Source organism: Nicotiana attenuata, chromosome 6 (assembly GCF_001879085.1).
Source record: "Nicotiana attenuata strain UT chromosome 6, NIATTr2, whole genome shotgun sequence".
Taxonomy (NCBI): Eukaryota; Viridiplantae; Streptophyta; class Magnoliopsida; order Solanales; family Solanaceae; genus Nicotiana; species Nicotiana attenuata.
The window spans coordinates 27,748,560-27,812,177 of NC_031994.1; the positions used below are offsets into that span (position 1 = coordinate 27,748,560).

At 39.0% G+C, this 63,618-nt stretch overlaps 2 protein-coding genes across 2 annotated transcripts; one reads left to right on the plus strand and one right to left on the minus strand.

Annotated features, from left to right (window-relative positions):
* Nucleotides 39,279-40,648, minus strand: LOC109227722. Its single transcript, XM_019392920.1, has 2 exons — nt 40,304-40,648; nt 39,279-40,193 (listed from the first exon to the last, which is right to left on the minus strand). The coding sequence occupies exons 1-2, from the start codon at nt 40,646-40,648 to the stop codon at nt 39,279-39,281; spliced, it is 1,260 nt and encodes a 419-aa protein (XP_019248465.1).
* Nucleotides 45,519-48,779, plus strand: LOC109226745 (cysteine-rich repeat secretory protein 3-like). The gene is made up of 4 exons (XM_019391592.1): nt 45,519-46,266; nt 47,061-47,366; nt 48,135-48,248; nt 48,339-48,779. Exons 1-4 carry the CDS (start codon nt 45,792-45,794, stop codon nt 48,344-48,346), a joined length of 903 nt encoding a protein of 300 aa, XP_019247137.1. The 5' UTR covers nt 45,519-45,791; the 3' UTR covers nt 48,347-48,779.

The window sequence follows — 63,618 nt, forward strand, 5'->3', positions numbered from 1 at the left end:
TTATCCGATCTCCATAAAGCTCGATCTTAAATCGGGTACGTATTTACATGTGGAGGTGCTGTCATATCGTGGCACTCCATAAAGCAATCTATTGTTGCTACTTCTTCAAATCATGTTGAGATAATAGCTATTCATGAAGCAAGTGGGGAATGCGTATGGTTGAGATCAATAATTTGTTTTATTCGAGAAAAATATGATTTGGAATGTGAGAAAAGACCCACAATTTGTAACGAAGACAATGATGCATGCATAGCCTAATTGAAGGGAGGATTTATAAAAGGAGATAGAACGAAACACATTTCACTAAAATTATTCTACACACACGATATTCAGAAAAATGGTGACATTGATGTGCAACAAATCCGTTCAAGTGAAAATACGCAGATTTATTCACTAAATCTTTGCCAACTTCAACTTTTGAGAAGGTGGTATACAAGATTGGAATGCGGAGACTTAAATATTTGAAACAAGGATTTCATCAAGGGGGAGTAAAATACGCTATGCACTCTTTTTTTTCCTACTATGGTTGTTTCCCATAGGGTTTTTCTTATAAGGTTTTTAATGAGGCACCTAGCAATGCGTATTACCAAATATGTGTACTCTTTTTCCTTCACTAGAATGTTTTCCCACACGGATTTTTCTAGTAAGGTTTTAATGAGGCACATTATCTTTTAATGAACACCCAATAGGGAGTGTGATAAATATTACTATTATATTATGGATGTTCATTTAGTACTCCGTTGTAAATAAGCTTCCTGGAGAAGCTTATCCATATGGAATCCGCGTAAATATGGTTATCTATTTGTTACTCTATTGGAAATAAGTCTCCTGAAGAAGCTTATCATTTTGGTACTCCGTTATGGATAAATATTACCTCCAGTAGAAGATTATTTATATCTGGTACAGTAGCCGCTTACAAGCAACTTACAAGCAGCTTACGCAGTAGCTTCAGTAGCAACTTACAAGCAGCTTACGCAACAGCTTGCAATAGTAGTATACAAGCAGAAGCACAACAGCTTGTAGTAGCAGCTTACACAGAAACTTCTTTTTTACTATAAATAAAGGAGATTTCAGTTCATTATGTACATCAGTTGGAAGTTGAATAGTATATCAATCTTTCTCTATATGTCTTTGGTTTATTTGTTTCGCAGTCTTTAGTTTTATGACAGTACTTATAAATTTCAATTAATTGCTTCAATTCAACTTCTCTCAATAAATAGACTGGAATAAAATCTCATGATTATTTTGCCCGGAGTAAAGTTTTATAAATTCGGAAGAAAAGGTTTAAATCTTTTTTGTAAAAAATATTATTCTTTGAAAAATCATTTTCTGTGTTATTTTCCAATTTTTTGTTTGAACTTATATAAGCGATGACAGACTTATGATAATGTACAAAGGTGAAGGATATAGTAGGCGTTTGGACATGAATGTCAAAAAAAAAATCAAATTTAGAATTTCACTAAAATTTGAATTGAAGATGAAGTTGTGTTTGATTATAATTTTTGCAACATCTTTGGATGTCTTTTTTTCAACATATTTTGCAACAAAAAACTGGCAACCTTCTCATTTTCAATTGAAAAACTGGTTCTTACCAATTTTTTAAATTTGAAAATGCATTTTCAAGTGAAATTCGAAAAGTTGTAAGATTTTCATAACCAAACACTGTTTTCAGAAAAAGAAAAAAAATTTGAAAAAAGAAAAATTTTCTTATGTCCAAGGAGGCTCATAGTATGAACAATGAACACATTATTATATGATGTTACTTAGCTCCCGTTTGACGATAAGATTTTTCTACCTTTTTAATATAAAAAAATGAAAATATTGTTTGGTTATTAAAAAGTGATCTTTGGACATTTTTTGAAGATAAATTTTTTCAAGTTTCAAAAAATAGTTTATAGACTACTTTTTCAAGTTTTTAAAGTATTCTTGTGATGACCCAAATGATTATCACTTGTTTTAAATTAAATTCTATATTTTCGAGGCCTTGAAAACCTCACTTAGAGTTACCTCGATTTGCGTGCATAGTCCGGACGCGTAACCGGAGAGCTTAAATAAGAAAATCTGTGAAATATGGTAAAATTTTGCTGTAAAATGAGTTAATTTGACTTCGATCAACGTTTTGGGTAAACGGACCCGGACCCGTAATTTGGCAGTCCCGAGGGTCCGTAGAAAAATATGGGACCTGGGCGTATGCCCGGAATCGAATTCCGAGGTCCCAAGCCCGAGAAGTGAATTTTTTAAAGGAAATTATTTTCTGAAATTGTTTAAGAAAAATGGAAATAAAATTTGATTATAACATGTTAGTACCGGGCCCGTATTTTGGTTCCGGCGCCCAGTACAGGTCTTATATGTGATTTAAGATGTTTCTGTGAAATTTGATGAAAAACGGACGTCGTTTGACGTGTTTCGGACCTAAATTGCTAAAGTTGATGTTTTATGAAGTTTGAGAAAAATCCTTTGATTTTGAGGTTTCATTCGTTGTTATTGAGGTTATTTTGGCGATTTGATCACACGGATAAGTTCGTATGATGTTGTTGAGTTAGTACCTGTGTTTGGTTAGGAGCCCTGAGGGCTCGGGTGTGTTTCAGATGTGATTCGGGAAGTTTTGAACTTAAGGAAAAGTTGCAGATTTTCTGTTGCAGGTGCTCAGGCCTGTTGTTCATCGCGATCGCGTAAGGTAAATGGGGACAGGGGTGGATTTTTCCATCGCGAACGCGAAGCCACAGTCGCGAACACTGAGCTTTGGGGGATTGCTCATCACAAACGCGACCTGTGTGACGCGAACGCGTAGTGTTAATTGGAGGGGGCTGGGATTTTGGTCGTTCTTCTACGCGAACGCGTACGTGTGTCCGCGAACGCGAAGGTCAGGGGGTTCAACCCTTCGCGAACGCGTGGAAGAACTCGCGGTCGCGTAAGTCCACTTACTGGCAGCCTTCGCGGTCGCGACAGTGTTCTCGCGAATGCGATGAACACTGTCGCCCAACACTTAAAACAGTAGCTAAAACGGGATTTGTTCAAAATTTCATAACTTCTTCATCTCAACTCCAAATTGGGCGTTTTTAAAAGAGGATTTCACCACAAAATTATAGGTATGTAATCTTAGACTCATTTTCTTAAATTTTCCTTAACACCCATTAGATTTCTAGGCCTAAAACATGAGATTAAGGGTAGAAAATTAGGGATTTGGGTAGAGTTAGGGCTTTTTGATTAATTGTGATTTAGACCTCATATTGGGTTTGAATTCTGAAAATAATTATATATTTGGGCTCGTGGGTGAATGGGTGATTTGATTTTGGTCCGAACCTCGTGTTTTGACCAAGCGGGCCCGAGGTCAATTTTTGGGTTTTGGGAAGAATGATTAGAAAGCTATAATTAAGCATTGGAATTGGATTGTTTAGCATTTATTGATGTTATGAAATCGATTATGCATAGATACGATTGTGTTGGAGCCAAATTCGAAAGGGAAGGCGGTATTTGAGGCTTGAGTTGGCCGTGGAAGTTTGAGGTAAGTGTTCGGTCTAACCTTAGCTTGAGGGATTAGGAGTTGAGTAGCATTTGCTATTTGCTTCTTGTTGAGTACGACGTATAGGTATGGTGACTAGTATCTATACGTTGGTGAGCATGACCGTGAGTCCTAAATTGATACTTGTTGTGTTCTTAAATGATTCTACGAACGCTTTAGGGGGTGGATTCTTGATAATGAGTAAAGACTTAGTTTATTTTCGTGGAAGTTACCTATGATTGAGAAATGGTGATAACTGGGATGAGTAGGAGTTGAGTTAAGATTGGTTATAACTGATTCTCCCTTGCCGGGATGTATATACTGTACTGTTGAATTCCCCTGTCGGGATAGTGTAGTTTATTGTTGATCCCTTGTCAGGACTGTTATCATGATCACTATTGACTGTATATTTGGAACGGTTTGCGCGCCACAATATTTACACATATATGTGGATCGAGTTGCACGCCGCAACAGATATTATATTGGATTGGGTTGCACGCCGCAACAAATATTATATTGGATCAGGTTGCACGTCGCAACAGATATTATATTGGATCGGGTTGCATGCCGCAACAGATATTATATTTGATCGGGTTGCGCACCGCAACAGTATTGATATTGTGTTGTTGTAGATATTGGATTGTCCTTTCGTATCTTACTAAGTTTTTGTCGGATTTGATATGTTCCCCGAAGCATGTACCCCTTCCATTTTAAACTGTTTATTTCTGTTTATTTTCCGCCATATATTATAGAACTGCACAGGTTTATCTGGAGTCTTGTCCTAGCCTCGTCACTACCTCGCCGGGGTTAGGACGGACACTTACCAGCACATGGGGTCGGTTGTGCTGATGCTACACTCTGCACTTATGTGCAGATTCTGGAGCAGCGTTTGGTCAGCAGCAGTAGTTCAGGAGCCAGCCTTCAGTCCACCGAGATCCCGAGGTAGTCCTGCAGGCGTCCGTAGGCCCGCCATCTCTTCTATCTCTTTTTATGATTCTGTTATCACTTGTACCGAAACAGACGGAGTTTCTTTTTTTCAGACATTTGTATGTAGTGATCTTAGACAGTCCGTGAATGTTGTGAAATCAGTTTCTGGGTAGAGACATATGTGGATTTCCGTATTGTTTGGTTTATTTTGTTTAAGTCTTCCGCTTTAATCTAATTGTTCGCTGTTATTTAAACGTTTATCACTTGTTAATATGATTTATAAAAAGGATTAAAATAAAAGAGTTAATGATTTCTAAGTTCGTGGCTTGCCTAGCTTCTACGAGTAGGTGCCATCACGACTCCCGAGGGTGGGAAATCCGGGGCGTGACAATTCTACTCACAAAACTTTAATTTCTTTTCAAATAAAATACATATCCAAACACTATCTCAACTTCCAAACTCAACATCTCATCTTGAAAGAAATTCTTATTTTTTCCACGTTTTAACTAAATCTATATGCTTAGTATTAAATATTGATTACAATGTCATGTAGGTAATGATAGAAATATATGATATACAGTGAGGGTTAAAGTTTATTCATCAAACAAACATTTTTCTCTGTAAAACATTTTAGGCTATCCAAGTGGAAAATGCCAATCAAATGCATGGTTATAAGTCAGTTTTTGTCTTGGAATTTGTCGCTACAATTTAATTACTCTTAAGAAGATTTTGCAACATAATATCATCCCAGTGCGAGATTTTAATAGTAGATCCTGCCCAAAAAAATACAACAAAAGTTGACGTTTTAACTATTACTTGACATCTTTGTTATAGTACAAAATCATTGGTTCTTGAAGAGTTGAAGTATATTTTACTCAATATATATCACCTCAAACTATTGGCGACATTAGTGGTCTAGGTAAGAATCCACCCTTTTAGGCAAAAATCTAATAAATTAAGCCTAATCTAGTGCGAATCTACGATTTTAAGATTGTGGGTGTTATTTTTTTTTATATGTAATATTGCTACTAATCATATAATATAAGTTCACAATTATTCGATCATAATTCATAACAACAAAAACAATTAATGAGAAAACATGGTTAATATTTTCAGTACAAAAAAAAAAAAGCTTCTAGTCCCAAGTCACAAGTAACTATTAATAATATTATCATTAACAAAAAGACGTCTAGTCACAAGTCACAACTGTACTGGCTTTATATTAGTTTTTCCTATATTTTCTATATAACTATATAGAGTTCATGTTGGGTTAGTGGGTGCTCGAGCACCTAGTACGTCGGTGTTGCTCCCAAACGCACACGCAAGTATACGTGGTCGACAAGCAATATAATGATAAGTTGAGTGTCGAACCCACAGAGACTTGTATAAACTACTCACTAAATCACTAAAATTGTTATTCAATACAGCTAAAATCAAAGTCCAATAATATGATTATATTATACTACAATTCTAAATAATAACTAAATTATCAAGTAACAAGTTGATTGTTGTGTATTCAGTAGAGACAAGTATTACAGGGTTGTGATCGATTCACCATTCGTATTGTGTTCTAATTAACTCTCCCTCTCATACAATTCACTCATGGTTGCTAATTAATCGATTATTGCTCTCATAACCTTCTCCCGAAGTACGACTCGCCTATTCAAAATAGATTAACGCCTATATTCCTATGAAACCAATCTATTAAGAATGCATTAAGATTACGATATCTAATTAAGCACGGTGACTAGGTACATTCCTATCCTAACAAAAAATCCGCTCCCCCTAAGAGTTAAGATCATGCTCTCTTCAATTCTTCTCTAATCTAAACACGGCTTTCCCAAGCATATCATAGATAGTAAATAGAACCTAACTGTTGGCCAGACAATTAAGCAATTAATCACATAATTGAAGAAACAATCATATATTAGTGAATTATAATCGAGGTTAAGTCAACGTTTAAAAAACAATATTCATGGCTAAATCACAACCCCGGAACAATAGGTTTTTAGCCACTCATGATGTAATCAAACAATTGCATAAGTTTTGAATAATTGAAAATACTAGAAAAGATGAAGAAAACTGAGAATTCTCTGCTTTCTCACGATCCCGTGTGTGTTTTTCCTCCAAAGTGGCGTTTCCCCCTCTAAAATAGGCTTAGTCTTTCTTTTATACGTGTTGGGTAGTTCTAGTGCCGAACAAATCGTATCCCGGGCAAAATAGGATAAAATCGTGTCACCGGCGCCCTGGGTAGCGCCAGGCGCCCACCAGGATGCTGCCTCAAAATGCTATTCTGTCTCCAGCGCCACAGGTGGCGCCAGGCGCTGCCGGTGGCGCCCAAATACTCAATTTCCCGGTTTTATTCGTTTTGGCTCAAATCTTGCGTGTTTCGACCCCAATTACTTCCGAATCATTCCTACACATAAAAACACTTCAAATTAATTTAAATCATAGCATTTAACATCCGAAATTAACGAAACAAAAGTAAAATATGAGGCGATATACACAAAAATATATATGCTTTAAGCTAAATATCAATACCCCACACTTAGACTCTTGCTCTTCCTCGAGCAATGAGACTATCTAATAAACCCCCAACTACGTACAAGTCTCAATTATAGAGGAGCAACTTAACTTTTAACCACACACTATATCCTTGGCTATGATCAATATCGGCACACAAGCATGAACACACAAAATTTCACATTCTTCCCGTTTAAGCATGCCCAAGTATAATATTTCAAATCAATTCCAACAACCTATTTGTCACCACCCAACCTCAAAGCCAATTTGCAACCACTAAGCACCCTCAACTCATGCACTTACCCAACAAGAAAGTTTACAACATCACCAGTCATTCATGAGATCATGTGCCCTTACCAACAAACGCAAGAGTGAAAATATACTAGTCCACACATTCAAATGTGCTTTTGAATATAAATTAAGGACATCACAGAATTGAACAAAATTCGCTCACTCTCACAAAGAGTTCACATGCATCCCGTGGTTGTACTATAAGCTTGCCCGTAGTGCATATCTCTACTAATTTAAGCTAGCCAGATCTAGGATCAATTAGGACTTTAAGGTTGTAATGTAGGCTAAGGGACGGGTATGATACATTTGGAAATAGTGACTTACCCTCCTAAGCACTTTAATACACTACATTCACATTTCAAGCACATATTCTTCTCAACCAATTCACTTGCCATATACAACATAGCCCTCTTTTCAATTAAGCACTTCTATAATTCCACTAGCACAAATCATTAAGAATTGGAGGTGTGTATTCTTTTCTACATACTTTCACTATTATTTTTCTTTCTTTTTTTTCTTTTCTTCACACACTCCATACATTAAGGTTCATTGGCTAGTGACTTTTGATTTCAACTTTAGTGCACCAACGGGCCCTTCCATGGTTCCACTCAAAGCTAGTCCCCAATCTCTAACCTTACTTCTTTTAGCGACTAAGTGCCTTAGGAGGTAAAGGTTCAATCAATATCCAATTAAGAATAAAATAGGAGTATGGCTTGTAATGTGGGTGCCAAAAGGAAGGTCTATAGGCTCAAAGGGGCTAGCAACGGAAAATTTTATTTTTATGTGACAAGCACATCTGTGATCAAGCAAGAAAATGCCTACGTCATCTCCTAGATTAGCACAACTTACAATTTCGCTTCAATTAACACACAGGACAAGTTCTAGACTACACAGGATAGCACAGAAAATCACAAATCCTCACACACACATTGCACATGACTCAATCAAGACGGTTTTGTTCAACTCTCAAGTCGAGCAAGCACACATAATTGAGGAATTTGAGCAACATTGCACTATGTGGCATACAAGTCAAGCAATTGAGAGAGAGCGTCACAAAATAGGCTATTCACTTTACTTAGGCTTCACAATTCAAACCAAATACACGGGAAAACAGAATGTATGTCCTAGCCTAATGTGCCAGCATCAACCATGTCAATGAGTATTTCAAAGCGACTCAATCTCTTCCTAAACTAATCCTAAAAAAAAAAGTACCCGGTTCGAGCTACATCCTTGGAAAAGAACTGGTGCCCAAAGAAAAACCAAGGAATACTACCTAGCTATTCTAAAAAAAAAAACTTTTTGGTGTTTTTAAATCGGACTTTTATCCCTCAAGAAAATTGTCCAAAAGATCCATCGTCGAGAAAAGTCCGAGCTTTTTCAATTTTTTTTTCTTTTGTATTTTTATGCTTTTTCTTTTTTTTCTTTTTTTTTTTTTGGTTTAAAGCAACTAAACTACACTAGACNCTATTCTAAAAAAAATCTTTTTGGTGTTTTTTTAATCGGACTTTTATCCCTCAAGAAAATTGTCCAAAAGATCCATCGTCGGAAAAAGTCTGAGCTTTTACAAAAAAAAAATTCTTTTTTTTTTATTTTTTATTTTTATTTTTTTGGTTTAAAGCAACTAAACTACACTAGACTAACTACACTAGAACTACTAAAAGAAAAAAATGAAAACAAGTTGATACAAGATATATAGCTACAGCACAGGTAGTATTCCTCCCACCCCACACTTAAACTATGCATAGCCCTCGATGCAAGTAAAAATGAAAAACAGAGTAGGGTGTGTTGATACTCAATTTTCCCGCGTCTATTTTTACTTGCAAAATTCTTTTGAACACTATATATATGCGTATATAAATAGGCCTAAGTATTTTAGTATTTTTCCCAATTTTTAAATCAAATTATTGTCCATTTTAGCAGTATAAAAACCAATAATTATTTTCAAAATTATCATCTTGGTGAATAACTTATTTTATTCTCATATTTATACCAAAATGTAGCTATACTAATTTTTATACATTTTTACAAATTTACTTGATATTTTAGAAGTCAAATTGCATATAACTGCAATTTTAGCCTATTTTGAGAATTAATAATATTTTATAATTATGAAATTGGTTCCAATATTTTTAAATTAATATTTATATATTATTAATTGACCCAGTACTTTTAATTTGCTTTCAAAATTATTTTTTACTATTTTATAAAATAGAAAGGGAAAAACTGGCTATTTAAAATCTGGCCCATTTTTATTTTGATTATAGCCACATTGACTTCCCCTAATTGACCTAATTTCAAACCCCAAACGGATCAGCCCAATTTCAATTTAACCCGCCCCTGACCCAACTAATCTAACCCGCCCGGCCATTCCTTTTGATCATTTTGATCAACGGCCACAATCATTTCTTACCATTTTAATTCACCCACACCCCTAACCCTAACTCATTTCACTCAGAGACGCCGCCTTGAAACCCCTTCGTCTCTTAAACTCTCTCGAATGTTCTTGAAACCCTAATCGCCTTCTACCATTTTCAACCGCAAACTCACCGGAATCCATGGCTTCTTAGGCCATGGATGGCCTATACCCATCTATCTCTGCTCTTGAACGCTGGGTGTTCGAAGTATCGAGGTCTGACCTCGATGGTGTCCGTTCATATTTTCTTCAAGGTTCTATGGCTTCTCCGGCTTTGTTCCGGCGTACCCACAGCATTTCGAGCCTGGTTCTGACTCATCTGACTTAGATCGGACCTTTTCCAAGCCTTTCTCGCTTTAGGGTTCCTCTGAAACCCTAGCTATTCGAGGTTTTCTCTGTTTGTCTTCTTAAATCTGTTCTATATCTGTGCTTTACCTGAGTTCTTAAAGGTTTTCCCCAATTTTTCTTTCAAAAATTACTTCTCTCCGACTTAGGGTTTCTGAAAACTAAAAATGTTTTTCTTCGACTATTCTTTTCCTTTTTATTTGTGTATATTTGTCACGCATGCGTTTTTGTTGTTTTCTTATGTTTTTCTTCTTCTGTGCTTTGACTTTCTATTATGTTTCTACACCATGCTTACATGTTCATCCTACTGTGTTTTTCCTATATGTCTTGTGGATATACTTTTCTGGTAATTTTGTGTTCTCCTACTGTATGTGTCTCCTACTGAGTTCTTAAGTTCCTTGCCTGCCTTTTGCTGGACTTTGTTTGAGTTCTCTTTAAACATGTTTCGTCTGCTGTTTTCTTAAGTGTTATACCACCTCTTCTCTCTTCTGGACTTGTATAAATCCCAGGTTTTCTTAAACATGTTCTTTCTACCCCCACTATGTTTCAAATTAGTTTCTTCACTTTGTTGTTTCAAACTCGCTATTGTATCTGTTTGTTTTCTTATGAGTCTCTGAAAGAGATCTCTGAGCATGTTTCAATTGCTTGCCTCCTCGTCTCTGTATCTGATTCTAAGTAGAAACCCTAGAATTTGGGGGTTTTGACGAGTTTTGATCTTGTGTTTGGACTGGGGTTCTATTTTGGAACCCTGGACTCTCCTAGACTCATTCTGAGTCTATGAACTGAGCTGAGCTTCTTTGGTTGTGACTCTGAGCTTTTCTATGCTAGACTCTTCTACTGATTAGCACAATAGTTCTTCGTGTTTAAGCATGGCTGTATGTTTTTATATGTGATGAATTCTATCTTATGAAAAAGGTTTCCCAACTTATATTTGATTCAGAATCCTTTTCCTTAGGCTTGATTAATTAGTACTGCTTTTCCTTAAGTCAAGATTTTTTCCATCTTCCTGACTTGGTTCATTCACATGAAATCTTCAATTGCTGATTTTACTGGATGTTGATTGATTGCCTTTCCTTATTTTGCACAAACCGTGTGCTATCAAACCTTTTCCTTAAATAAATCTCTATGTATATACCATTCTTGTACTGCTTTGGAAAAGTGTTTGATCAACTTCTTGCCTTAATTATTTTGCCCGTTTGAAATCAGAATCCCTTAATCAAAGAGAAACCTTTTGTAATTGATTTTTCAAATTATTCTCCTACCTATTTCTGCTTGCTTTCTATACTATAAATACATGACCTTCTTTAACACATCAGACACGATAAATACGACCAACTCTCAATCAGACATTCTCAATCCAATACTTTTGCGCTACTCATAGTTCTCTTCTAAAATCATAGTGTTCTGACTGCTTGCTGGCACTTTGGCTTTACAAGACCACTGCTTTCTTTTCTTGCTTCCCTAAAACTGGTATGTTCTTGTTTGGTTTTTAGCCTCATCCCATTGTGTTTATTTTACAGTTTCTACATCCCTGTCTGTTTTACTACCTATGTTTAATGTTAATTAGCATGTCAATTCCTTTCCATATGTTCCTACTGTGAATCCCTGTACCCCAATTACCCTCTATGTGTTTGAGTTTAAGTTCAGAACATGGCAACATCCAAATTGTTGCTCATGTCTGGACTTGATCCTTTAAGGGATCCTAACTCCCAAACAATATGGCTAATAGGCTGGTTGGGGTGTGCCAGCACTTCCAATTACTGGGTATGACCACCAGCCTGTCTTGGCTTTCCCCAGAATCCTCCTATTGCACTCACACTCTCTCCTAGTTTCTAAGTTCTACCCCCCTCCTATGAGCCTTGCTTTGGGACCTTGAGTTCCCTCTGAACTTGGACATTTGAGGGCTGGCCCTTCCATACTGCACTATAATTCAATTCTGTAATGAATTTGGGTGTAAGCACTGCCCGGAGTTCATGAGGCTCTTGGGAACTCTGACACACCCAAAAATGAGAAAGGCTTTGGGAATTCGATCCTTGGAGTTGGTTTGCTTCATGCCTTAGACAGAAGACTGAATCAGGCTCTCCTTGGTTGGAAATTTTAGTTTTTCTGATGTAATTTTACTTTTTTTTTTTGGTAATTAACATTTTCATTACCAGGGAAAATATTTACACATTACAAGTAAATCAAACTCTTACAATTTATCCTACTTTGCTATACTTCACCCCTCCCCATTTCCTGTTATTTACGCATTTATCTATCTATTACATTGGGTACCAATTTAGCCTATGTAGTATTTTCTCTGTATGTTTGCTACTTCGACAATGCAATTCTTGAATTATCTTCTTACATATTGCTTCCCAGCCTTTGGTCTTAGCTTGAAAGGTTCGAGCATTCCTTTATTGCCACACGTGATACACTGTTGCTGCTATTGCCATTTTGTATAACTCAGCAGCAGCTGTTTTCCTCTTGGTCTGCATCTCAGCCCATCGTAGTTCCTCATCCCAGCCATTTACTGGTCTCTTTTTCCCTTGCCATGCTAACCGTGGGCTCCACAGTGCCTTTGCATATGTGCATTCAAAGAACAAGTGCTGTATGGATTCATTAGCTTGCTTGCATAGAACACATTCTTGATCCACCTGCATTCCCCAGCTTTGCAGTCTATCCCTTGTGTATAGCTTCCCATGAGCTGCCATAGTTAGCATAAATGTCCACCTAGGACAGCCTGTGTTATGACAAACTACTCTTCTCCAACTGACTTTGTCAAATCTTCCCCTCAGCCTGTGGTATATGTTTTTAATAGAACAGTTCTTCATCTTCATGATATCCTCATAGCTGAATCCTGCCTCGATAAATGTTTCCTTTGCTTTTATGATCTTACTCACCATCCAAGATGCCTGCTTCAGTTGAACATCCCATATGTGTCTCTCCTTGATGTAGTAGCTGTGTATCCACTGAATCCATAGTTTCTTCTTTTCTTTGCATAGGTTCCAGAAGTGTTTACAGATGGCAGCCTTGTTCTAAATTGTTATATTCATGATGTTGAATCCTCCAGCAGACTTGGGTAGGCAGACTTTCTCCCATGCCAATAGAGCCTTCCTAGACACACTCCCTTCTCCTGTCCACAGAAAACTTCTACACATTTCTTCAATTAACTTTGTGATATTTTTAGGAAGCACAAATATTTGTGCCCAGTAAGTCTGTATAGAGAATAGGACACTCTTTATCAGTTGGACCCTGCCAGCATAGGATAGGAGTTTGGCAGTCCATGAAGCTATTCTTCCCACTATCTTATCAATTAGAGGATGTCATTGTACTATGGACACTTTTTTTGAGCTTAATGGGGCACCTAGATATCTTACTGGCAGCTCTCCCTTCTGGATTGCTAGGAATTCTAGAATTTCTTCTTGAGCAGCTTGTGAAACCCCTCCAAAAAAAATAGAGCTCTTGTGTTTGTTGATCACCGAACCAGAAGATTTTGAGAACTCCATGAAGCAATGGAACAGTAGTTTAACTGATCCTATGTCACCCCTGCAAAACAACAAAAGATCATCAGCAAACCCAAGTTGCAAGATTTTCATCTTGGCACACTTAGGGTGGTAGTTGAAGTCTGGGATCTGGTTCAGAGTTTTAAGGCTTCTTGTTAAGTATTCCATTGCCAGCACAAACAAGAATGGAGACATTGGGTCTCCTTGCCTCAACCCCTTCTTAGCATCAAAGGGCTTTGTCAAATTTCCATTTATCACAACTGTATAGGTAACAGTTTCCATGCAGGCCATAATCCATCTCACAAATTTGTGTGGAAAAGCCAAAGCATTCAGCACTTGTTCCATGAAAGGCCACTCAATAGAATCATAGGCTTTCTGCATATCCAATTTCATCATGCATCTAGGTGAGACCCCTCTCCTTCCATAGCCTTTCACTAGTTCATGGCTTAGGATAATGTTGTCAGTAATTACTCTTCCAGGAACAAATGCTGACTGAGTATTGTCAATTAAATCATCCATAACTCCTTGCAGTCTCTTAGTTAATACCTTGGAATTCACTTTGTACAGAACAGTGCAGCATGAGATAGTTCTGTATTCCTTGACACTCACAGGATTTTTGACTTTAGGGACTAAGGTGATTGCTGTGCAGTTGATAGGTCTGTACATCTATGATGTTTCAAAAAACTCCAACACAACCTTTGTTATGTCCTCTCCTACAATTTGCCAGGTCTTCTTAAAAAACACAGCATTAAACCCATCATAACCAGGTGCTTTGAGGTCACTGATGTCCTTCAGGGCTTCCCATACTTCCTCTTTGGTGACTGACTTGATCAACTGAGTCTGTTGTTCTCTATTTAAGGTTGCACCTAGTTTCATAATATTTGGATTAATAGCTGGAATACTTCCAGCTCTTGACCCTAGGAGTTTTTTATAGTATCCTAGTATTTCTGCAATGCAGTTGAAAAACTTGAATGGCCTGTTCTTTCTTCCTTGTGCCTAACTGATTACTAATTTCAGTGGTGAGTGGTCAGATTCCATTGGTTCAAGCACCTGCACTTTCACATTTGGCATTGTCATCATCCAGGTTATATTCACAAGTGCCCTATCAATCCTGCTATATGTATGGTTGTTAGTCCATGTATAGCTCCTTCCCATATATTGCAATTCATTCATCCATGTGTCCCTCATATACTCCTTAAAGTCTTTTGTTTCTATCTCTTGAACTCTGAACCATGTTGTCTATCTTGAGAATGTAGTAAAGCATTATAGTCTCCATAGCTAGCCAAGGCCCCTGCTGAACACTGTGAATTTGCCTCAGCTTACTCCATAGCTTCAATCTATCTTTAATTGTATGTAATCCATATATTGCTGAAAATCCAAATGTGATTGCTTTTGAAATAACTCTGACTTGGCCATGTATCAGTTGCTCCTCTAGTTCCACTGCTTCATATGTATATATCCTGGGGTCCCAAAGTATCCAGACTCTACTTTTATGGTTTATACTAGCATTAGATATCCATTGCCAACCAGGTGCTATCTTCTTGATCACCTCATTTGTTTTGTGCTCTCTTATTCTATGTTCTACCAGTGCTATAATTGCTTTATTATTCCCTTTTATAAACTCCTTTACCTCCTTTTGCTTATATGTTTTATTCAACCCCCTAACATTCCAAGCTACCACACTCATACAGGTATAAAATAAGGGTGATGCAACAATTACTGAACCTCTGAGCTCCTCATCTGCATGTTACTTGTACCTGGTTCATCTTGTGTTTTGTTATTCTTTGCCAAGCTTTGGAATCCATTGCTTCCTGATGGCTCCTACTCCTCAACTTGTTTAGCCTTAGCTGCCCTAGCTGCTGATTTTCCTAGGACTGTTATCCACCCCTCTTCCTTTTCCTGTGCATCTTTGTTTTTTGGTTCAGGTACAGGCTGTTGAGTAGTCTCAGCTGCTTTTTGTTGCTCAATCTCCTTCTTCTCATTACCAGCTTCTCTGTCAGTTCTGAGCCACACTTGTTTGGTTCTGACTTCCTTCCTCTGCTGCACCATCCTTTGTGGTTGAGCTGGTTTAGTCTTAGCACAATCATGTCCTATTTTTAGACATTTTATGCAGTATTTTGGCTCCCAATCATAAGTGACTTCCTGTTGAATTATCCTCCCCTTGTGGTCCTGTAGTTTCACATACCTAGGTAGAGGTTTTGTAACATCCATTTCAATCAACATTCGTGCATAAGAGATCCTAACAATGCCAGTGGTACATTCATCTGCATACACCGGATTTCCCAATATACTGCCTATCTTACTTAGAGCTTTCATACCCCAGTAATTGATGGGTAGATTTGGGAATCTCACCCATAAGGGAATAGTTTTCAGGACTTCATCATGAACATTAAAATCTTCTGACCATGCCTTCATTATTATGGGGTTGTTGTTGATTGTGTGAGGTCCTGAGTATAGCACCTTATCTCTCTCCTCTAGATTACTAAACATTATCACAAAATATCCTTCGTTGTGGTAGTATATTTGTGGTTTCACTGAGAATTTGCCCATTGAGCTCAGGAATCTATCCATTGCTCCGATGGTAGGCGTTTCCCCAATCACATATAGGACAATAGCAGATCTCCATTTCTCAGTTTCTGATTCAACATCCGCAAGTTCTAACTTTGCTATTTTCTCTCCGTTTTGAACTATTGGAGCTATGAACTGTAGATTCATACCTTTCATGGCCAATTTGTTGCCTACCACCACATTTGCCCATGACTGAACCATCTGCTCCTTCCTTGCTTCTCCTTTTCCGCCATTTTCAACAGTACTTGAGCTGCATGGTACTGTTCCATTTGTTATCTGCTTCGTACCTTGTGTTTGCACTTCCTTGCTCACAGATCCTCCACCAACAGCTAGTACAGCTACAGGTGTAGCAACAACATCCTCCGATTTACCTTTCCCCAGTGATAGATCTGCCTCCGCTTTGCTTAGCTCACTTTGCATGTTCCTAGGAGTGCAATTTCCATTTGGCTCTTCAATTCGTAACCCTTTTGGTGACACAAATAAATCTAGTACAACATTCCTTGTTTCCGCCGATCGCTGCTCATTATTTGGTATCCTCGTCTGATTTCGCTTGGGTCTGCCTCTCCCTCCCATGGTTGTCAAGCGCACGTTAGCAAGGCCACGTTAATATGCGCCGAGAGAAATGTTAGAGAGAGAATTTTTTTTCTTGATCAATTCTGGGTTGTAATAATCTTGTAATAAACTATTGGGGGTTTTAGTGAAAAGGGGAGGGTACATCATGTATGAAAGGGGTAGATATCATGTTTATAGGAATTTAATACGTTTCAGCAATCATGTCCTGTTTTCAGTTCTGCATGTTTCATATAGAAATCATGTTTATAGGTTACATATTTCATATAGAAACCATGTTCATAAGTTCTGCATTTTCGTATAGAAACCCTGCTTATAAGTTTCTGCACTTTAGTATTATCTAGAAAACATGTTTATAGGTTCTGTATTTCATATAGAAATCCTATTTATAGATTCTACATTCTCATATAGAAACCACGTCTATAGCTTCCTGCATTACATATAGAAACCATGTCTATAGGTTTCCATATTTCTGCATACCACATAGATAACATGGCTATAGGATTCCTGAATTCTCCATATGCATATATCACTAGGCAAACGTATTTATAGGTTTAAATAACAAACAACATTCTAGACACCATGCCTATAGGACTTCTGTACTTTAATTTTGACTATAAACGTTTTAAATCATTTAGCACCTAGAAAGCATGCCTATAGGAGCTATCAACTAAATCTGAATCGCCTATTTTGCCTAAGTCTAAAAATCAGTAAATAGCATGGCTTAATATCTACAGAGTTTACGCTTTGTGTAATCAACAAGTCTTCTTATTAAAAAAAAAACTAGTATGCTCATGCCTATAGGTTTCGCCTAGGCAAGCCATAAGGTGAACTAGTTAATAGGAATCAGACTTTGTTAAATTCCAACCAGCAAGCAGGTTTGATTCAGGTTTCTCATCTAAAACATGTAATAAATCAGTCTGCCTCCCGCTTCCTTTAAGTTTAATTAAGACCATAACTGGTACGTGCAAGACATGCTAAATTATATGTTTCTCTTTGTTTCTTTAGGAGGTCTGTTTGAGCCTTTCTATTTGTTATGTGTTTTTCCCCCATATCTGTTACATATGTGTTTTGACTGTCGCCTTAGACTTTTATCCATTTAAACTACAAAAGCCAAATTTCCCTTCCCTTTAGGACTAGTAGTCCCAAATACCCCCGGGACTGATAGGATTGGGGCGGGTAGTAGCATGCAATAGGAAAACGAGACCATTCCGTGTTTAATACCTTAACGGTGTGGGAAAGGGTAGATATGGATATGATGACCACGCGATAACACCACGTGTATAAATGGTTACCGGATGTTGCGTGGGGTGATCCATATTATTTATAAACTTAGGACCCCCTTCCCTTTACTTGTTTATTTTCAAAACTTCAAAACTGCTTTCTTCCCAAAACTTCCACTTCTTTAACTTAATTTTAATTGCTCGCAGAAATTATGTGCAAACCCCTTCCCCTTTACTTGTTTATTTTCAGAATTTCAAAACTATTCTCTTCCCAAACTTCAACCTCTTTAACTTCTTTTACTTTAATTTCTTGCAACCATTATGTGAAAACTACCCTGTATTTGTGATGCTTGCTTGTTTACTTGTCATTTTCACTTAAAGTCACAATTATAGCATGGCCGGGAACCATGCTAGTGGATCTTGAGGGGTGCCTAACACCTTCTCCTCGAGATAATTTCAAGCCCTTACCCAATCTCTGGTTTTCTAAATCAAATTTCTTCTTAGTGTCCTAATGTACTTAATCATTAGGTAGCGACTTTTCAAAATTGCAAACCCATTTCCCAAAAGGAAATGAGTTGTCCGCCCAAATGTCATAAACCCGATTTCGCGAGAAAAAGGGGGCATCAACAGCATGGCGACTCTGCTGGGGATACCTTTAAGGCTTTTACGATTTCATGCTATTTGTGACTTTATGTTTCTTTACATGTCTTTACTTGTTTAAATGCCTTTAAGTATTTATTCTTTCTTCTACTACGAAACTGACTTGGCTCTTTGTTTCTTTTCTTAATGCTTTCCTTTATCGCTTTCCTTTAATACTGTTGTAAATTATGAGAAAATGTTGTAATTATTACTCTATGAACGTGCAAATACATGACAATTTGTTTAATTATTGTAACCGCATATTCAACATCATATTCCACTCATGCCAAACAAAATACCATAGCAACGCTTATAATGAGTGGTTGCGCCCTTCCGATATTATCATCCCCTAAATCCGGCAAAGGTATATTTGCGGTAAAACTAGTCGATCAGCGGTGCCGTCGACAGTTCCGCGTCTTTCTCTCTTGAGTTGTCCGCTCAAGGTTACCAGTCTAAAACCTTATAGAAACCATTTCTCTTTAAATTATGCATGCATCATGGTCAAACCTAGCCGAGTCAGCTATGTTGTCCGCATAATGACTCTTTAAGATAGCCTTGTCCAAAGTCCACTAGGTTTCCCTGAAACCCAAATGGACCTTGTCACGTTCTGTGCATTTATTTGGAGAACTAAATGCTTGTTATGCTAATTGTTGGTATTAAATAGTCCAGTCTGGTGGGGTAAGGGCCTAACCTTTTGTCTTACAGAAAATGAGGCACGAAGTCCCCAGATTCGGCATGGTCACCAACATCCTCCCCAAATTGCTAAACTGGTGGGGAGATCTTCATTCCAGTGATCGGGCTCTTGTCAGGAAGTATCTAGGAAACCTACCTTCTCTCCTAGGAATTCAACCCAACAAAAAAATCATAGAAGCTGCCACTCTGTTTTGGGATTGTGATAGGTCGGTATTCCGCTTTGGAGACATTGAGATGACACTTTTTCTTGAGGAGATAGGAGGACTGGCTGGAATACCGTGGGAAACTCTGGGTTTGTTGATGCCGGAAAACCGCAAAGGTAGAGGTTTTCTCAAAATGATGGGTCTAAAGAAGAATCCTAACTTGACATGTTTGAAGGAGTCGTACATTCCCTTTGACTATTTGTACAAAGGTACGGTCACAGCAAATCTTACCATACTTATCCTAACGAGTTCGCCCTTACATCATTGGGGCATATCCATCGAAGGGTCTTTGTCTTTATGTTCTGTTTCTTGGGGATGATAGTGTTTCCAATGAAGAAAGCAAGAATCCATACCAGGCTAGCTATGGTCACCAAAACTCTAACGGAAGGAATTGACGGACAACCATTCAGTCTCGTGCTAATGATAATTGCGGAAATATACCGAGCCCTAGAAAGGTGTCAACAAGGAGCCAAATATTTCAAGGGTTGCAATCTGCTACTTCAACTATGGCTCATGGAACACCTCCATCATAGGGACTGGGACGATCATATCGCCTTTCATCACCCGAAGGGAATGAATTACATGCCCAACATGTTCGCCCAACCGGAGAATGCTAGAGAATGGGTCAAATTCTTTGATAATCTGACTGAGAACCGAGTGCAATGGATGTTCGAGTGGTTCCCTACTAAAGAATTCATCGTTCGATCTAGGGATACGCCATTTCTGATATTGATCGGTTTGAGGGGGACCTACCCTTACGTCCCTCTTCGAGTTATGAGACAGGCTGGTAGGAAGCAGGTTATACCAAGGGTCGACAAGATGAGTCACTTCCGGGCTCACTTCCGGAACGACGATAGTCTGCATAGGTGCAAGGCTCAACATATGTGGCACTGCAAAATTGTCTTGGGAAAAGACACCATCGAACAGGATCGCTACCATGCCGGTTGTACCCCACATTATTCAGGCTGGCTGGAGGATAATCACAATGGTTTGGGTCAACCTGGGTTTGTTCGAGGTCACAGAATCATCGATGAAAAGGCTGAAGCACAAGTAAAGTACAACCAACTGCGCAAGAGGATGTGGGAATGTGAAAATGAGCACCGTGAAATACAAGAAGCCAATCAAAAACTAATTGAAGAATGGAAGGATATGGCTGTCAGCGCCGACAAATGATTGATCTGCTTGGAGCGGAGTATAATGGAACTGGAAAAGAAGTTTCTAAAAAGGGTCGAAGACTGCCGAGTTGCTGAAGGGAATGAAGGAGGACATCTGGCCAGAGCTTTCTTGCTGCTAGGATTGCGCGAGCTGGGAGATGTTCGAGGGAGCTAACACTGTCGAGTCTGGGGAAGGTCCTTCTGGGACCAAATAGATAGGAGCTTTTCCTTTTTGCTTTGAGAAATGTAATAAGGTCTATGGCCACTAGTGATATTTTATTTTCTGTTATTTAGTGTCGTTTTGGGATTCGTCTACCTTTTTATCAATAAAATGAGGCATTTAGCATTCCAAGTTCTCCAAATTTACTTGCCGCTAGGCCTACCTCAGGCACAACGAGGTCCCCAAAATTAGGACGCGCTTTGTATTTCAACACTATGTGTTTAAATATTGCAACATCCTTTTCTTATAATCCTTACTAACTTGTCACCTTTTATTTTTTACTTTTGTTTATTCCCTTCCCCAAAGGTTAGTTCGTGAACTCTTGCAACATCAGCATATTTTACAAGATCCAGGGGCCCTCCACCTACTCCTCCTCCCAGTCCTGTCAGGCACAAAAGCAAAAGAAGAATGGAAGATTCAAACAACTCAGCTGAACGGGTAGAGGTCACTCGTAGTGCTATGGTCCCCAAGGAAAATGCCTCTCAGATAGAACAAAAACTACTGAAATTCCAAGAAGAGCTTGATCAAGTCCGGAATTTGGCAAGTCTGTCATTTTCCCTTATCGCTCCAGAAGTTACCTTCCCAAATACTCAGAATCCCATACCTCCATAAAACATCCCAAAGCCGTCCGCTCCCCACCACCACTGCAATACTTGTCACACTCCCAACACTACTCCACTGCTCATCCCGGAACCGTTGAACTTCACAAATGACCACTGCCACACTCAACACAACACCCCCATCTACGTGGAGACTGTGCCACATTCTACCCAGCCCATCTCAAGCACACCCGAGTCCGATGATAAGGACTTCCTCATTAGAAATCTGGTCGAAGAGCTTAAGAAGCTGACCACCAGAATTCAAGGCGTTGAAGGAAGTAAGGGAATTGAGGGGCTAAACTATGAAGATCTATGCATACAGCCCGATGTCGAACTACCGAGGGGTACAAACCTCCCAAGTTCGAAATGTTTGATGGTACAGGGGATCCCAGGGTTCACTTGAGGACATACTGCGAAAAGCTGGTCAGAGTGGGAAAAGACAAGAAGATCCGCATAAAGCTTTTCATGAGGAGCCTAAAAGGAGATGCTCTGTCTTGGTACATTAGCCAAGACCCAAAGAAGTGGTCAAACTGGGTTAGTATGGCGTCCGACTTCATGGATAGATTCAGGTTCAACATGGAAAATGCACCGGATGTGTTTTACATTCAGAATTTAAAGAAGAAACCCACAGAAACATTCCGCGAGTATGCTACTCGTTGGAGATCAGAGCCTGCTAAGGTTCGACCTGCTTTGGGGGAAGAACAAATGAACAAGTTTTTCGTCCGGGCTCAGGATCCGCAATACTATGAAAGACTGATGTTGATCGAAAACAATAAATTTTCTGACATCATCAAGCTAGGAGAAAGGATCGAGGAAGGTATCAATAGTGGAATGGTTACAAACTTTGAATCTTTGCAAGCCACCAACAAGGCTCTACAGTCTGGTGGTACGTCCAAGAAAAGGGACGTAGGTGCCGTAATGGTTGCACAGAGAACCAAATCACTTGTCAAATACCAAACTTACCCAATACCTCCACTTACATATCAGCCCATTCCAAATTTCCAAACACCCACACCTTCCTACCAAACTCCACCGCCTACTTATCAATCACCACCACCTCCTACATATCAACCTGCTTCACCCAGATATTCCCAGCCCGTACACGTCTACCAAGCCTACAAAGCTCAACCATCTCACTATCAATCACCTCCCACACGTCAAAACTTCCCTAGACCTCGACCAAATTTTGACCGCAGACCTCCCAAATAGTATACCGCCATTGCTGAGCCAATTGACCAACTGTACGAAAGGCTCAAAGCTGCTGGATATGTCACCCCTATCCCTTCTATAACCCCTGAAAACCTTCCCAATGGGTCAACCCAAATAAAACCTGTGCATATCATTCTGGCATGAATGGGCATACCATTGATGAATGCCGCTCCCTGAAGGATAAGATCCAGGCTTTGATTGACAACAAGATCATCGTGGCAAAGGAGCCAGCCCCGAATGTCCGCAATAACCCTCTACCGGACCACAAGGTGGAGGTGTTCATATAATTGAAATAGAGGATAATTGGGATCCCAAAGGGTCAATCAGTTTGATCACAGAAGGCGACGATCCAAAGAAACCAACAGTTACCCTTAATCCGATTGTAGTCCAGATTCAGCCTTCTGAAGATGCCGAGGTGAACATGTCCATACCACTTGAGTTTGAAACACCAGCCTCTGCAAAGACGCCAACACTAATTGAGGTTGAGTTTGGGTCCCCAAAGGCGCCTGAGCCATTTGAAGTTGATGTATTACCTTCCAAAGCAAGGGTGCCCATTCCAGTAGCAATGACAGCCATAACACCATTCCACACAAAAGCCATACCATGGGACTACACAGTCGAGGCAAGAAGGAAGCGGAAAGCCAAGTTCGGGGAAGCAGTTGCGGCACAAGGTATGACAAGAACCAACAGGGTTTATACCCCGGAACACTTGGCTGAGTCAAGTAAGCAGACCTCTGGTCGACAAGCCATCACTGAAACTGGGCCCGATGATCTCTGGAGAAAGATATAAGCGAATGAATACTCAGTCATTGATCAGCTGAACAAAACACCAGCGCAGATTTCTATCCTCGCTTTGCTATAGTGTTCTGATGCACACAAGAATGCCTTATTAAGAGTGCTGAGTGAGGAATATGTACCAAGCAATATCACCTGAGCAGAAATGGAAAATATGGTAGGTCAGGTATTGGAGAGTCACAAAATCACTTTCCACGAAGATGAGCTGCCACCGGAGGGATTGAGTCACAACAAGGCATTGCACATCACCGTGCGGTGCGAAGATTATTTTATCACCCGGATCCTGGTCGATGGGGGGTCCAGTATCAACATTTGTCCGCTGGTAACACTCAGAACATTGGGAAAAGGGCTGCATGAAATCAAGGATGGGGCCATCAACGTTAAGGCTTTCGACGGTTCTCAAAGGTCAACTATTGGGGAGATTAGCTTATGCTTGTAGATGGGGCCCACTTGGTTTGATGTTGATTTTCAAGTGATAGATGTGCCAGCATCTTACAATCTGTTGTTGGGACGACCATGGATTCATGCCGCCGGGCCGTGGCATCAACACTACTTTAGGCAGTAAAGTTTGAGTGGAATCACCAGGAGGTGATCATTCATGGCGATGGTAGCAATCCTATATATAGTCGCCAGACCATCCGAACGATTGGAGGAAGAAGAAGGATAGGTGGGGAAACTTATCACCACATCGAACGAGTCAACGCCGTCGATAAGGATAAGTGGTGGGACAACAAAATTGAAAGCATATTGAACTGGAGCGGATATGAACCTGGCAAGGGACTTGGCAAGAATCTCCAAGGAATCGCTAAGCCCATCAAGCTCAAGAAACACGGCACCACCTTCAGATTGGGATATGAATATACCTGGAGAGAATTCAAAGAATGGTCGCCACCCTGGCGCGGTCCTTACTATCCATTGGAGCAGCCGATACCCCGTTTGGAGCAGACCTTCCAGCCGGCCGAGGTTGTCTATGGGTCAGAAGAAGAGGAAGCACTAGCAGCAATGAGGAGCTTGTTCCTAGAAGATGATGACATGGATTACTGTGTTATTTTTGAGGAGGAGGGGGAGGAAGGCCCTTCCATACAGGCTGTAAGAGGAGGAGCATGCCTCGGCAACTGGACCATCAGAACCACCAGAGCCCGGCGTACCTCGGGGTAGCAAGGCTGAACAAGCACCATGCACTGTTTTATTTTACTAGTTTACTTTCCTTTCGCACTTTTGTTTTTACAAGAAAAAGCTCCGATGTTCAAAACATTTATGGAATTTATCAAAGCATTTCAATTTTCTTATAAATCCTACTCTTATTATTTATACAACATTACTATTACTTATCTTGATGAACCAATGACTGTGATATGCCACGAGACAACGCAACAAACGGACATAGAATCAGAGGAAGATGATATACCGAAAGAAGTTGTTAAAGAAGTTGAGAATAGACCTAAGTCCAACCTGGACGAGACCGTAGTCATCAACCTGGGAGATCCAGAAAACATCAAAGAAACACGAATCAGCGTTCATTTGTCACCATAAGAAAAGAAAGAATATACGGAGTTTCTAAGAGAGTATGAGGACATATTTGCCTGGTCGTACAACGACATGACTTGTCTGAGTACATCCATTGTGGCTCACAAATTGCCGACTGATCCGGCCTGTCCACCAGTAAAGCAAAAGCTCAGAAAGTTCAAGCCAGATATGATTTTGAAAATCAAGGAAGAGGTCACTAAGCAGGTCAAAGCTAAGGTTCTCAGGGTAGTGGAGCAACGTGGTTAGCCAACATTGTGCCAGTACCGAAGAAGGACGGGAATGTCAGAGTCTGTGTCGACTACCGAGATCTCAATCGGGCCAGTCCAAAAGACGACTTCCCCTTGCCGAACATACACATCTTGATTGAAAACTATGCCAAGAATGAGCTGCAGTCATTTGTTGATTGTTTTGCTGGGTACCATCAGATATGGATGGATGAGGAGGATGCTGAGAAAACAGCTTTCATTACGCCATGGGGGGATGTATTGCTACAAGATGATGTCGTTTGGGTTAAAAAATGCATGGGCCACCTACATGAGGGCCATGACCACCATTTTCCATGACATGATACACAAGGAGATTGAAGTGTATGTAGACGACGTCATCATTAAGTCCAAGAAAGCCGCTGATCACATGGAAGATTTAAGGAAATTCTTCAATAGACTGAGAAGGTACAACCTAAAATTGAACCCCACAAAATGTGCATTTGGGGTTCCAGCTGGAAAATTTCTTGGGTTCATTGTGAGTCGCCGAGGGATAGAATTGGATCTATCAAAGGTCAAAGCTATTCAAGAATTGCCACCGCCAAAGAACAAGAAAGAAGTAATGAGTTTCTTGGGGAGACTTAACTACACCAGCCGGTTCATAGCACAATCTACTGTTATCTGTGAGCCAATCTTTAAGATGCTGAAGAAGGATGTCGCTACCAAATGGACCGATGACTGCCAAAAGGCCTTCGACAGAATCAAGAAGTAGTTGTCAACACCGCCAGTTTTGGTCCCGCCCGAGCCAGGTAGACCCCTAATACTCTACCTTGCAGTATTGGATGGAGCATTCAGATGTGTTCTGGGGCAACATGATGAAACAGGGAGGAAGGATCATGCCATCTATTATCTCAGTAAGAATTTTACCCCATATGAGGCCCGGTATTCTCTGTTGGAACGCACCTGTTGTGCTCTGACTTGGGTAGCTCAGAAGTTGAGGCACTATTTCTGTGCTTATACTACGTATCTCATATCAAGGATAGCTCCTTTGAAGTACATCTTCCAGAAGCCCATGCCCACTCGCAAGCTAACCAAGTGGCAAATCCTGTTGAGTAAGTTTGACATTCTCTACGTGAATCAGAAGGCAATCAAGGGACAAGCACTAGCAGATCACCTTGCGGAAAATCTTGTGGACGGAAAATACGGACCCCTGAAGACGTATTTTCCTAATGAGGAGGTATCATTTGTAGGAGAAGACATTGCAGAATCCTATGATGGTTGGAGGATGTTTTTCGATGGTGCAACAAATTTCAAAGGAGTTGGCATAGGAGCAGTCCTAGTGTCAGAAACCGGCCAGCATTATCCGGTATCCGCCAAGCTCAAGTTCCCCTGCACTAACAATATGGCCGAGTACGGAGCCTGCATCTTAGGGCTCAAGATGTGACATGAACATCCAAGAGTTGCTAGTAATTGGAGATTCAGACTTGCTTATACATCAGGTCCGAGAAGAATGGGCGACCAAGAATTCCAAGATACTCCCTTATCTGCATCATGTACAGGAGTTGAGAAAGAGGTTCACAAAGACGGAATCCCAACATGTTCCCAGAGTCCAGAATGAGTTCGCCGATGCATTGGCTACCCTGGCCTCTATGATACAATACCCGGATAAGAATTTCATCGATCCTATTCCCGTGAAGATCTACAATCAGCCAGCTTACTGTGCTCATGTCGAAGAAGAAGAAGCAGACGGGAAGCCTTGGTTTCATGACATCAAGGAATATTTGGCAAAAGGAGAATACCCAGAGCTTGCAAATACTACTCAGAAGCGTACACTTCGAAGATTGTCCAATAATTTCTTTCACAGCGGAGGAATCCTGTATAGGAGGACTCCAGATTTGGGATCACTAAGGTGTGTCGACGCGAAGGAAGCATCTAAACTGCTAGAGGAAATTCATGCCGGGACTTGTGGTCCACATATGAACGGTTTTGTCTTAGCCAAGAAGATACTCCGGGCAGGTTATTTCTAGATGACTATGGAGACGGACTGCATCCAGTATGTCCGAAAGTGCCACCGCTGTCAGATACATGCCGACATGATAAAGGTGCCTCCAAATGAGCTTAATGTAACAAGCTCGCCCTGGCCGTTCGCCGTATGGGGAATGGATGTTATCATACCAATCGAACCTGCCGCTTCCAATGGGCACAGGTTCATCCTAGTAGCAGTTGACTATTTCACCAAATGGGTCGAGGCAGCATCTTACAAAGCAGTGACTAAGAAAGTCATGGCAGACTTCGTTCGTGGCCGTATCATATGTCGATTTGGGATTCGAGAATCAATCATTACCGACAATGGTTCTAACCTCAACAGCGACTTGATGATGGCTATGTGTGAAACCTTCAAGATCAAACACAAGAATTCCATAGCTTACAGGCCTCAGATGAATGGAGCCGTGGAAGCCGCTAACAAGAACATCAAGAAGATACTAAGGAAGATGATAGAAAAGAATAAACAATGGCATGAGAAGTTATCATTTGCTTTATTGGGGTACTGTACCATAGTCCGCACATCAACCGGGGCAACTCCCTACTTACTAGTTTACGGTACAGAAGCAGTCATTCCCGCCGAGGTAGAAATTCCTTCCTTAAGGATCATACAGGAAGCCGAGCTCGACGATGCAGAGTGGGTAAAAAGTCGTTACGAGCAGTTGGCTCTTATAGATGGAAAGAGAATGAATGCAGTTTGCCATGGTCAGCTTTATCAGAATAGAATGTTCAGATCTTTCAACAAGAGAGTCAAACCAAGACGGTTCACACCGGGGAAGCTGGTGTTAAAGAAAATCTTCCCACATCAAGATGAATCCAAAGGGAAATTCTCTCCTAACTGGCAGGGTCCGTACATGGTTCACGGGGTTCTTGACAGGAGGAGCCCTCATACTTGCAGAAATGGACGGGGAAGTTTGGCCAAAACCAATCAATTCAGATGCAGTCAGGCGTTACAATGTGTAATCTTATGCTTTCCTATATGATGTATTTGAACTACATCTGACCTGATTCCCGTTTAAGAGGGGATACGTAGGCAGCCTTATGGGTTCGGTCACAATTCAATAAAATTTTCATTTCACCCCGCAATTGGAAACTGGGCAGAATTTTGAGGAGGACCCTCAAAATTTCGAAGTAATTTCAGCCGATCATCGCAAGCAACCGTCAGAAGCAGCAACCCAGTAAACTGGGGCAGAATTTTGAGGAGGAACCTCAAAATTCCGAAGCGAGAGAGGTTGCAATGTCCTGAACCACGTCACAGTCGTCGGTTCATCTAAAACTATTTTTTATATACTTACTTCATATCCTTTAACAAACTCATGCATATTTACTATCGAAATCGCTTTGTTCAGCAACACTACCCCTATGATACATACTGTGTCATCAGATCAGAGCCGAGCAGGCACCCAAGTCACAAAATCACCGAATATATTATGCAATCATACTGAACCGTCACACCTATTTGCATTTGCTATCCGCACACAATATCCCCAGCAGCCGCAATATCACAATCAGCTACTAGCTATCAGCTAAGAATTTTTATTACTATTCGCTTTTTATCTCCTGCATAAGGCTACTATCCTGCTTTCCGAGGTTAAGCTCTACCGCCATCTGCATTTCTTGCATTGCTTAAGGCTACTATCCTGCCTTCCGAGGTTAAGCTCTACCTCCATCTGCATTTCTTGCATTGCATAAGGCTACTATTCTGCCTTTCGAGGTTAAGCTCTACCTCCATCTGCATTTCTTGCATTGCATAAGGCTACTATTCTGCCTTTCGAGGTTAAGCCCTACCTCCATCTGTATTTCTTGCATTGCATAAGGCTACTATTCTGCCTTTAGAGGTTAGCTCTACCTCCATCTGCATTTCTTGCATTGCATAAGGCTATTATTCTGCCTTCCGAGACTAAGCTCTGTCTCCATCTGCATTTCTTGCATTGCATAAGGCTACTATCCTGCCTTCCGAGGTTAAGCTCTACCTCCATCTGCATTTCTTGGATTGCATAAGGCTACTATTCTGCCTTCCGAGACTAAGCTCTGTCTCCATCTGCATCGGCTGAAAAATCGCCACTTCATCCCGCATCGGCTGAAAGATCGCGATTTTATTTACATTTTGCATGGCTGAAAGATCGCCACCTTTACTTACATTTTGCATGGCTGAAATAGCGCCACCTTTACTTATGTCTTGCATCGGCTGAAATATCGCCACTTTATTTACGTTTTCATGGGCTGAAAGATCTCCACCTATTGCATTTCATGGGCTGAAAGACCGCCAAATTGTCCAAAGGCGTCATTGTTCGGAGGCACCATTTGCATAGCCCGAGAACGCCATGCCATGGCCTGAGGACCCCTTTTATCTTTTGCATATCATTATTCAAAGGCATCATCGCTCAGAGGCATCATTCTCATGGCCCGAGAGCATCATTCCATGGCCTGCGAATCCTTTATGCTTCATGGCCCACGACATCATGGTCCGGGGACGTTATCCTAACCGTCCAAAGACAGCATTCATGGTCCGACGGGAAATTGCATCACGTTTAAATTTATGCACAATATATGCGCGTATTGTTTATTTGCAGGTAAACCGGCTAGCAACGGCCGTCTCAGCAGGAGCGATCTCGCTCCAGTTCCCGCAGCACTATTAGGCCTTAGCCTCCATCCCAAACCTGAATATCGCGTCCGTTCTTGAAAGATCTTCATCAGCATATTCTGCCGATGGATCCTGAACTACATACGGCGTGATTCCTGTAAGACCATGGATATGTAGGTAGCTCTGGAACCATAGCATGGTCAATCGCTTCAAACCATTCCGTTCGGTCAAAATTGGCCATCATATCTTTACCCGACAACTCTACCATCCTTCCCGGGTAAAGAGGGGCAGCTGTTGATACCCAATTTTTCCCCGTCTATTTTTATATGCAAAATACTTTCGAATACTATATATATGCGTATATAAATAGGCCTAAGTATTTTAGTATTTTTCCCAATTTTTAAATCAATTTATTGTCCATTTTAGCAGTATAAAAACCAATAATTATTCCCAAAATTATCATCTTGGTGAATAACTTATTTTATTCTCATATTTATACCAAAATATAGCTGTAGTAATTTTATACATTTTTACAAATTTACTTGATATTTTAAAAGTCAAATGGCATATAATTACAATTTTAGCCTATTTTGAGAATTAATAACATTTTGTAATTATGAAATTGGTTTCAATATTTTTAAATTAATATTTATATATTATTAATTGATCCAGTACTTTTAATGTGCTTTCAAAATCATTTTTACTATTTTTATAAAATAGAAAGNCTCTCTCCCTCTCTCTCTCCCTCTCTCTCTCTCTCTCTCTCTCTCTCTATATATATATATATATATATATAGGGCCTCCATTCCCTAGGCCTTTCCCACATTGACTTCCCCTAATTGACCCAATTTCAAACCCCAAACGGACCAGCCCAATTTCAATTTAACCCTCCCCTACCCAACTAATCTAACCCGCCCGACCATTCATTTTGATCCAGGCCGTTGATCATTTTGATCAATGGCCACAGTCATTTCTTACCATTTTAATTCACCCACACCCCTAACCCTAACTCATTTCACTCAGAGATGCCGCCTTGAAATCCCTTCGTCTCTCAAACTCTCTCGAATGTTCTTGAAACCCTAATCGCCTTCTACCATTTTCAACCGCAAACTCACCGGAATCCATGGCTTCTCAGGCCATGGATGGCCTATACCCATCTATCTCTGCTCTTGACGCTGGGTGTTTGAAGTATCGAGGTCTGACCTCGATGGTGTCCGTTCATATTATCTCCGATTCAAGGTTTTATGGCTTCTACGGCTTTGTTCCGGCGTACCCACAGCATTTCGAGCCTGGTTCTGACTCATCCGACTTATATCGGACCTTTTCCAAGCCTTTCTCGCTTTAGGGTTCCTTTGAAACCCTAGCTATCCGAGGTTTTCCCTATTTGTTTTCCTAGATTGGTTCTATATCTGTGCTCTAATTAAGTTTTAAAACGTTTTCCCCAATTTTTCTTTCAAAAATTACTTCTCTCCGACTTAGGGTTTCTGAAAACTCAAAATGTTTTTCTTCGACTATTCTTTTCCTTTTTCTTTGTGTATATTTGTCACGCATGCGTTTTTGCTGTTTTCTTATGATTTTGTTCTTCTGTGCCTTGTCTTTCTATTATGTTTCTACACCATGCTTACATGTTCGTCCTACTGTGTTTTTCCTATATGTCTTGTGGATATACTTTTTTGGTAATTTTGTGTTCTCCTACTGTATGTGTCTACTACTGAGTTCTTAAGTTCCTTGCCTGCCTTTTACTGGACTTTGTTTGAGTTCTCTTTAAACATGTTTCGCCTACTAATTTCTTAAGTGTTATAATACCTCTTCTCTCTTCTGGACTTGTTTAAATCCCAGGTTTTCTTAAACATATTCTTTCTACCCCACTATGTTCCAAATTAGTTTCTTCACTTTGTTGTTTTAAACTCGCTATTGTATCTATTTGTTATTTGTCTCATCGTCTCTATATCTGATTCTAAGTAGAAACCCTAGAATTTGGGGGTTTTGACGAGTTTTGATCTTGTGTTTGGACTAGGGTTCTATTTTGGAACCCTGGACTCTCTTAGACTCATTCTGAGTCTATGAACTGAGCTTGAGCTTCTTTGGTTGTGACTCTGAGTTTTTCTAAGCTAGACTCTTCTACTGATTAGCATAATAGTTCTTCGTGTTTAAGCATGGCTGTATGTTTTTATATGTGATGAATTCTTTCTTATGAAAAAGGTTTCCCAACTTATGTTTGATTCAGAATCCTTTTCCTTAGGCTTGATTAATTAGTACTGATTTTCCTTAAGTCAAGATTTTTTCCATCTTCCTGACTTGGTTCATTCACATGAAATCTTTAATTGCTGATTTTACTGGATGGTGATTGATTGCCTTTCCTTATTTTGCACAAACCGTGTGCTATCAAACCTTTTCCTTAAATAAATCTCTATGTATTTACCCTTCTTGTACTGCTTTGGAAAAGTGTTTGATCAACTTCTTGCCTTAATTATTTTGCCCGTTTGAAATCAGAATCCCTTAATCAAAGGGAAACCTTTTGTAATTGATTTTTTAAATTATTCTCCTACCTATTTCTGCTTGCTTTCTATACTATAAATACATGACCTTCTTTAACACATCAGACACGGTTAATACGACCAACTCTCAATCACACATTCTCAATCCAATACTTTTGCGCTACTCATAGTTCTCTTTTAAAATCATAGTGTTCTGACTGCTTGCTGGCACTTTGGCTTTACAAGACCACTGCTTTATTTTCTTGCTTCCCTAAAACGGGTATGTTCTTGTTTGGTTTTTAGCCTCATCCCAATGTGTTTATTTTACAGTTTCTATATCCCTGCCTGTTTTACTACCTATGTTTAATGTTAATTAGCATGTCAATTCCTTTGCATATGTTCCTACTGTGAATCCATGTACCCCTATGTGTTTGAGTTTAAGTTCAGAACATGGCAACATCCAAATTGTTGCTCATGTCTGGACTTGATCCTTTAAGGGATCCTAACTCCCAAACAATATGGTTAATAGGCTGGTTGGGGTGTGCCAGCACTTTCAATTGCTGGGTATGACCACCAGCCTGTCTTGGCTTTCCCCAGAATCCCCTCTATTGCACTCACACTCTCTCCTAGTTTCTAAGTTCTGCCCCCCTCCTATGAGCCTTGCTTTGGGACCTTGAGTTCCCTTTGAACTTGGACATTTGAGGGCTGGCCCTTCCACACTGCACTATGATTCAATTCTGTAATGAATTTGGGTGTAAGCACTGCCCAGAGTTCATGAGGCTCTTGGGAACTCTGACACACCCAAAAATGAGAGAGGCTTTGGGAATTCGATCCTTGGAGTCGGTTTTCTTCATGCCTTAGACAGAAGACTGAATCAGGCTCTCCTTGGTTGGAAATTTTAGTTTTTCCGATGTAATTTTACTTCTTTTTCTTGATCAATTCTGGGTTGTAATAATCTGGTAATAACTATTGGGCTTTTTAGTGAAAAGGGGAGGGTACATCATGCATGAAAGGGGTAGATATCATGTTCATAGGAATTTAATACGTTTTAGCAATCATGCCCTGTTTTTAGTTCTGCATGTTTAAGATAGAAATCATGTTTATAGGTTACATATTTCATATAGAAACCATGTTCATAAGTTCTGCATTTTCATATAGAAACCATGCTTATAAGTTTCTGCACTTTTGTATTATCTAGAAAACATGTTTATAGATTCTGCATTTCATATAGAAATCCTGTTTATAGATTCTACATTCTCATATAGAAACCATGTCTATAGCTTCCTGCATTACATATAGAAACCGTGTCTGTAGGTTTCCATATTTCTGCATACCACATAGATAACATGGCTATAGGATTTCCTGAATTCTGCATATGCATATATCACTAGGCAAACGTATTTATAGGTTTAAATAACAAACAACATTCTAGAGACCATGCCTATAGGACTTCTGTACTTTTATTTCGACTATAAACATTTTAAATCATTTAGCACCTAGAAAGCATGCCTATAGGAGCTATCAACTAAATCTGAATCGCCTATTTTGCCTAAGTCTAAAAATCAGTAAATAGCATGGCTTAATATCTACAGAGTTTACGCTTTGTGTAATCAACAAGTCTTCTTATTAAAAAAAAAACTAGTACGCTCATGCCTATAGGTTTCGCCTAGGCAAGCCATAAGGTGAACTAGTTAATAGGAATCAGACTTTGTTAAATTCCAACCAGCATGCAGGTCTGATTCGGGTTTCTCATCTAAAACATGTAATAAATCAGTCTGCCTCCCGCTTCCTTTAAGTTTAATTAAGACCATAACAGGTACGTGCAAGACATGCTAAACTATATGTTTCTCTTTGTTTCTTTAGGAGGTCTGTTTGAGCCTTTCTATTTTTTATGTGTTTTTCCCCCATATCTGTTACATATGTGTTTTGACTGTTGCATTAGACTTTTATCCATTTAAACTACAAAAGCCAAATTTCCCTTCCCTTTAGGACTAGTAGTCCCAAATACCTCTGGGACTGATAGGATTGGGGCGGGTAGTAGCATGCAATAGGAAAACGAGATCATTCCGCGTTTGATACCTTAACGGGGTGGGAAAGGGTAGATATGGATATGATGACCACGCGATAACACCACTTGTATAAATGGTTACTGGGTGTTGCGTGGGGTGATCCATATTATTTATAAACTTAGGACCCCTTTCCCTTTACTTGTTTATTTTCAGAACTTCAAAACTGCTTTCTTCCCAAAACTTCCGCTTCTTTAACTTAATTTTAATTGCTCGCAGAAATTATGTGCAAACCCCTTCCCCTTTACTTGTTTATTTTCAGAATTTCAAAACTATTCTCTTCCCAAACTTCAACCTCTTTAACTTCTTTTATTTTAATTGCTTGCAACCATTATGTGAAAACTACCGTGTATTTGTGATTCTTGCTTGTTTACTTGTCATCTGAATTTAAAGTCACAATTATAGCATGGCCGAGAACCACACTAGTGGATCTTGAGGGGTGACTAACACCTTCCCCTCGAGATAATTTCAAGCCCTTACCCAATCTCTGATTTTCTAAATCAAATTTCTTCTTAGTGTCCTAATGCACTTAATCATTAGGTGGCGACTCTGCAATATTACAAACCCAATTCCCAAAAGGAAATGAGTTGTCCGCCCAAATGTCATAAAGCCGATTTCGCAAGAAAAAGGGGCATCGACAGGGTAAAAAGAAAAACTCCCTGTCAGTCGGAGTCCACCTCCGCAGCATGCCCTCCACCAGCAGCTCTGGGCTCATCATCATCCGGTTCTAGAGGCACCAAAGCCATGGGCCCCGTAGCACCATTCCCATCCTCATCCTCAGTGTCCGAGCCCTTGACAGAGTTGACATCCTCCGACGAGTGAACGGGGCTGGCAGGTGCAATCCCCAACATCTCATTCGATGTGCTGGACAAATCATTGCGTAAATGCATACGCTCCTCATCTGTAATACCTGCCCTGCTCATGAGTAAGTTCATCGAGTTATAAAAGTACCTATTGAAGTTCTCATCTCGCTCCATCTGGGCTGCGGGAGTGAGTTTTGACGATGTCTTCAACAGAGATGTGATGTCCATAAGCCCTGACGGAGCCTCCACCACCTCATCATGTCCGGGGTACTCCGGCACTCCTCGAACTAACATATACTAAGTGAGTAAATTTCCGAAGAAGAAGCACCTAATCTGTCGCCCAAATCTCCTGTGGGCCATCTCACTGAGCATAATCGCACCCACATTAATGGGTTGGCTGGTCATCAAGAAGAAAATGACACACACTCTAGCGCGAGTGCAGTCCCTGCTGTGCTCCGCCGGCATAAGTCTCGCTTGCACAAAATTCTTCCACACTTTTGCAGCTTTGTTGAAGTCGGAGCGGACCGTAGAAAGGTGAATGTTGCCTTGCTTCCTTATCCACTTAGCATTGGAATCCACGCCACAAAGAGTGTGACGTATCAACTCATATTTCGGGCTTCTGATAAATCGTTGGAGTCTCCTTGGGTTAGCATTATCAACCCCCAAATATTTGCATAAAGACTCTCTATCCATCGGCACATCCTTCCCTCTTACACGTGAAGTGTCCAATTGGTAATCCCAACTAGCATACAGCTCTCGAACTATGCTTAGGTTTGCAGGCCCCAGGTATTCCAAGAACTTGTGCATATTTAGAGCTTGCACCCTGCCAAGTACCTTCGGGAAGTTTCTTTCTAAGGTCGTGGTATTAATCCCCATCTCAGAAATGTACCGACCAAATGACACAAAGTCCCTGTGCCATGCAATAGCTGCAGCATCGACCAAATCCAAACGAGGCCGAGGCCTTAATGGCGCCTGCTGAGATCCCTCGGCGACCTGTTTTCCTTTGGAATGCCGTGAAGAGCTTTCTCCCTACTTGCGCTTTTTGGGCACAGGAGAAGTGGTGGAGGACTTTCCAATGCCTTTGCCTTTTGTAGAACCATCACGAGCCATAATATCCTGATCACCCCCCAGCTCGGCGCCTCGTGCCCTGCCTCGCGCTGGGGTTTTCGTTGATTCTGTTTCCAGCGCCCCAGGCAGCGCTGGGCGCTGTTTCGCGATTTTTGTTTTTTAAAGAAATTCCTATACCCCGAGAATTTTATATACCAATTTACATGTCCTACACCATTATATCTAATATTTCTATACCTACAAAGAAAATGAAAAACTCTATCTACTATAACTAAAAGAAAAATTAAGAAGTTAAACTAGGAAAGCAATAAAAATTGGGTTGCCTCCCAACAAGCGCCTGATTTAACGTCGCGCCACGATGCAGAGTCTCGCTTACTCATCAGCGAGTACAACCTTGGTCTTCTCACGATTAATCATTCCTCCCCAATAGTTCTTGACTCTATGACCATTCACCAAAAATTTTCCTTTCACCATTTAAAGCTCACAGCTCGATTGCACCGTAAGGAGTGACTCTCACCACCTCAAACGGGCCTAACCATCTCGATTTTAGCTTTGCAGGAAACAGTTTTAGACTAGAATTGAATAATAATACCTGTTGGCCTGGCTCGAAGTGACGCGGCTTGATATGTTTGTCATGCCATCTTTTTGTCTTTTCTTTATAAAGCTTAGCATTTTCATAAGAGTGCAACCTGAACTCATCTAACTCATTAAACTGCACCCGCGGCTTCAAGGTCCATATTCAGCTTCTTAATGGCCCAATATGCCTTGTGTTCCAGTTCAACGGGCAAGTGACATGCCTTCCCATAAACAAGCTTGTACGGGGATGCCCCAATTGGCATTTTATATGTAGTTCTATACGCCCATAAGGCATCATCTAACTTTGCAACCCAATCCTTCCTATTCACACTCACCGTTTTCTCTAATATTTGCTGTATTTCTCTATTTGACACCTCAGCTTGCCCACTTGTTTGAGGATGATATGTTATAACAAATCTGTGGCGATCTCCATATTTAGCTAGAAGGTTATTCAACAACGGATTGCAGAAATGAGTCCCCTCATCACTAATTAAGGCACGTGGAGTCCCAAATCTCGAAAATATATTCTTTTTGACAAAAGCAGCTACAAGCAATTGCCTCCACCCATTTTGACACATAGTCAACTGCTAGCAAAATGTATTTGTTTCCTCTGGACGGTGGAAATGGTACCATAAAATCTATCCCCCACACATCAAAAAGCTCAACTTCTAGGATGTTATTCAAAGGCATCTCACGCCTCTTTGTGATTGTTCCTGTTCTCTGACATTGGTCACACTTCTTAACGAATTCATGGGCATCCTTGAACAAAGTTGGCCAAAAGAGACCGGATTTTAGTACCTTTGCAGCTGTTCTATCTCCTCCATGATGGCCCCCATAAGGTGATGTGTGACAATCATACAACACTAATTCCACCTCCTTTTCAAGAATGCATCTCCTCATCAACCGATCATCACATTGCTTGTACAAATAGGGCTCATCCTAGTAGTAAAAGTTCACATAATATAGAAAGCTCTTTCTAGCTTCAGATTGGATTTACGGAGGAAGTACCCCACTCACAAGATAATTCACATAGTCTGCGTACCATGGAGGAGGGTCTTGGGTTATAGCAAAAAGTTGTTCATTAGGAAACACTTCTTTAATTTGGCCACCCTCCTCCACGTGGTCGTGATTTTCCAGCCTTGATAGATGGTCGACTACTTGGTTCTCTGTCCCCCTTCGATCTCGTATTTCTACATCAAATTCATGCAGCAACAAAACCCAACGCATCAATCTAGCCTTAGATTCTTTTTTTGTAAATAGATACCTGATTGTTGCATGATCGGTATGGACTAAGACCTTCGTTCCCACCAAGTATGCCCGAAATTTTTCAAAGGCCCACACAAAGGCTAACAACTCCTTCTCAGTGGTGGTGTAACTCAGCTGTGCATCATCAAGAGTCTTACTCGCATAATAGATGGATAAAACACCTTGTCCTTCCTCTGGCCTAGCACCGCCCCGATAGCGTGGTCACTTGCATCGCACATAAGTTCAAATGGTAAGGACCAATCGGGTGCCACAATAATGGGAGCAGACACCAACGTTTTTTTGAGTTCATCAAAAGCCTTGAGGCAGGCGTCATCAAAGTTGAAAGTTACATCTTTTTCAAGAAACCTCCACAAAGGAGTAGCAATTTTAGAAAAATCTTTAATAAAGCATCGATAGAAATCCGCGTGTCCCAAGAAACTCCGGACACCCTTCACTGAAATAGGTGGAGGTAATTTTTCAACCGCCTCCACCTTCGCCTTATCAACTTCAATGCCACTCCTAGATACTCTGTGACCCAACACGATGCCTTCTTGTACCATAAAATGGCATTTTTTCCAATTCAGTACTAGATTTGTTTCTTCACAACGGGCCAACACCTTGCTTAAATTCCTCAAGCAATCATCATAAGAAGACCCAAAAGCTGAAAAATCATCCATAAATACTTCCACGAATTTTTCCACCATGTTAGTGAAAATAGCCATTATGCACCTCTGGAAAGTGGCTGGTGCATTACAAAGACCAAACGACATTCGCTTGAAGGCAAAAGTACCATAAGGACAAGTAAAAGTGGTCTTCTCCTGATCCTCTAGGCATATGACAATCTGATTGTATCCCGAATAACCATCAAGGAAGTAATAATATTCATGCCCGACTAATCTGTCTAGCATTTGGTCAATAAATGGAAGTGGGAAGTGGTCCTTGCGGGTTGCTTTGTTGAGCCGTCTATAATCAATGCAGACTCTCCACCCCGTCACGGTGCGAGTAGGAATTAGCTCATTCTTCTCATTCTCAATCACAGTCATTCCTCCCTTTTTGGACACACATTGAACTAGACTTACCCAGTTGCTGTCAGAAATAGGAAAAATGATACCAGCATCGAGCAACTTGATTACTTCCTTTTTCACCACCTTTTTCATAATGGTATTTAATCTTCTTTGCTGTTCCACATTGGGGCGGTGTCTGTCCTCTAATAAGATTTTATGCATGAAAAACAATGGACTAATTCCCTTGATGTCAGCAATAGTCCACCCAATGGCCTTTTTATGCTCGCGGAGTACTCTAAGCAATTTTTCTTCTTGACTGTTGGTCAAGCTGGACGAAACACGGGCAATGTCTCAGAGTTCCCCAAATAAGCATAGCCCAGATGCGCTGGAAGCGGCTTAAGTTCTAGCTTCGGAGCTTCTTCAATAGATGGCTTAGGAGGGGTCAGAGTGACAGGCCTGTCCAATTCATCAAATTTTCCAAACCCATGGACGTAACTGCAGGACATATCCAGTACTTGCTCAATTTCTCCCATCATTTCATCTTCACTATCTTCTTCATCCCCAATCAACACTCGTTCAACAGGATCTACAGGGCTCATATAGGGCACTAATGATGTGGCATCACTCTCCACCACAGAGATCATGAATAACTCTTCATAGTAGGCGGGCAACCTGAGTGCTTTATAAATATTGAATACCTCCACTCGATCACCTACTCTCATCGTCATCTTTCCTTCGCAAACATCAATAATAGCTCGGCCCGTGGCTAAGAATGGACGCCCCAAAATAAATGGGACTTCTTGATCGGGCTCGTAGTTCAGGATAATGAAATCAGCAGGGAATATGAAAGACCCCACTTGAGCTAGCACATCTTCAATCACTCCTTCAGGATGAGCAAGGGAGTGATCAGCCAGCTGTAAGATTACCGTTGTTGGGCGTGGATCACCCAATCCCAATTGTTTGAACACAGATAGCGGCATCAAATTGATGCTCGCTCCAAGATCGCATAAAGCTTGCCCAACTGCATGTTTACCAATCGAGATTTGGATAGTGAAACTACCTGGATCCTTCAATTTCTGAGGTAACTTGCCCTGAATTCTTGAACTGCACTCCTCAGTGAGTGCCACAGTTTCGAACTCGGTCAGCTTCTTTTTATTTGCCACTATGTCCTTGATGTACTTTGCATATTTGGGTACTTCTTGTAAGATGTCAACCAATGGAATATTAATTTGTACCCGCTTCAAAATATCAAGAAACTTTTTATATGCGGCGTTATCCCTTAATTTCTGAAATCTTTGAGGAAACGGAGGTGGTGGCCTTGCAACCAATGGTGTGGGTGCTCAGCCACCGCCTCTCCAGCTGGCTTTTCTGACTCCTTAGATTTTTCTGATGTTGATTCTATAGTGGTCGGCCTCTCATTAACAGTCACATGTTTCCTTTTTTTAGATTGAACTTCTTCTAATTGTCTCCCATTCCTCAACGACACGTCATTAAGGGATGCCTTAGGATTAGCTTCAGTGTCACTTGGGAGAGCTCCAGCTGGTCTAGTGTTTTGAGCACTGACAAGCTGTCCCATTTGGCGCTCCAAATTCCTCATTGTTGCGGCTTTGGCTTGCTGCTCAGCCATAAATTTCTTTGAGAGGGCTTGCTGTTCAGCCATCACTTTCTGAGAGAGGGCTTGCTGTTCAGCCATCACTTTTTTCAACATTTCTTCAAGGTGACTTGTTGGACTCGCTTGTTGTTCAACCTGTGGTGGTCTATATTGCTGTTGAGGTGCTTGAGGCCTGTATTGATTCTGAGTACCTTGGTTTCCACCCCAAGAGAAGTTTGGGTGGTTCCTCCAGCTGGGATTGTAAGTTTTTCCATATTGGTTTGTTTGGCCCCTATTTGAATTACCCACAAAGCAGACAAACTCTGGGTTAGAGGGGCATATGTCGCTCGTGTGACCCTCTCCACATATTTCACAAAACACTTGAACCTGTTGTACCGGTTGTGCTTGTTGCTTGTTGATAATCAAGTTCATCTAATTGACTTGGTTGGTCAGTGTAGAAATCTGCGCTGATAATGCTGAGACGACATCTAACTCAAGAACCCCTGCGGACTTTTGCACAATGTGTCTGCCCATCTCTCCTTGCCAATCCGGATTGCTTTTGGAGAATATGTTCAATAATGCATATATCTTGTCAAAGCTTTTCTCCAACACTTGACCTCCAGCTGCAGCATCTACCACAATCTTCGTTTCAGGATGTAGACCTTCTATGAAAGTGTGAGCTAATACTTCTCTTGTCTGATTGTGATGAGGACGGTCTCTGATTAGCCCCTTGAACCTCTCCCAAGCCGAGTATAAAGACTCTCCGGCTTTCTGTTTGAAGGCAACTATCTCACTTCTGATCTTTGCAGTTTTGCCTGAAGGGAAGAACCTTGCCGGAAATTTCCTTGCCAAATCATTCCATGAGGTAATAGAATTAGCTGGTTCTGCCTTCAGCCATCGCTTTGCTTCGCCCAACAGTGAGAATGGAAAAAGTGCGAGCCTCACATAGTCTGGAGTGACTCCGTTAGTGATATAAGTGTCACTAATCTCCAAGAAGTTCAGGATATGCTGTTGTGGATCCTCGTGTGGAAGACCCATAAACTACCCATTCGCATGAAGTAGCTGGATCATGCTTTGTTTCAGCTCAAAATGCCTAGTGATCCTGGGCTTCACAATACTGGAGGTGACATTAGCAATGCTGGGCATCGCCACCTCCTGAACAGCCATGTGTTGCTCCTCTGCCATGTCCACAGGAAATTGAACAAGTGCCTGAATATTATTCGTGTCCCTTGCTTCCCTCAACCTCCTGTAAAATGTTCTCTCAGGTTCAGGGTCAAAGCCTTGAAGTCGGTCCTGGCTTCTGACCCTACGCATTCAATCAAAGTTCCTGAGATCCGAGCAACAATCAAGTAACGTTAGACTCGACAAAATAAACAATTAAAGCAAAAACTAGAAAGTAGTTAATATTCAAGTCCCCGGCGACGGCGCCAAAAACTTGTTGCTCCCAAACGCACACGCAAGTATACGTGGTCGACAAGTAATATAATGATAAGTTGAGTGTCGAACCCACAGAGACTTGTATAAACTACTCACTAAAATCACTAAAATTGTTATTCAATCCAGCTAAAATCAAAGTCCAATAATATGATTATATTATACTACGATTCCAAATAATAATTATATTATCAAGTAATGAGTTGATTGTTGTGCATTCAGTAGAGACAAGTATTCCAGGGTTGTGATCGATTCACCATTCGTATTGTGTTCTACACTCATGGTTGCTAATTAATCGATTATTTCTCTCATAGCCTTCTCCCGAAGTACTACTCGCCTATTCAAAATAGATTAACGCCTATATTCCTATGAAATCAATCTATTAAGAACGCATTAAGATTACAATATTTAATTAAGCACGGTGACTAGGTATATTCCTATCCTAACCACAAATCCGCTCCCCCTAAGGGTTAAGATCATGCTCTCTTCAATTCTTCTCTAATCTAAACACGGCTTTCCTAAGCATAGCATAGATAGTAAATAGAACCTAACTGCTGGCCAGACAATTAAGCAATTAATCACAAAATTGAAGAAACAACCATATATTAGTGGATTATAATCGAGGTTAAGTCAACATTTAAACAATAATATTCATGGCTAAATCACAACCCCAGACAATAGGTTTTTAGCCACTCATGATGTAATCAAACAATTGCATAAGTTTTGAATAATTGAATATACTAGAAAAGATGAAGAAAACTGAGAATTCTCCGCTTCCTCACGATCCCGTATGTGTTTTTCCTCCAAAGTGGCGTCTCCCCCTCTAAAATAGGCTTAGTCTTTCTTTTATACGTGTTGGGTAGGTCTAGGGCCGAATAAACCTTGTCCCGAGCAAAATAGGACAAAATCGCGTCACCGGCGCCCTGGGTAGCGCTAGGCGCCCACCAGGGCGCTGCCTCAAAATGCTATTCTGTCTCCAGCGCCATAGGTGGCGCCAGGCACTGCCTGTGGCGCCCAAATACTCAATTTCCCGGTTTTGTTCGTTTGGCTCAAATCTTGCGCGTTTCGACCCCAATTGCTCCCGAATCATTCCTACACATAAAAACACTTCAAATTAATATAAATCATAGCATTTAATATCCCAAATTTATGAAACAAAAGTAAAATATGAGGCGATATACATAGAAATATATATGCTTTAAGCTAAACATCAGTTCCGGATGACTAGATAAATGAGATCACTGATTTTTATTATGTAATATTGCTACTAATCATATAATATAAGTTCACAATTATTCGATCATAATTCATAACAACAAAAACAATTAATGAGAAAACATGGTTAATATTTTCAGTAAAAAAAAAAATCTTCTAGTCTCAAGTCACAATTAACTATTAATAATATTATCATTACCAAAAAGACGTCTAGTCGCAAGTCACAACTGTACTAGCTTTTATATTAGTTTTTCCTATATTTTCTATATAACTATATAGAGTTCATGTTGGGGTTAGTGGGTGCTCGAGCACCTAGTACATCGGTTGAACTAAATCCGCCCCTCATGTTCAAATTTAAACCCCCGTATATATATATATATATATATATATATATATATAATTTTTTTGTTTTACGCTATTAGATCCCTTAAAAGTCAATTGCATGTAACGTTTATAGCAAGCATGAATTTGTAACCTATAAGATAGTAAATGACATGTCAAAATAGGTAAAATTACATTAATATTATAAAACAATTTGTATTGTCAAAGTGTATAATATTAAATTCAAACTAGATAATGAAAACCTATCTTACCAGCAGAATATTTTATAGGAAAATCTTGCAGATATCGCATGAAAAAGATCTTCTCATGTGGTTTTTACTGCTTGCTCCATTTGTTTAAAATATTTTAATACTACATAATTAAATAAATACATAAATCTTCTATTCTTGTTGTACACTACTTCTACTACTGACTCACAGGATCTTGGTTGAACTCCATTAATTGACATTCAATTCCAACCAATGAAATAAGCAAATGTACCTTACAATATTCAAATTTCAAAAATTGAAATTAGGTATGTTTAATAAATGTACTTTCATCTTGGTCAAATTTGTACAGTAAATTCCTTTCCTCTACTCTTACCTCTCTGTTACCAAGGGAATATTTCTTCCACTTTCTCAGTTGTTTTTTCTGTTTTCATTAGTACAATATTTTGATTTGCTAATAAAATAATTAACCCCCCACCCCACCCTTCCGCTGTTATTTTTGAGTAGAATTATTTTTTTTTTAGTCCGTTTCAGAAAAAATATCATACTTTATATTTAAAAATAATTTAATTTTAAACTTCTTATTTTATCTTTATTTGATAAGATTTTTAGAGCACAAAAATGTCTATGGTATGTGTACCACCACATTCTTCCGTCCTTTCTTAAACTCCTAGTCATAGCTTGTTCGGCCAAACTTTTAAAATTTGCTTATTTTGAGAAGTGTTTTTTTTAAAAGTATTAATTCAAAAAGTACTTTTGGTGAGAACCGATTTGTGTTTGGCTAATTAATTTGAAAAGCACTTCTGAGTAGTAATTATTATTTGACCAAACTTTTGAAAACTGCTTCTAAGTGTATTTTTCTCAAAAGTGCTTCTCAGAAAAGTGTTTTTGGAGAGAAGCTACATTTTTCTGCTTCTCAAAAACAGCTTATGCTTCTCCGCAGGAATACTTTTTTTCCTTCTAAAAGCTTAGCCAAACATCTCAATTTTTGGCCAAAAGCACTTTTGCCAAAAAAAAAAAAAAAAAAAATTTAGCCAAACAGAATCAATCAAATAAAGCCTCATAATAAACATATCTTTTATATGATAGGATTGCGTAAAAAATTAAAATCCTATTTTGGGTAAAGCTCTTCCTACTAAAGACAACTCTATTTAGGGAATCGAATCTAAAATTAAGATAGAATGAGTATTTATCACTCTACCACAATGTTTGCTAACAATAACAGAGACGGAAATTTTATGAAGGAGGTGTCAATATATAAAAAGATTAAACATATGAAGAAAATATGTGGAGTCTAACATATACTCCATCCGTTTCAAATTAGATGTGGTAACTTCCTTTATAGTTTGTTCCAAAATAAATAGCACATCCTAAATTTAGAAATAATTCAACTTTAAACTATTCATTTACTCATTTTACCGTTAATGAGAAGCTTTTATATCCAAACAAATGTCATGGTCCCACAAAGCTTTTATCCCTTAAGCTTTTAAGACCACACATTTCAAAAGTCATCTTTTTTTTTCTTCTTAAATTCTATACCGAGTTAAACTAGCTTATCTAAATTGAAACGGAGAGATAGTATATACATAAAAATAAAATTTTAAACTAGCTAAAAATTTTGTGACGAACGGGTATAACATGCTGGTCACAAGAGGAGTCTCACTTTTCAAATAAAGACTAACTATTTTCTAATAAAATAATAATTTTTTTAAAATCAATAAAATAATGATTACTTTTTCATAAAAAGGACAACTCCTATTTTCCTAAAGTATAACACTACTATCAAATGATCATTTTTGCACCTCCTCTGTACCGGTGAAGATTACCTCTTTTCTGCAAAACCCAAAAGAAAGTGTACCCAAAATACCACCTTTTAAGTAACTTAATTATACCAAGAAAAAATCACAAAATAAATCCTTCAACATTTCCTCATTTCCCTTTACCAAAAAACCCCAGCTAGAATCTTTATCCCAAAACCTCAAAAAACCCCCCAAAAAAAAAATAAAAATAAAAAATCAACCATGGTATAACCTATCAAGAATCCATAAATGGGTTTTCCCACAAAGTCATTTTACAGTATATTCTCACTTTTCTTGATTATATTCACCATTTTCAAGCAACTCCCACTAGCTAAATCAGCACCAGATTACACCAAGTTAGTATACAAAGGTTGTGCAAAACAAGATTTATCAGATCCAACTGGGGTTTACTCACAAGCACTTTCATCACTTTTTGGTACACTTGTTGCACAATCCTCAAAATCTAAGTTTTATAAGGCTAGTACTGGTAATGGCCAGTCAACAATTTCTGGTATTTTTCAGTGTAGAGGTGACCTTTCTAATGTTGATTGTTATAAATGTGTGAGTGGTTTGCCTATACTTATAGATAAGCTTTGTGGTAATAAGCCTGTTGCTGCAAGAATTCAGCTTTTTGGTTGTTATATGCTCTATGAAGTTGCTGGGTTCCCTCAAATCTCTGGAATGGAAATGCTGTACAAGACTTGTAGTGGCAAAAATTCTCCAGGTAACGTAGAGCGGATTCAGGATTTAAATTTTATGGGTTTTACATTTAAGTTTTTACCACTTAACCCGTTATACTTTTCAAATTATAAGTTCAAAATTTGATATGTTTTGATAATTTAGTGATTTATATACTACATTTGTTTTAATTTTTATGAGGTAGTTTGACTCATCATAAGGTTTATGAGAAAAAAGAATGACTTTTGAAATTTGGGGTACTAAAAGATTAAGGCGTAAAAGCTTTTGGGGCTATGATATTTATGTGTTAAGGGTAAAATAGGTAAAATAGTAAGTTTACAGTTAAATTGTTTCCAAATATAGAAATGTGTTATTCTTTTAGGAGCAGACTAATAAGTAAACTGTGTCATATAAGTCAAACGGATGAATTATTTATATTTCGTGTCTAAAATACTGTGTTTGCCGAACCCGTTACTTACTACTAAAAAATTGAAATTAGCTGCGAACTTCATTGCTAATATGTCACTTAATCGCTCTTTACTAACAAAGTTTTTTAGTAATTTATCGCTAGTCTGCTGCTAAGTTGGATTAGCAACGGATTTTGTCCGTCGCTAATTCCTGCTTTTTTTAGTAGTATTTATATCCTGCATCCGCCACTGTCAGGTTTCAGAATCAGAATGTCCGGTAGCAGAATCAGAATTTAAGTCCTATGGGTTCAGTCTTTACGCTCGAACCAATCACATTTTGTCAATTATGGGTTCAACATTTAATATGTAGTTTTTTTTTTCTTGAAATGTTAGTGATTTTTTCATATATACTCCGTGTCAAAAATACTGGCAGGTAGTGGATTTGAGGAAAGAAGAGATACTGCTTTTTCCTCATTGGAAAATGGCATGGCTAGTAGTAATGGCTTTTACACAACAAGCTATCAATCTGTGTATGTATTGGGACAATGTGAAGGGGATGTTGGTTCTGCTGATTGTGCTGATTGTGTGAAAATTGCTGTCCAAAAAGCTCAGGTGGAATGTGGAAGCTCTGTTTCTGGCCAAATCTTTCTGCACAAATGTTTTATTAGTTATAATAATTATCAAAATGGGGTCCCAAAAACATCATCATCTTCTTCAGATTGGTCTCCTTCATCTTCAGGTATTAGTTATGTTGATATAAAATCTTTTGAGTAGTTTCACTGTTTCTTGAGCCGAGGGTCTATCGGAAACAATCTCTCTATCTTCAAAAGGTATAAGTAAGGTCTGCATACATATTACCCTCCCTAGACCCCACATGTGCGATTACACTAGTTTTTTCGTCGTCGTTGTTGTTGTCGTCTTCTAGCTACAATATTCATTGTTTTTGCTGAACTAGCCATTCTACTAAACTGGCAATTGTTTCTGGTTTTGCAAGTCTAGAACAAAATCAAGCTAATAAGCTTTTATATTCTTGGACTTTTGAGCTATTCGCCTCGTAAATCTCTCTATATTGTATATTCCGTATATTTTTTGGTTGTTACAGCGAAATGATGTTATAGATGATGACTGCCATAAAGAAGTTTGACGGTAGATGATAAAAGGTCTGAATCACTAGTGCTATTGAGTCGATATTGGTTATATCACTCTAAGATGTTTGTCCTATGCTTTCTTGGAGTGGTTTAGACATTTATACGTTCAGAAAATATAGAGAATTTTTAATACTTTTTATTTGTATTTGCATAATATGAACATGAAATGAGTATAACCGGACTAACAGGGTCAGTGAAAAGTGAAGATTCCTATAGCCGACCCTAACTTGTTTGGGACTGAGCCGTAATGTTGTTGTCATAATCAACATTTTGTCTACCTTAGATTTGCCAGCCATTGCTTCAGATTTGTTGTCCACAAATCATATACTAAAGAATCTGAATTTTAACAATTATTGTAGGGTCAGGGCAAAATGTAGGAAAAACAGTGGCTATAATAGTCGGAGGGGTAGCAGCAGCGGGGTTTCTCGTCATTTGCTTGCTGTTCGCGAGGAATCTAATGAAGAAGCACGACGGTAAGCCTAACATAATGTACTAAATACATTTCTATGGTTTGAAACTTGTCTCTTACTTATGCTGTTGAAATATGAATTGTTTTGCTGCAGATTATTGAAGGGGTCAGATTAGTTTTACTTAAGACTGGTGAAAGCTTTTCTGAGGTGGATTCTTTCTTTGATTGTCTTCTTGAAGGGAAATGAATTTTCTTTTCTGAATCATTGAGAAGTAGAAATTAAGGGGATTTTGTGGCTGTAATTCTTGGTATTCTTAGTTAAACAAGGAATTGAGATGACCGTTGATAAATTTTGGAAGGGGAGCCTTGGCGTAACTGGTAAATTGCCTCCATGTGACCAGGAGGTCACATGTTCGAGCCATAGAAACAACTTCATGTAGAAATACAAGGTAAGTATACGTACAACATACCCTTGTGGTCCGGCCCTTTTCTGGACCCGCACCTGGCTGCCCCTTCTAGATGTAAATTTTTACATGTTTGTCAACTATGAACAAGATTACAAAAGAGGCCTAATGGCTTTTGGCTTTTCTCTCCATTTGCTATGTGAATGTTGTCTCTTTTCCAATTGACTTGAATAATGCTTCTGCATTTTGTTCTAAAGTTTTATACTTTACAGAAAGTTTCTTTGTTTCTCTTGTTTTCCAGCTGTATATGTGTGTTTGAATTTCTTGTCTTTTATTTTATTAATCTATATATTTTTTAAGATAATCCTGTAAAAGTTGCTGCCATGTGACGAGGAGGTCATAAGTTCGACCCGTGGGAACAGCCTCTTGCATAAATGCAGGGTAAGGCTACGTACGATAGACCCTTGTAGTCCAATCTTTCCCCGAACTCCGCACATAGTGGGAGCTTAGTGCACCTGGCTACCCTAATCCGGTCAAACCCCAAAAATAACAACAGAGCTAGCATATTCAGCAGTTCAACTTACTAAATGTTCTGTTACTAGTCTCTACTGTTAGCCCCACTTACTTTTGTTTGCAAAATGTTATGTGATGGACCAATTACCATCTCTTTGCAAAAAGAGAAAATTACACTGTATAGCCACTCTTAATATAATGGCCGAAAAATATATATTTTTTGTTCATATACATTTTATATGTTATATACATAAATTATATAAATTTTATACAGTTTTTTCAGCTATCGAAGGTAAATAATTGATGGCGCTCCCTTAAAGTGAAAAAAGCCATGGCAAAAAAGGGTGTTCTTCTCTGATTTTCAACAGTAAAATAGTTAGAGCCAATTATGCCTCATTTAGGTGGCAAGGTCAAGAATTTTAAGGTTTTTGGTCAAGCTTGTAGGCTCAATGTTCCTACTACTAGTTCATGACAATTTGTAGAAGTGCAATATGTCACATGTAAAAGTAAATAAAGCGGTTTGATTAGTCAAATATAACTGAATTATGTCACAGGTATTCTTGAAATCTTTATCTAATCTATCTCATAAGTATTTGTAAAATCATTTTCTTCTTATGCTATTTTTTAGGCAAAATCTATAAGTTCCCCCTAAACTTGTCTAAAACTCGGTTGTACATTGTAACTTTGCCCTCTATTCTTGTTTGAAGTGAAATAAATATCATCCTAAATGATGACGTGAAGAAAAAGAAAAAGAAATAAAGATGCATAAATTAAAAAAAAAAAAAAAAGAAAGAATGTGGGCCCGCTGATATGTGTATTATCCTCATCTTTTTTCTTGTTCTTTTTTTTTTTCCTATTTTTTTCCGTTCTTCTTCTAGATAAATTGAATTATTGACGAGAGCAAAAACAACATTTTTTTATATCGAAATTCTTAAGACTTGTGAGCAAATGACCTCTATTTTCCTTTAGCAAATACAATAATCATTTCTTTTCATTCTTTATTGGTGTCAAAGTATGAGAGCAATACCTACAAAGCAATTGTCCAATGTCCTTTGCACATCTAATAGTAATTGGGCAAAACCATCAAACTTCGTCCCTATTAGAACTGAAATTAAAACGAAAAAAGTCACATTACCATATCCTTTAATATTTCTTGGAGAATTGAACAAAATACAGGAAATAGAAATAAAGAAAATGAAAACGGAAGTTTTTGATCTTCTTCCCCGATTCCATTTCCGTACTTGCTGATTTTAGGGATTAATTAGTATATAAAAATATAAGTATGAAAAAAGAAAAGAATAAATGTCACGACCCGAATTTTCCGCACTCGGGAGTCGTGATGACGCCTACTAGTGAAATCTAGGCAAGCCAACTGTTTGAACAAATTACCTTCTTCCCATTTTTAATTCTTTAACAATTTTTAATCAACAGTTAATAAACAGCGAAATTTAAAACGAGCAGAAGAAACAAATAAAACCGTTTAAATATTTCCAATACAATTTCTTAAACAAATACTACCCAGAACTGGTGTCACAACTTCACAGACGGTCTAGGAATACTACAAACAAGGTTTGAAAAATAAATATTACACTGTTTCTGAAATACGTAAATGAAACAGGATGAAAGGATAGAGGGAGACGCCAGGGCCTACGGACGCCTACAGTACTACCTTGGGTCTCTGTACGGACTGAAGGCAGCCACCCAAAGCTAAGGTCCAAAAGCTGCTGCGCCTGGATCTGCACACAGTGCAAAGTGTAGTATCAGCACAACCGACCCCATGTGCTGGTAAGTGCCTAGCTTAACCTCGGCAAAGTAGTGACGAGGCTAGGACCAGACTACCAAATAACCAGTGCAGTTAAATCATATATAGCGGAAAATAGAAACAAGAATGTACAGTGAAGGATGGGAGGTGGAAACATGCTGCGGGGAAACATCAGTTAAAAATAGAAAGACAACAAGTAAATACGAGGAACACCATATCTCAATTTTCAACAAGAATCAGAAATTAAACAAGTGCACGGCATCACCCTTCGTGCTTTTACTCTCGTCCTCACCATAAGAATCAATATAAACTGCACGACATCACCCTTCGTGCTTTAACACTCTTCCTCACCCAAACAACAATCACAAGCAATAAGGGCAAGGAAATAAATAAAAGCATAATAAAATCCCGGCAAGGGAACAATAGTTCAACAATCAAATTCCGGCAAGGGAACAATATCAAAAGCATCAACATCCCGGCAAGGGAGATAGCATTAAAAGCAATAACATCCCGGCAAGGGAGGCAATATAATAATTCTCTTCTCTTTTTCACTTTTACTTCACAATTCACTTCACAACTTGAGCCAATGCTCCATAAGGTTCAATTGCCAATTATACTTCCACAATTCATTATACAGCTTGAACCAACGCTCTTCAATACTCAAATACCACTATTACTTCCACAAACTTTACTCGACAATAGAAATCATCACAAAAGGCATGAACAATACAAACAGAGTCATAATAATCATAATATAAGACTCACGGCCATGCTTGACACCAACGTATAGATACTCGTCACCATGCCTATACGTCGTACTCAACAAATAACACATAGCAAATAGGACTCAACTCCTAATCCCTCAAGCTAAGGTTAGACCAAACACTTACCTCGATGCCACGAACACAATTCAAGTCTAAACTATCACTTTACCTCTTGATTCCGCCACCAATTCGCTCGTATCTAGCCATAAATTACTTAACTATATCAATAAATGCTAAATGAATCAATTCCAATGCATGAAAATAGGTTTTCTAAAGTTTTTCCCAAAAAGTAAAAAATCGCCCCCGGGCCCACATGGTCAAAACCCGAGGTTCGAACCAAAATCTCATTACCCATTCCCCACGAACCCAAATATATAATTTGTTTTGCAATCGGACCTCAAATCGAGGTCCAAATCCCCAAAATTAAAAAAACCTAGGTTCTACCCAAAACACACAATTTTCCTCATGAAAATCTTTGATTTTGAGTTGAAATCATGGGAAAAGATGTTAAAGATTGATGAAAACAAGTTAGAAATGACTTACAATCGATTTGGAAGAGTACTTGTCTTTGAGAAATCGCCCAAGAGTGTTTTGGTTTTGAAAGGGTTTGGAAAATGGTTGAAAATGTGTCTAAGTTATGATTCGTAGGTTGCAGATGTCACAATTGCGACAAGGGTTTCGCAATTGCGAACCCTTCAGAAGACTGAAACCTTCGCATTTGCGACCACCCCATATTTCTGAGGGGTTCGCATTTGCGAGGGAGGCGTCGCATTTGCGATCCAAATGGTCGCATTTGCGATCAGGCCTGCCCAGGCCTTCGTTCGCATTTGTGATGATTTACTCACATTTGCGAGCTAGGCTTCGCATTTGCGAGCTCGCATTTGCGAGCCAGGCTTCGCAAATGCGAAGCCTGCAGACCTGCAACATAGCAAAATTCCTAAGTCCAAATTTCACTCCGTAGCCTATCTATCGGAGCCCTCGGGGCTCCAAACCAACCATGCATACTAACCTAAAAACATCACAAGACTTGCTCGTGCAATCAAATCACCAAAGTAACATCAACAACTATGAATTTAATATCCAAATTATGAAATCACTTAAGAACATCAAATTTCCAATTTTCTCAAATAAGGTCCAATTCACGTCATTTCAAGTTCGTTTCTTACCAACTTTTACAGGCTCAACTTAAATCACATATAAGACCTGTACCGGGCTGCGAAACCAAAATACGGGCCCCATACCATCAAATTTCAAACACATTTCATTTCCAAAAACTCATATATTTTCTAGAGAATAATTTTCTTTAAAAATTCAATTCTCGCCCTTGGGACCTCGAAATTCGATTTCGGGCATACGCCCAAGTCCCATATTTTCCTACGGACCCTCTCGGACCGTCAAATTACGGGTTCGGATCCGTTTACCTAAAATGTTGACCAAAGTCAACCTAAATTCATTTTAAAAGCACAAATTATTATTTTTCACAGATTTCACATAATGGCTTTCCGGATACGTGTCCGGACTGCGCGCGCAAATTGAGATGAGACACAAAGGAGGTTTTTAGGCCTCGAAACACTAAATTTATTTCTAAAACAAGTGATACAATAAGAAAATAAAAATTTCGATAATTTTTGAGATGGCGACAACGTGGCGTGTGTGTAATGTACCTCATGTGTGAGATTGATACTTCGAGTGGTTTGTAATGTACAATCGAATATTCCGAACAAGTTTAGTGAAACTTATGTATTTTGCCTATTTTAAAGTAATTTTTTCCAGAAATCAACCTGTCATCGTAAGTGCTTTCTAGCAAACATGATACAGTACTCACAATTCATAGTACTTCATCTTTGTTATATTGCTCAATCAAAGTAAACAAATAGTTCTACTTCGTTTTATATCTAGTTGTCCTCCTCTTTTTACTCCAATAGAATATACTTTTGGACAATGTAGCGGGAGCTAGGATTTGAAGTTTATGAAAGTTCACTATTTTTTATCAAAATTTTCCTGTGAAGCTTTTATATTTATGTTCGCAAGTAACTTATTTATATGTATTTACAATCCCCGTGTAACTTACTTGCAGATAAAATATCCCCACTTTTTTTTTGGTTAAAAGGTATATTGTATTTATACTAGTTAAACAAAATGAACTACATTAGGAACGTTACTGGGGTATCTCAGAGACCCCATAGTTGCAATGTTTTGCATAATTGTATATAAGTTACAACCCACAAAAGACCTAATTAGTTCAGTTCCTAGGATGTCTGCCCAAAATATATCATTGGCAAACATCGGAGGAACTGATAATGTCATAGATTTGTTCAAAGACATCTCTTTTGCTACTTCCTTGGCCAACGCATCAACTACTTTTTTCTGCTCTCGGTAGATATGCCTCACTACCACGCTGCCCAACCTTTGGATGATTGATCTGCATTCACAAATTAGAGGGTCAAAAATCAGATTTCCATTCAAGAGCATATTGATTGTTTCAGCTGAATCAGTGTTTATTTCCAGTGGAACTAGATTATTTTGCTTTGCTAGTTGTAGACCCCGAATGAGGGCCTGAACTTCTGCCCTTGTATTTGTTGTTTGGGGGATTGATAATAGGCTATATAGACGATATTTACACTCTAAATGTACCATGCTTTATTGTTGTTTTAAAGGCTAAATGATAACAAAATACTCTAATTGGTGTTCTTTTGCTTCGCAGGGACTAATAAAAGTTAAGAAGAGCTTATGGAGTGTTTTGGAGTCAAGAATGTCGATAAAAGGCCAATCAAGAAGAACCCGAGCAAAAATAAGCAAGAAAGAGGCAAAGAGGACTGGGCTTGATGCCACCGCGACCGCGGTCGACCGCGGTAGGATAAGAAAGCGAGGCAGAATGTTTGTCTTTCACTGCGGTCACGCCGCGTTCTTCCGCGGCTGCGGTGGACTGTGTAACTGCCCGAAAATTTTGGGCTAAAGTATAAATCGAGGGAAACTTATCCCAACCCTTTATAAACTCCACAAACTCGCCCAAGCGAAGGTTAAGCTTGTTTTTAGACTGATTTGGAGGCAAGAACAAGTGTGAGAAGAGCAACCAACCATTAGAGTTTTTCTATCCTCTCTTTGTTATTTTAATTGCACATTATGAATACTTCTGTAGTTTTATCTTGCTTTACTATGAGTGGCTAAACATTTAATCTAGGGTTGATGGAACCAATTGTTAGATGAAGTTTTGACTCAATTTTGTTATAATCGAGCCGGGTTTATTATATGATTGTTCAACTATGTTTTGTATGGTGATTAATTGAATGGGCCCTTGATTAATCGTGCTTAATTTCCTTGTGTTGCTTGAGAAAGAATACTAGGTTAGACTGCTGTTGAACAACACCACTTTTGGTAATTGAAGAGATTCATAACTTGAACTTAAAAGTGGGGTTAGAGATAATGAAACTTTGGTGGGATAATTCAGAGCTGCATAAATTATCAGCTAGAGTAGTTCGAGAGATTGCTCTAGTAAATTATCGTAGTTGATCGAGATATAATTGCGATACCCCATAGCTCATAATCCTCATAGAGTATTACAACGAGATTATAGCAAAAGAGTTAAGACGTAAACTAGCAATTGGGGAAATCAATACCCTTGATCTTTTTATCATTGAATTATATTTGATTTAGAATATTGTTAGTTTTAATATCATTTTGACTTAGTTAAACAAAAACCCACTATTTATTGATAAAAATCTTGCATCCGAAAATTGTTTGAGCTTGTAATAGCATCACCAAGAGTTGTAATAGATAGGTTAGTTACCTGAGAATTCGACTCCGGACTTGAAAACCAGATTATATTTGCAACGACCTCTTTGTCTTTTATAAGGCATAGTTTGGCGTGATCAAATTTTGGCGCCATTGTCGGGGAATTAACAGTGTTATTTATTACAACTAGAAGTAGTTCTAGAATTATTAGCTTAGATCAATTTTCTACGGTGTTAAATAATTCTACATTGAAGGACTCTCAGACCCCGACAAAATATTAAGGGCATCAAACCGTGCCAACAAAAAGAACAAACAATCACAACAAACACACCAACTTGAAATTGAAATAGGTGACATAGATAACGTCAACGGAAAATTCAGGGATGATCAAGCTAACCCAACCGTCAGAGTGGTGAAACCTCTTATGCCAGTAGCTGCGCTTTCTGATTGGGCACAATCAACAGCTGACAACCTGGCCACCGCCATTGTTGTGCCCCCAATACAAGTGTTTAGCGTGAAAATAGTAACAACAATTAAATTTGTAAATAGGATTCTAAAAATACGTGATCTATTCCCGAGCTAGTTTGTTAGGGCTGTCACACCTCCTTTTTCGCTACTACACCCCGGGGAAGGGTATAATAAAAGGAGTTTTTTCAATTAAAGAAAAATCGAAATGGGATTCGTTTATTAAGAGATTCAGAGTTGCCACTTGGGAGATTTATGGTGTCCCAAGTCACTGGTTTGAATCCCGAATCGAGGAAAGGGTTTGATTCTGTATTACAGTCGCGAACCAGAAATCCGGATAAGGAATTCTGTTAACCCGGGAGAAGGTGTTAGGCATTCCCGGGTTCCGTGGTTCTAGCACGATCGCTCAACTGTCATATTTGGCTTATTTATTTGATTTTAGTACATGTTTTGACCTATGTGTTTTCAACTTTGAACCGCTTTTATTATTATTATTTTAAGGGAATTGCAACGTCGGGAAAACATGTCTCGAACCGCATCACATAAATGCACCCGCGATCTTTGACACATTTCAACTCCGTTGAGATTTGGGTTTGGGTCACATAAATGTGCAACCGTATTTAGGAAGGTAAAATTATTAAAAACGCGCCTAAAGTGGCTAACGTGTTATTATCTTTGCGGGAGGCCGTGAAATTCACTAAACGGCACGCCCCAAATTCTAAGTATTTGATATAAGCATTGAATGAGGGCCCCGCAATTTATGCGTTTTTGTTTGGCGAGGCTCATCTCATTTATTATTTAAAGGCTAATCCTAAAGTAAACTATAATTTTATATTTAATTTGTCTCTAATAATAAAGGAAAATAGTCCTAATTTAATTAGCCTGCCAAAGTATCCCTACTAAGATATTCAAGGTTTTGGGCCCTTTAAATTGGCCCTCAACAGATTCAATCTTGATTGTGCAAAGGAATAATGCCCAAATGTGGGCTTTGCAGACGATAATCAGGCCCAAGATTTCCTACCAGCGAGCTGTCCAGTTTAACCCAGAACCGAATCAACAAATGGGTGATAAATCGTAATTGAGCTGACCATAACAGTCAAATCCATGCATGTCAACTTTAACCCAATTTCATATATATTCAACTCATGCACCTTAACGATCTACGTACTCAGTATGGAATTCAACAGTCCACTAAGTGCAACCACCACATATTATGAAATTTATTTGCCGGCTAAAACCATAAACGAATCGCTGAAATGAACTACTCATTTTTAGGGCAGTCAAGTGTACGTAGGGGTGTTCATAAAAACCCGAAAAACCGAACCAAACCGAAAACAAACCAAACCGATACTTTTTGGTTTGGTTTGGTTTTGGTTTTGAATTTTAAAAACCGATCAAATTTGGTTTGGTTTTGATTTTAATCAGAAAAAAACCGAACCAAACCGACTATAGGAGTAGCTAATTCAAATTCATTATTACACCTGTATATATGTATATTTTTATATAAAGTTTCAAAAATTTAATGGTAATTGTTAATAGTTTGCACTTTTAGTATAGTTCTTTACCTTTACATTCTAGTTTGATTGGTAGTTTTCTTTTGTTAAGTGTAAGAATCCATTTCGTGTTAAAAATAATATATTTTTAATTGAGTCCTTAAATTATTCATCACTATTTGATTCAATTATCATCAATATATCTTGGTAAATAATAGATTTCTCAAAGGGCAATTGATTTGATAGTGTTAGATTGAAAATGTGGTCTCCAGAATATGTGTTTGGTAGTGTATGTCTTATATTTAAGAAAAAACCGACAAATAACCGAAAAAACCGAAAAACTTGACATAAACCGAATCGAGAAAAAACTGACTTAATTGTTTGGTTTGGTTCTAATATTTGAAAAAACCGACTTACTTGGTTTGGTTTTCTTCTTAGGGAAAAAACCGATCCAAACCGAACCATGAACACCCTAAGTGTACGTGAGTTTATATAGTTGTGAGTGTGCTGTTTCCAGGTTTAAACAAGCCTATACACTCTGATGATTGCAAATAGGACTGAGTTAACATGGCTTGAGCCAATATATATTTCCAAATTCAATTGTCCTCGATATACCTAAACCAAAAAATAAATCAACTAAAACTGTAGGCTAACATCACTAATAGAATATTCGTATAGCTATGATAATTCAGCAGTCCCAACTCTAACAGTCCTAGTTATACAAATCATGTAAAACTAGATTAAGCAAATACATAACAATCAGCACATGTCTAGGTGTTGACAGATAACTATCCAAACGAGTACATCTCAAGCAACCAATTCGTGAATGAGTTTTATTTCAGCTCCAACTCAGAGTTACATCAATTTAAGGTGTGTACCTGGAAGCCAAATTGAAATGAAACAGAAGAAGAGAATCATCAACAGATTGAACAAATAGCAGTGTTAATCACAGGTCACAGCAGCAGAGAAACAATTTGAAGTTCAGAATGATATCACTAAACCCAGGAACAATAGCAGACGAACATCAACAACAAAAACCCCCAGAATTGCCTTGACTGAAACCAAACACACTCGAAAATTGACCCAGGAAGCTTCTGAAAACTTCGGCAATCAAAAGCCTAAGCTAGACGATGCAAATCAATACTAAACCTAGAAATTAGCTTTAAAACTGCAATTGAACTGTGTTTTGTTCTGAGTTTTTGTTGCTTTTTGGGTTTTTCTGAAAATCTAAGATCTAAAAGAGTTTTTGGATTTTGAATTTTGAATTTCAGCTGATGGAAACTTGGAATATTTTTGGGTGGAATTCTAGAGGCTAAAAACTTGTGAATGAAGCAAAGAAGACTACCTTTTATAGGCATCAATGAGGGCAGCCTTCAGATTTTGTGTTTGCCCTTTAGTCCTTATTTTAATTTCAAAATGGTCCTCTACTTATTGACTTGTGTTTCAAGTTATCTTATTACCTTTCTAAATTTCTAAAATGAACCCTATTCTAGAAAGATCTAGGGCATTCTAACTAAACCTACAACATTCCTGTCCAGTGCTAGTTACCCAAAATGCCCTTGAATTCATTTGGAAATTACCTATGTGAAACTTATCAGCTATAACCAAACACTCCCTAAAAGGATTAATCCATCTAACGAGCTAATTCTAATTAGAACTGAGATTAACTCTAATTGAACTATGTTCCAAAGCTGGTAATAATGAACAAATTAAAATGTAACCCTAAGATACCAAAATCAAATTAACAAGAACAAAATCACTGAAAATCAAACCCTAATTTAATTCAAGAGTGAAAGCCAAATCAAACCAGAAATTGTAACAAAATAACTCACTGATTCAAATCAAAAATCAAACAAATCAAGAACAAGACAACAAAAGATCAGATCAAATTAATGCCCTAAGTTAATCCTAAAATAGATGAAGTACTGAGATGAACGAGAACAAACAAGAACCAGGAAATTAATACTTATAAAAATCTGCGGATAAAACACAAACAAAGAGAATTTAAACAAAACCCACTGACTGACAATTATCACAACGAGAAATTAAAATAAACAAAAGAAATAATCAAATAAGAAGAAGAGACCTTACTGCTTTAGCCCCGAACACGATTGACTTTCAATTTCAACCGTGAGATAACATCAATCGACTGTTCTTAGTCAAGAACAGTCAACTAACCATATTCCACGATGAAATTAAGTCCAAAACTCGTGAAGAAATTGGGGAAGAAACGATGCCCGCCCAGTCCCTGATTTTAGATTAGATATTCGAGGAGCTTGAGGCATATTTTAAGTAAAAGGGGTGTGGATATTTGATGTGGGGGTAGTGGTGCACCTACAGTGTAAATTTGGTGAGGTTTGAGTGGCGGCGCCGCCGTGCACGGTGGCGGCGGCGCCTAGTGTTTGGTGGATTTGAGGCGATTGGGTAGGATTTGAGCCATGGGGGTTTGGGGTTCGGAAAGAGGAGGTCATGGGGAGTCTGTGGTGTAATTTTTAGGGCCATTGGGTGAACGCCGCCGGCGGATACGATTTCCGGCCGGCGGCTTAGGGCGGAGGGACGGTGGTGGTAACGCCGGCGTTACAGGGGGGGGGGGGTGGAGTACGAGGAAGGTAAAAATGTTTTTTGGGTTTTGGATTATTTTGGACAGTTTTATTTGTTGTTTCGAACCGATAAGAACCGTTGGATTAATGAAGATAGACGGCCCGGATTTATCGTCCTCATTGAGACAACCTTCTTTAAATTGTTTTCTTTTTCTATTTTCATTTTGTATTTATATTTTTTCTGATTTTATTAAATACCAAATTCAAAAATAAAACCCACATTGACTTCCAAAAATTTACTCAATTCCTTAATACACTAATTTCTATTTAAACACAAACTAAGAAAAGTTAAAACTAAAAATGCTAAAAGACCATTTTTTGTTATTTTCTTTATTTTTTCTTAACTACTAATTAATCCTAAAATATGAAATTAAATCCTAAACAAATGCCAAGTATTTTTTGTATTTTTCATGATTTAAACAATAATAAACGTGCACAAACAAATGCAAACAATTAACAAGAAATGCCACCAAAATCCATAAATTGCAAATAATGAAAAGAAGTTGTTTTGTTTTGAATTTATGGGAGTAATTCATATGGGGCAAAAATCACATGCTCACAGCTGCCCTCTTTGCTCGGAAAACGCAGAGTTCTCGGGCAAAGATAAGTGAGTGGATACGAGCGATTTTTGCCCGTTCGAATACTCCGTGTGAAGCATTTTTGAAAACCGTCTGACCAAACCCTGCTTCAAAGGTTGCCTACATATCCTTGGCTAAAAAGGAATCAGGTCAGTGTAGTTTGGGAAGGTTTGGTAGCTGGGACTACCAGGAGCTGTGATTTCACTGTTGTTGCTGCTGCTACTGCTCCTTGACCTCCTTATTACACCGTGTTGAAACAACAAAGAAGCTAGGCTACGCTATGATCTATGAATTACAAAAAGGTCCTATCTATGTCTTTAAACTTGCTCTTGTGTTGCATTGAGCTTGTATTCTTCCGATGGAATTCTTGCATTGTTGCCTTGCATTGTGATCGGAGATGTTTCGCCATTCCTCCGAGTGATGCTTGACTGCGGAAATTTGCAGTATATGCCTCTATTCTCCAGGCGGGCTCCTGATTGCTGACGCTTGAAAAGTATTCCCTTGTTCTCCAGGTGGGCTCCTGACTGCACCAAAATAGACAAACAAAGAAAATTTTCTACCCCAGTTTGGTGGCTGGGCACATCATGTTATCAAATATTAAAGATTAAAAGCTAAAATTTGAATTGTACTTCCCTTGTTCTCCAGGTGGGCGCGTGATTGCTGAACTTGAAATGTATTCCCTTGTTCTCCAGGTGGGCTCCTGATTGCTGGACTTAAAAAGTATTCCCTTGTTCTCCAGGTGGACTCCTGACTGCGACAAAACAGACAAACAAAGAATTTTTTTTTGCCCCGGTTTGGTGGCTGGGAGGATTTGTGAGTTGTTAACAGAATGTAAATCACCTAAGCTATTGATGCAATGATGAGAGTAAAACTAAAAACTTGACCGGAATGTACGATCCTGTGAGTAACACCAAGGCCAATTGACCAGCAATTTCATCAAATCAGGTCTTCTATCCTAGGAGAAAGATTCATCATACTAAGATTTAGATCCTAGGAGAAAATTCGTCGGACCAGGTTTTCTATCTTAGGAGAACACTTCATCAGACTAAGATTTTCTATCTTAGGAGAAAGATTCATCAGACTAAGATTCCTATCTTAGGAGAAATATTCATCAGACTAAGATGTAGATCCCAAGAGAAAGTTCATCAGACTAGGTTTTCTATCTTAGGGGAAAGATTCATCAGACTAAGATTTTGATCCTAGGAGAAAATTCGTCAGACTAGGTTTTCTATCTTAGGAGAACAATTCATCAGACTAAGATTTTCTATCTTAGGAGAAAGATTCATCATACTAAGATTTTGATCCTAGGAGAAAATTCGTCAGACTAGGTTTTCTATCTTAGGAGAACAATTCATCAGACTAAGATTTTGATCCTAGGAGAAAATTCGTCAGACTAACAATTCATCAGACTAAGATTTTGATCCTAGGAGAAAATTCATCAGACTAGGTTTTCTATCTTAGGAGAACAATTCATCAGACTAAGATTTAGATCCTAGGAGAAAAATTCATCAGACTAGGTTTTCTATCTTAGGAGAACAATTCATCAGACTAAGATTTAGATCCTAGGAGAAAGTTCATCAGACTAGGTTTTCTATCTTAGGAGAAAGATTCATCAGACTAAGATTTTGATCCTAGGAGAAAATTCATCAGACTAGGTCCATTTTTGGTTATCTTAGGAGAAAGATTCATCAGACTAAGATTTCTATTTGGAGGAACACCCATCAGACTAGGACTTTTATCCTAGGAGGAAAAATGTGAAAAGCGATGGCAATATTTTATGCACTCTAACAAGACAGGCAAGGGCGAAGATTTGAGAAACTTCCCTTTTGTAGGCTCTCCTCTTCTTCCTTTTCTTTTCCTTTCTTTTCTTTTTCCCTTATTGTTGAACCGACTTTCTTGTACTGCTTTGCTCCTGTTTCAAACAAAGAAAACTTGTGAGTTTAAAATGTGGTGGCTGGTTTGTGGCCTTGAACTTTGAGGGTGGCTGCTTCTGCATTTGCCAAAATGACTGATGTCCACTCGAGGACCGTGCATGTTTATGGACTAACCACTTTCTTTTCTACCCTTGACACGGAGAATATCTCTGATCCGTTCACCAAACACCCTCCATCTGTTGCATGGTTCCTGAATTGAGACGTACCAAACCCTTATATTTCACACGAATCCCAAAGCATGTTGATTGTGGCCAACTCATTGTGCCTGCTGTTTTCTCCTGACTTGACGCCCTGATGTGTTCACCAGATCCCGTTTTGTTTAATTGGAAAGCTTGGTGGCAGATTTTGAAGTCATTTCTCACTTGTTTTGAACAACAGACCCAGGAAGAGGGAGTAAAACAAGGTAGGAGGAATAGAGTCAAGGATAATGGAAAGAGACGATTCCTAACAAGAAACCTACAGAGTAGCAACCCATCAGATGTGGATACCGACTCTAGAGACCTTGACATGCACCTGTAGCCTACTCTGTTTAGCAAATCTAATGTTCAGCTCTTGTTGTACCTTTTCGCTGTGAAACTGGGCTTCAATGCTCCGCTTGCCCGATCTGATTCACAATCCTTATTCGACTTGTGGTGCCCGTAGGGTTTTCACCATCAAGCCTATCTCATTTTGGTTTTTCTCTCAACTCACCGTCGCCTTATGGTGCCCGTAAAGGTTTTCACCAATAAGACTCTCTCATTTTGATTTCTCTCAGCTTTCATCGCCTTGATGTACGCGTGAGGGTTCTCATAAACGAGACTCTCTCATTCTTTATTTCCTTCGTTTGGACCAGAGTGTTGCCCCTGATACGATTCAGCTCTGCTCGCTTGACTCGACATTTCTTGAAGACTGATCGGAAGGTCTTTCTTTGGACCATAATGCAGGCTTTTGGATGGGGATAGAAAGAAGGGTATCAAAGGCTCAAAAACAATTCAACACGGGTTCAACATTACAGCTTTCGGAATCAGATTTCTCCCAACAACCACAACCTCTGCCCCAGTTTCCTTTTTGTGGACTTTTATTTCGGTGTGACTGAACCTCAGATAGAGGCTGCCTACGTACCCTTTCGGGATCGAGTCAAACGTAGTTCAGGTCATAAAATTACTTCGTTGTTGCGATCTTTCCTTTCTTCCACTTTTCTTTTCTTCTT

What these genes read in the sequence shown, in the direction of transcription:
- LOC109227722 (XM_019392920.1), bottom strand. Translation starts at nt 40,648, where the DNA reads ATGGCTGAACAGCAAGCCCTCTCTCAGAAAGTGATGGCTGAACAGCAA. An exon ending in AAAAGCCAGCTGGAGAGGCG is followed by an intron (nt 40,194 to 40,303) that starts GTGGCTGAGCAC and finishes GATATTTTGAAG; the next exon opens with CGGGTACAAATTAATATTCC.
- LOC109226745 (XM_019391592.1), top strand. Translation starts at nt 45,792, where the DNA reads ATGGGTTTTCCCACAAAGTCATTTTACAGTATATTCTCACTTTTCTTG. An exon ending in TAGTGGCAAAAATTCTCCAG is followed by an intron (nt 46,267 to 47,060) that starts GTAACGTAGAGC and finishes AAATACTGGCAG; the next exon opens with GTAGTGGATTTGAGGAAAGA. An exon ending in TTGGTCTCCTTCATCTTCAG is followed by an intron (nt 47,367 to 48,134) that starts GTATTAGTTATG and finishes CAATTATTGTAG; the next exon opens with GGTCAGGGCAAAATGTAGGA.